Source organism: Chenopodium album, chromosome 16 (assembly GCF_948465745.1).
Source record: "Chenopodium album chromosome 16, dcCheAlbu1.1, whole genome shotgun sequence".
Classification (NCBI taxonomy): domain Eukaryota; kingdom Viridiplantae; phylum Streptophyta; class Magnoliopsida; order Caryophyllales; family Amaranthaceae; genus Chenopodium; species Chenopodium album.
Window position 1 is genome coordinate 43,593,131 of NC_137849.1, and position 71,359 is coordinate 43,664,489.

Consider the following 71,359-nt stretch of genomic DNA (forward strand, 5'->3'; position numbering starts at 1 on the left):
ATTTATCTAGTATGGAGTATGAATATAGTAAGACCAATATATTATAACGTCAATGAGCATTGTAATCCTCACATCAATTTTAAAAACCAATTAGATACTAACAGATTGCAAATTACTAATAATGGAAATCAATAAATCTAATTTTAGAACGATTAACGTCATTGAAGATGTCATGTTAAACATAAAAGTACAACAAGAATCAAGAAGTAGTACATAACTAGAAGAAAATAATATCGTAAGATTGACATATTATATGATATAATTACATGAAAAGTATAGTTGACCTTTCTTGAATAGAATTAGTAAAGGGTCAAGTAGTACACTAGTACTAGCTCGATTTGAGTAATTGAGTATGGACCACCACGAAGAGTCCCTAAATTTTTGTTTGAAATTTTCGAACCAAAAAAAATGGTTTTATTTGAGTAATTTAAATTTAATTTGTATAATATATAAATGGAAAAATCAAATGGAGTATCTAGTAAGTGATCTATGACTTTGCTTCGAGTATTATGATGTACCCTAGTAACCCTACTTAATTAACAGTAATTCATTGGTATTAGCATCTCAAATCTTGCGGCTATTTGACCTATGAATTTAGGATGATATTAATTATCAAGCCCTTGCCACGTATGGATTTCCACAGTTTTTAAAATTACCATTTATACATTGTCCAACGTGATGACATACATGATAAATGGATACATTAATAAGATTATTTATCCCATATCAAATGTCAACATTGTATTTTTTTTTTTTTTTGGCGGTGAACGCTTTATTGTTATAAACATGTCGTTCTATTTAGAAGCTAAGGTGCACTAGCTTTTTCCCATATCAAATGTCAACATTGTATTTTTTTTTTTTTTTGGCGGTGAACGCTTTATTGTTATAAACATGTCGTTCTATTTAGAAGCTAAGGTGCACTAGCTTTTGACCCCGGGTTGTTGGAAAATACAATTGTAAACATATCTGTGAAATTTAATTTATTAATGAATCCTTGTTTTTATGATAATTTTTCTTCTTGCGTTGCTGGAAAAAAAACATATAATTAGATTATACGGAGTATTACTTAACACAATTATTCAAGCTTGAAATGCTACTGCCCTTCTAAGCTAAGCTTCTAGTTATAATATAAATGTCGTGACTCGAAATAAATATCATAATTCATAAAATTTAAATGTTGTGCATAATAGAAATATAATCAATGTGGATTTTGCATAATAATAAGCTATATATTCTTTAAGAGGGAGCCCAAGTTAATCTCTGAGATTAACATTTTAAGTTAACCTTCTCTCACAACTTTATATATTTATTTTTGTGCTTTATTATTTCACTTTTATTATTTATAAATTATAAGAAAAACAATATATTATGAGAGGATTAACTTGGAATGTTAATATCAGAAATAAAGTTGAATTTTTCCTATTCTTTAGTTTTGACTTTTCTATTGCATATACTCCGTACTTGAATAAAAGAGAGAACAAAACAACTTGACAACTCGTTATATCTCTATCTAGAATAGTTATACTTCAAGATCTATATATCTCAATCAAAGAATTTAATTATTTAGATGTGACGTTGAATTTATTTATTCCTTAGTAAATAGAAATAAATATCATGTACATATAATAGGGCATTGCCATGCTTTTCCTTATCTCTTGTCTGTTTCCCTCCACACCTACTTGTCCTCCCTAAGACCCTAACACATTCAATTGACAATACTAATTACCCAAAAAAATATCTCTGTACTTAGGGGTAATTAATTTCTTTTTTTTAACAGTAAAATTCTTTTTTTTTTAAATTAAAGAATTTTACAATAATTTATTTACTCGATTAAATATGTAATACCCCTCATGATTGCTTTAAAAAGAGTTTGATATACTACTTATATCAACAAGATGCATCTTCCTTTTAGGGAGCTGATATACTAAGAATACCCCATAGTTAAGCGTGTTTGGCTGGGAGTAGTCTTGGGATGGTTAAAGAAAAATTATAATAGAAAATCAGTAAAATTAATTTTAGTTCAGCAAAAATAATTTCAGTTCAGTAAAATTAATTTAAGTTCAGTAAAAATAATTTAAGTTCAGCAAATATAATTTTGTTTCAGTAAAAATAATTTCAGTTCAGCAAAAATAAGGTGAAGTGAAGGGGGCCTTAGGGCCTGTTCACATTTACTGAACTGAAATGATTGGAACTGAACTGAACTCAACTAAATATATTGGAGCTGAAGTGAACTGAATATTTTATAAGAAAAGGAAATTAGGAACTGAACTAAATTAAACTGATTGAAGCTGAACTGAACTGATTGAGTTGAACTGAACTGAAATTAAGCTGAAGTGAACAGACCCTAACATTATCCCCTCTATCAGTAAATATGGTTGTCTTTGATAAGTTTTTACTATAATCTTTATTTTACTACTTCCGTATAATGTAAGGACCTATACGTTTTGAAGTAACTTCTATGTGCTTTTTCATATTAATGTTAAGGGCAATCTTAATTATACTATAAAAGTGTATCTAATATTCTAATGTTATAAGACGAAGGCAATAATATAATCCAAATTTATAATAATGAAACTAATATACAGTACAATTCAAATTGATCTTTATAATTCTATTGGGAATCTTTTATAAGGTATGGTCTACCATGTCAATTAAGCCATTCCAAGATAACTATGCAAGTTAGATGAAATATTTTATATTATGATTTACTAATATTTTAATTTTAAAGAGCAAACATACAAAACTAAAATTAAATAAAATTTGAGCAGTATTAAACAAGGCAGCTAATAAAAAGAGTAGCAACAGGAAAATAATAAAGTATATAGCTTAAAATTCAGGCAATAAAACTAATTAAAATAGTATTATACTAATCAAGTTAAGGCAACTAATAAAAAGAGGAGACAGCATCTTTTTAGCATATCATGGAGATGAAAATGATGGAACATTATCACAAATGACCTATTCCTCACCCCCACCATATCCAATAAAAAATGTGCTAAATATCAAATGCCAGGTCATCCCATTTCATAAAAATTAAGCATTATTATTAATTTTATTATTTTAATTATTTATTTATCATAATAATAATAATTCACCAAAAGTCTTTAGTCTTATTGGCCTGTCCTAATCTAGAAAGACATGTCCTACATCATTTTTGGACAAAAAGAGGGTCTTGCCTCATTTGACAAAATTTGCACCCATGTAACAATCTGTCAGTCTTATGATCCATCAAGTACAAGTATATATCATACTATCAACCACATTCATCTTCAACTATCTTTCACTTCCTAATAACATTAAAATTTAAATTACTCATATTTTAATTTTAAATGACATGATTTATGTGTGGAAGATGATAAACATGCTTTATTTAAAGGCGAAATCTTGTATGAGGTATACTTTGTCGTAGGAATGGATTACGTTTTCTTTTCGAAAGCATTGTCTTGCCTTTTTATGTCGTAAGACTAGTTTTGCAAAACCTTGTGCGGTCCTATTTGATTTCCTCGATCCATACAATCATGTAGGAATCCACAATCGTTAAGTAATTAACTTCGGTATCTAGAAAACGGGCTATTGTGGGTTTATATGCACATGTTAAGTTATTGAACAAATAAGTGAAAAGATTTCCATTTGATTTATCAAAATAATTGTAATAATAAACTCCAAAGTGTTATTGCATGCCCATTGACACATGTTAGAAAATCCTTTGTTCTTATTATCGTTTCAATTTTGTTTATATAAAGTATTTTTTATGCATAAATAATATCAAATAGTATCTTCACCAAAGTGGTAATCAACTCAGCTTGTAAGATAAAATATAACAAACTTCTAAGCCGAAAAAGTCTATTGAATAAAGAAAGACGATAAATCACTGCAAATATTTTTCCAAGATCTATCTTTATTGCTTTTCATGCTTTATTTTATAAACAAATACGCTCAATTCAAAACATCTTAGTTCGTTTTAAATTTTTAAGATATTAAATTGAGGTTGATTCGCTAGGAGTACAGCTTATCTATCAATCTCCATGGTCAAGGGATTGTACTCTCATTAATTAGGGAAGATGAAGGTAGTACAAGAGCGTTAAAAACGATTAAATAAAAGAACATGTCCAAAGTGGGAGATATTTTTTTCCACAACTTGATAATTACTAGTACACAACAAAAAATATGACCAAATAAAAACCCATCTAATTAAAATTCAGCACATATTAAACACACTTTATAAAATACAAGATACACAAAATTAATAAAAACAAGATCTAATTAAGATCATAATTCTACCAAGAAGGTCTTGTTCTCTTAGACCCTAAAGATGAATTATTATTAGTAATAATTTGAGGAACAGTAAAAGCATCATCCTTCAAATATTTTCTGTTCAATTTCATAGTTGCTGTGACACTTGTCTGTTGCTGTTTCTTTGTCCCATAAATTGATGCATTTGTAATTTGATGAAGTTCTGAAGTAGTCTGACCAAACATGTTACTAGTAATTGCTGCTTGTGGTACCCAGAAATTCTCAGAATTTGTTGATGAACTTGTTAATTCCTTTTCATTCTCCACATCAAAAAATGACAACACATCTTCATTCACCTCAATACCAAGGTGGTTGTTGCAAGTATTCTGCACTCACAAATGTAAAAATTACACCTATATTCTGAACATTTAATCATAATTACTGATGCACAATTTGTCAAATTAGTGTCCCAAGTCATGTATTAATCTAAATCAATCATGCAATTTTTTTTGTGTTAAACAGTGTATATATACAACAGGCTTAAGCACTCTAAATCACATAAACATCTGCGGTGTAAATGGACTTTTATGTGACTTGAGGTGATTAGTTAAACATTACTTGTAGTATTCAATGCAACTTTCATTTTCTTATAGGTAATCCAACTAAACAGAATTGATTCAACTTGCATAAATTGTGCCAATTTTGGTTAAGAAAAATATAAAAAAATCACAAAATTAAATAAGATATTTGAGATTTTTTTAGCAAACCTTGGAAAAACCAAAGGGAGCTGCAGAATCAACAAGCAAATCTTCAAAATGCCACCCTGGTAGCATATCTATCAGATACTCTGATATATTACTAGTCGATCCACCACAGTTCAACTGATTATTGTTTGAACTATCTGGGCTGCTGTTGCTGTTGCTGTTGCTGTTGTTGCTGTTCGTTACGAGTGATGCAGTCGAATTCAGAGTTTTTTCAGAAGAAACTGATGTGGGTTTTTTAGCAGACTTAAAATCAGGAACTATATAACCTCCAATTCCATTGCTAGCAATTACAGTATCAGTGCTTTTGGTGTTGTCAGAAATTACTGCAGACAGCTTAATCCCAGTTAACAGAAACCTGTTATGCTTTTCTGTATGCTCATTTGCTGTGTGTAGTGGCAGTTCACATTCCCTACATAAAATTGCACGATCTTGTTGACAAAATATAAGTGCCCTTTTCTCCTGCATCCCAAATATATTTCAGTAATGTTATACTTTATATAGTTATAAAAAAAGATTTTCCGAGGTGGTACTGGTACTCAAGACTTGAGATCAAATTACCTGACATATGTCGCAGAGTGGGAAACTAGAGGAAGAGGGGTGTAGAAGAGAGAAACGGTGGTGTTTCGAGGCGAGTTTATTGGCATGATGGACTCTATGATCACATACATCACAAAGAGCAGCTTCATCAGCTGAACAAAATACAGAAGCTTCTTTTTTGCTACAAACATCACATTGGATCTTCATATTTGTAAACCTTTATTATTTTTTAGGCTGATTTTTTTTTTTCTTTTATTTTTGGATTTTGATTTGATTTGGGTATACTTCGATGATTCCAGATTTAATGGAATAAATTTCTAGAGATAGAAAGTTGTGTAATTGAAGTGAGAAGAAAGGGAGGAAGTGGTGGGCTAACTTCAAAGGCTTTAAATATTGTAAGGAAAACTCTTAAAGAGTACTTTGAGTTGGCATATGCTAACTGATTGATTTTCAATTTAATATATTATGGTAGTATACAGTAGTACTATAGTTGATATGAAATAAAACTATACTCAAAATGTGACCAATTATAGAAAGAGTTAGATGATGATGGAGGAAAGAATGGGCTAGGTGAGGGGATCTGCCGACTGTCTATATTGCATAGAGAATTGTGTGGAAAAGGGTAGATTTGTAATTTCACCAGATGGTTGGGATGAATCACATTGATTGTGGGTCCAAAACAATTGTGTAATGGAAATTATATTTTACCCTCACCGTGAATGGTTTAGTTCGAAACTTGACCTGATTTAAACTTGTCGGTTGCTTTTGGAGTGGTTAGTCGATTGCTTGTTGTTTGATCAACACTACTACCGGTCTACTTGTGTTTGTTATATGTGTTTTCTCAAATTAGAGATTAGGGAGTTTGATCATTACGTATAACTACTAACTTATAAAAACGTCACGTTTTCAAAGTGTTCAATACTAATCAAACTTGACCCGACCCATTGTTTGATCAGTTATGGCACCATCCTTTCAATTCATATATGTCTCGAATTGTAGAGGTTAGGGAGTTTAATGACAATGCTATACATCTTGTATAAATTCAAACAATTCTTAAATGTCTAGGATTCAGGTTAGTGATTAAGAACAATTATTATTATTATTACTATTATTATTATTATTATTATTTATTTATTTATTTTTTTTTTTTATCAGATAACATCTTGCTTCTCAGAGTTCTCAAAGATATCTCAATCTCTAATGACATTATAACATTTTCCCCAAGTAACAAAGTCTCGAGTTCACCTAAATTTTCTAAAACGAAGAGTGTTATTTACATAGCATTGATTAAATCGATTTTTACAGATAAAAAATGATGTCATTGATTAAAACTGATTAAAACAGGAGCAAAAAAAAAAAAAAAAAAAAAACCAAAAGATTAAATGTATGTCCAACATTGATTTATAGTTTAGTTCATGTTCCACAGATACAGTGCAGAATTCCCTTAACAGGTAGGGAATTAATTCTACTTAACCAATTTACAGCAAAATGGATTGGCAATTTTAACTCGACAAACAACTGAGGATCTAGGAAGATCCAATAACCCCTGATAAAAACTAGTAACATCAGAATCAGTAGCACAACGATGAAAATTGATTTTCATCTCCTTCAAAGCTGATGCAGCCTTCAAAAAGTATTCTGCTGTGTCGAGTTCTTTTACTAGACCAATGAAGCCACAGATTTCTACTGTTTCAAGGCATGGTAGATGCTTGGGCGCGGATTCGGGATCAAAGCGGTCACCACAGTCAAACTGATGAATGAAACCCACAGTTTTACATGTAATAAAGTACAAGTCTTGGCACAACAAATAAATAAAAAGAAAATTTAACAAGAATAATTCAAGCTTTGCCCCTTTCTCCCAAAATAATCCAACCTTTCGATTAATCCTAAATAATCCCAAGTCTGCAACCCATTTTCTCCCGACAACCCTAGCAAGTCACCCTACCCATTATAACCGGTTACCATCCACACATCACATCCTTATTGGTTAATTTTTTTTAATCTTTTAATTCTAATAATTAAAATAAATAAATAAATAAATTCCTTTCTTCTTCTCCACCATCCCCTTTCTGATCCTATCTCTCTGCTCCCCTTTCATGGCCACCATTAACCCCATCCACCACCACCACTTCTATGGCCATCATTAACACCATCCACCACGCCCAACATAACCCACCCCCACCCCCACCGGCAACCACAACCCACCCTACCACCAACCCACAACCCACCCCCAATTCTCATCTGGGTTTGTTGTTAATAGTTCCATTGAGGTGGTTGGATGTGGTGGTAAGTGGAGAGTGATGAGGGAGAAAAAGGGGAGCAAGTCAGTGTGTGTGGGTCACAACGTTGTGGTAGCGGGCTGATTAGGAGGTGGGGCATGGAGCGGGCTGATTGTCAAGGAGGGGAGAGGGTATTGGGGGCAGGCTGGTTGGTGGGGAAATGGGGTAGGTTGACAGGAAGGTGAGGTGCTGGCGAGAAAGTTCAGGGAGGTGAGGGTGTAAGACTCCACGAGCCATTGTCAATGGTTAAAAAGTAGTTGAAGAGAGGAGAAGGAAGGAGGGGGAGAGAGAAGGGAAGCCATTATTAATGGTTGGAGCTAACACCAATGTCGACTGTCAAGAAAGGAGGAAATTATTTGAAGTTTAAGTAACCAGTTAAATAAGCTTGCTATGAGAAAATAAGTAGTAAACTTGGGATTATTCAAGGGTTAATCGAAAGGTTGGATTATTCTGGGAAAACGGAGCAACGGTTAGATTTTTCTGGTTAAATTTTCCTAAATAAATAAAGTAATAAGCTGCAAAAATTACATAAAAATGTGCTTACATATTTAAGAAACAACGATTTTAACTTAGGAGCGCAATATAACATCTTAGACAACTCCTCGTTAGCTCCATACTCTAACCAGGTCAAATTTGGAAAGACTGGTAGCTCCATTACTAATAGGAAGACCTGTAAAATCTATAAACAATCCTTGTTAGCCTTAGAAATTTACCAACACCAAACAAAAGCAAATTGAATGAAAATACAGAGTGATAAATAATAAAGATGAGGATCGAGGTTAAGCTTACTTCAAATCTTAATTGCAAAGTTTCTACCCCGGAAACTTTTGTTAAAACCTTTTCTACTTGATCACTATTAATTTGGTCTAAACAGAGATCTGCTTTAATGAGTGAACTCATATTTCCAATGTCAATTGATGATACCCAAAACTCATGAAGACACAGGTATGCAAGGTTTGATGTTTCTATAACGATACAAGCCTGCTCCAACCCATGAATGGTACGAGTATTCTTAATTAACAATAAGTTTAGGGTCAAGGACTCCACACGGAGCATTGCTTTGACAACACAGTTGACAATGTGCAGCTCTCTAAGAACGGGACAATTGGATGACAGCTTTTTCATAAATTCATCATCAGGAAACTTAAGGTTCCTGAGATGGATGGTTTCCAGGTTTGGTAAATGGAAAGACACCGAGGCACCAATATTTAAAGACCCATGTAGATTTAAAACCACGAGTGTCTCACTGAAAAGAAACCTTGGCGGTAGGCATATATCCATATATTGACTAAGGATGATATTTAACTCATGTATTTTACGCCTTGCTGCGGCGATCAGCCATGAATTGACATAAAAGGCATCAGCATTAGAAAGATTCAAGCAAAATCGTTGGATATATGATGCTTCATTATGAAGTAGAACATTATCCATGAAACTCTTGAAACAAATCTTTTGCTTCAAAGAGTGTTGTTGATCCCCCGAAGTCTTCTTTTCTTCAGTGAAGTCAAGTACGGGAACTTTGGTCCATACATACTTCCATCTATATGACAATATGCTGGTCTTAACCGCAGACTTCGTAGTGAGAAAAGATAATATATGGCATAGAATCGTGTCTGGTAGGTTACTGATGTGGTCTACGTCTTTAAGATGCCTTCGGTTCCATGGGATTGACATTGAAACCTTACAGAACAATAATAACCAAGTATAAATAAACAAGAATTTAAAATACAACCTCCAAAGAAACAGCATTATAGTTGAAAGTGCATTAAAGCAATAAAATCCACAATGACACTAACTGATAAACAAATACACTAAGATTTACCCAAAGACTTGAATGTTGCATTAAAAAAAGTACATGCTCCTTCCAACTTGATTTTGCATCATTCAGAGATTTTAAAGTCATTTAAATTAACAGTTTCAGCACAGTTCAATTCAGTAAAATATAGCTGAGTAAGAAGAAATTCAGGATTTTTTAACAATAAAATGCAAAAGACAGATTGAACTTTCTAATACGCTCGCAATTCAAACGCCAATCTAAAGCAAACCCTCAGCTTCTATAAATGTCATTATTGACAGACTCAATTTTCCAACAAATTCCCACTTCTCAACATATTCAACATATGATGTTGAGCAATACATATATGCTGCAAACTGCATCAAAGCTTGATGTTGTTTGAACATTAAGGGAAAAAATGAAAAAAAAAAAAAAACATCAACGATTCAACGTGTAATTATAAATAAATGTAACTTAAAAGCTCTTCAAGCTGCCAATCAACTAGTTCAATGTTCTTTGAAAGATCACTTTTAAGAGCCTAATTGGTTCGAACTAAAAAAGGATACACAATGAACCCTGTAAAAGTAGAGCATTGAGGTCAAATTCAACCCATTCCATGATTCCTTTTTTCATAAAACCTAGTCGGTTACAATTGCTATTATGGTTTTAAAAATCCTTTTAACTTCAGCCTCCTTAGTTCCTTCCGCCTCCCCATCATACACCGCTATTTTAAGCCTGAGAGTCTTGCTCAACCAAGTTTGCCTAGAATTGCATATTACCCTTAAGACTTATTCTCTCCCATCCTCTCTATTCATGGGTAATGAGTGAACCAATTTGTTCACACCAGAACAAGTCTAGCCATATAAATTTCCATCCAACATAACAAAATCTAAGTTAACCAAACACTTAACTAGTAACTAGGGAGCGGGTTTTGCCTTCGTGTTTGCATCCAAACAAATCCGCAAACCAAATGCTTCCTAAGAGTTTATTAATCAACCTTTCATTCACCTCACACCATTTCCTATCTCCACAAATTAGTTAGTAGGACTTTTTCCTTAACCAATAAAATCAACTGTATAAGATTTCAACAGCAACAACAAAAGATTAAACATAAAAAGTGTTTATTTTGTCAATTGCCCAATACCTTTAAATCAATCTTGCAATTGGTAATAATTCGCTTTATGAAAACTTATTCATACTATGCGAAATCACTATCAAATTCAAATCAAAATGTAACAACTTTATCATTTGAAAGCATCCAAAGTAATGAGAAAATAGACAATTAACATAAAAAATTAAAAATTAAAATCAACACACTATAATTTAGCTAAATTTGATATTTCCAAAAAAATTCAACATGAATCGTAAAATAAAGGTAATTATGCGTACATATAACAATCCAAAAACTAGGGTTTAGCAAACATACCGGAAACAGAGGGTTTTGATTGGGGTTTTCGTTATCCTCAGCTTGTCACTCCAATGAATTTTGAAGTACAAGAATTTTGATACAGATAAACTAGGGCTAAATAGAATTCGTTTTGAGATTTAATTTGCAGAATTTCAGAAATTTCTTCAGAATGAAAACCTAATTAAACAATCGGGTTAATGTCAGGGACATTATGCGGCCTAAACTTACAATTTTATTTTTTTTTTAACTTTTTCAACGCCTAAATTATGATTAAACGCACTCACCCAATTATGTAATACGGAGTAGTATATGACATTTATTTTTAAAAGATGAATGCACGAGTACTAATATTCCACATGAAAAAAAAAAAAAAAAAAATCCTCTCATCATACAAGTATATGCATACCACATATTCGAATCACCACACCTTGATGACCTTGAAACATTCCTATAATTTTTTCTAAATATAAACTCTTCATCATATTAATATACCAAATTTAGACACCCTACCCTAAAGCTTGAACCCTATAAAATGTGAAGAAATCATTCATCAAAACCATCAAGCTTCATTTGGTCATCAAATAGATAATACATTTATATACAGGCAACACAAATTAGAAATTTGGAGGAGTATCAATTATTAGCATACTACTACGTACAATGGCGTTAAACAAGATTATCGCATTTCTCTTGATCACCGTGGTTGTCATGACAACGACGACGACGACATTGGCTGCTGATCAAGGACGACCAGGATGCGTGAAGCCATGCTACAAAGAATGTTTGGTTTTGAAGAAATCTCAACCAAAAGATTGCAAAGTAGCATGCACTAGTATATGCAGAATACATACCAAATTCAATAATGGTGTAAAGGCTAATTCTGTACAATCCAATTCAATACAAACCAGTTCGATTTTTGGCAATGTAGATGAGCTTCTTAGCGTCTACTTTAGCGCCTACAATGGCATGTAACATTATTTTTTGTGACCTATATACACAATTTGTATACCAAATTAAACTGATGACCAAATGAAATTTGATTATTGATCCTTCGAATGCATGATACATTCATTTAAATGGTGTCTTACCTTTTTGAATAATTTATATGTCAATTTTATTTTTTGCACATGTTGGATTTTGTCACATCTGTCATCGATCTAAATATATTGTGGTCTATAAACGTATGATCAATATGATATATATGGTACGCATGAGTGCAGTCGTGCAAATCGATTAATGCAATGATGAAGTACTCCATATATATTATTCTTAAAAATGTTAAAATTGAGGGAAATACTAACACATCTAGCTATCTTTTATGATTATATTCAAGGTCATTTAATTACGTATTATTTAATTTACTCTTGTAATAACTTTGACCATTTAAATAGCTTATCAATATTATTTCATAATGGTAATTCTTATAGTTGCACAATTGACAATACTAATTGAGGCACATGTGGTGGTGGTGTTTTTTTTTTTTTTTTTTTTTTCCTGTTCTTATTATATTAATATTATTATATATCTTGTTTTGATATTGGCACTATATATCTTGTTTTGGTATTGGCACATAGGAAGTTTAAATTAGCTCATACTCTTGAATTAGAACGTTATCCACCCCTAAGCTTAAGAAAGCCGAAAAGGAGACAATTGAAGCAAATTGTATTTTTACGTAAAAATAAAGTTGTAGTAAAATGTAATTAAATAATATAGTCTTGCTTCATCAAGTTTATTAAACTATGATTTAAAGGTTCTTTACGATCAACCATTATTGCTTTTGTTTATTCTTGGTTGTTTGTGATTTATGATACCTTTTGTTACCGTTTTATATGTAACTTGATTCATGGAAAGCTTTAATTTAAACACTCCCACAATTCGTTAGTTTACATACATGTTAATATAAGGAGAATTAATATGATGATTGATGAGTAGTCACGTTTTGATATACAAGTAATACAACGTATTAGGAAATTACGATGCACCCATGCGTACAGTTTACGTGCAAAAGAATGTAACAAACATGAAACATGGAGAAATGGAGAATGGTCATTGTTAGTTATTTGTACGTGTTGTATGTATAAATTCCTGCTTATTTTATGTTGGGGATTTTGTGTTTACAAGGGTCACAAAGAAATTACAAATGAAATTAACAGAAAAATCTTCGACGCATGAACGGGATCACTTTCCCAAAAGTATAATTCCGACCCTATACTACAACCGAGTATCACGGAAATTTACTCAGGAGATACAACGAAGAACAATTGCAATCACAAATAGGATGATTACAATACAATGTAGATAAGCTTTTGTGATTTGTGATGATGAACAATGACTTGCAAAAGGTTTCAAGAGAATGAGAATAAAACTGATTTTTGAAGTTCTATCATCAATATGAACTCTCATATTTATATCAAGAGCAATAAACCAACCATAACTGAAGAATAACCGTCAATATAGCCTCTCATGCCCTGTCGGGCGAGAGAAATCAAGCAACCCAGAAAAACTTGGGTGCTCTCGCGCCCTACCGAGCGGAGACTCGCCCGACCGAGCGGTGGCTCTCACCCTACCGGGCGACGATGGCCCTACTGGGCGGTGACAACGCTTAATTTTCTTTTACTCTCGCGCCCTACCGGACAGAGACCTGCCCTGCCGCACGCGCCAGGGCGGAGGAACACTTCTCTAAACCAAGATACAAATTGCTCTTTTACTTGTTCAATTGAATTTCAACACCTTAACCTAAGAAATTCAATCAAAACACATGAATATTTGTCACCAATACTCTAAATAATTCAACATTTTATTCACCAAGCAAGCACTCTCATGTTATCCCCTCAACAAAAAAGATAAAAAAATAAAACACAAAGTCTTATGTGTGGCTAGCCACATGGTGCGGTCACTTCACATAATCACATATAAGGCAATTTATTAAGTAATATGGGGTTACAGTTTTGAGCAAAGGGGTTACCTTAATGTATGTAGGTTACTTAAATAAGAAAAAAGGGGTTACTTTCTTAAATAAGTGGAATTAGTTTTTCATGTTTTAAAACAAAATAATAGGGGTTACTCGAATGAACAAATTATTTCTAAATTAGTTGATTTCACTCGTATGATGAATTTGGGTTACTTTTAAGGACTACATGGGGTTACTCTTATGAAAAAATGAGGTTACTCATACATATAAATGAAGATTTCTCTTATAAACCAATGTGGCCACACCGTGTGGCTAACCATACAAGACTTACCCAAAATAAAAAATCGTGTTATCTATGGAGTATCATTGATTTTTATCTTTCAACAAAATCTAACGTAAACTAGCTAATCTAACTACTGTAATTGTTTATTGACACTCTTCATAAATACTATTGTACGTACGTAAAATAAATTGGATATTCATTGAAAAATGGCTTATTTAGTTTTTGGATATTCATTGAAGTATAATTAATTTAAATTAAGATGAAACATAAGTCAAGAGAAAAATATTATAATTTTTAAATTATTTTATGACAAACTTGAAGTACGACTAGTTCCCTTCAAAAAAAAAAAAAAAAAAAAAAAAATTGAAGTACGACTAGTTTTTCCATACAAGTATAAATAATAATTTTAATAACTAACTCATCACCACCCAAATCTAAAAATTTTAGTGGTTAGTTATACGGTACGAGTGCCTTTTCAAGACAAACTAAGGCAATTTGTGATTAACTTTTTAGTTTTTTTCAACATGTACTTCTCTCACTCTCCTTCGATTATTTTCTTTTTCTCATCCCCCCCCCCCCCCCCCCTCCTTCCTTCCCTACTGCTTATTACCACACAAGTTTCCCTCAGTTTTCTTCGTACTCGAATTTCTAGCTACTTTAAAATCACCTTTGATGATAGCCTCAAAACTTGCCTTTAATTCCTCCAGGTAAAATTCATCATATACCAAAATTAGGCACCTTTAGGTCTGAAAACCTACAATAAATGGAGATGAAAAAACATAACTTTTAAAAAAAAAATTAAAGAAACATATAATTTCGTCTTCACTTTTCACTATAAAAATAAAGTACATACTCCATAAATAAAACCTAGCTATTATATACATCGATCTACAATGGCATCAAACAAGATAGTTGCATTTCTCTTGATCATCATGATTGTTATGACAACAACAACTACATATGCTACATTTGATGAGTTAATAAAAGAATGCAAGACAAACTGTCACAAAGAGTGTATGGATCATTTGGGGCAATTCGAGTCATCAAAGTCATGTGGCCAAAGTTGCTCTTTAATGTGCGGTGGTATGTTTGGAGGAGATCATCACTAAATTATTATCTTCTTTAACACTTCGTAAGCTGTTACTACTCAAAATATTAGAAATGTTTAGTCCAAAAAATATTTTAAATAGTGCCTCTTTATTATAGAGGAAAACAATAATCTATATATGTTTCATGAATAGTGTGTTGCTGCTCATAAATTTGTTGAGTTTAGATCCACATATATTGAATCAACAATCTTGAGATTTTGTATTTTGTTGATTAGGGAAGATGATAAAACTGTTTTATCAATAAGATCAATAGATTTGGTGGCATCAAAAAAAGGAATGAATGATGTAACTTTTTATATACTAAGTACAATAATATTTGAATGCAATACAGTAAAAAGTAGCTTTGGCCTACAAATATTCATGACTTTTTTTTTTTCGTTGTCCGTGAGTTCGGCGATGAAAAAAAAATAGATATAGTGCCTAAGGTCTATCATTCAATTGGGTGTAGGGATGACAACGGATCAAACTCAAGGTGGATTATACTAAATCCATTTCCGACCCTACAGGACGTCGGAGGTTAAATATGACTCTGAATCCGACTTTGATCCAACTTCAATATCCGACCTCTGATTTCGACCCGATTTCAAGTTTTTTTTTCGGTTATTCAATTTATTTTGAGAAATTGGGTTTGGATACATATATACAATGATCATAAAAACAAAACATTAATTGACTCCACAATTGGAGTATAAAATTACACATAACCCCCCCCCCCCCCCAATATTTTTTTTATATATACATATATAAGTCGGAGTTGGAGTCAAATCACGGGTCAAATTGTCTCGGAATCGAAAATCAATAACATAATAAACAAGTAGATTATTGCACATTTAAATGAAATCAGTCATTATTTGAATTCATTTTTCAAATGCGCATTTTACACACATAAAGAGAAGGGGGGTTAAAGTTTTTAAAAATTTGAGATCGATAACCTTATTGTGGTTGAATCCTCCAATATGAGACACTATGGTACTTTGCGGATTTTAGGGTTATTTAAAATGAAATTGATTAATTCAAACCTTTCATGATGGCAACATAAACCTCATATTCCAATTTGCTTATCTTACGGATTACAATTAGAATTTTTGTGAGTTTGAAGCTCACTACTGGGTTGTTGTAATACCCCGAATTTTAGAAAATATTTTGGAAAGTTCTTAAATTATTTAATTTGGAGCCAAAATAAATTTTAAATTTTGGTGCCAAATATAAGTATTTGAATAATTAATTATTTTCGGATTTATAAATCAATAATATAGGTTTAATTATCTTTTAAAGGTCGGTCCATATTTTATTCAATATGTATGTTAATACTAGCAATTTCAAGAGTTTTAAAGATAATATCTATTATACATTATGATTTACAACTAATTTTAGTATTGTTATTATCTTTTGTATAATAACTTAGTTTAATTATCAAATTCAATTATTATATTTATTTAATAATGATTTTTGTTTTTTTTCCAAAAAAAAATTAAAAAAAAATAAAATAAATAAAAATTTGGCCGTGAGTTAGTTGAAGATGGCATATCTATTTCATGGTTTTTCTTTAACCTTAAGTATTAATCTCCTAGTTTATCTTACTTCCATAACCAAAATTAACACCTATCTTATTCTCACTTCTAATCATTTTCATTAGATTTTTCCACATGAATTAATCTAGATCAAATGTTACTCATGTTCTTATTCTAATCTCATTCCTCCTTGAACTCTATCTTTCCACTCTCAAAACACTATAAATAATAGACCCTCAATTCTTCACAAATTCCTCACATTAAAAGCTGAACTTTCCACTCCTCTTAAGCCTTCATGCCTTCCTCTTGCTGCCTTTCCTACACTCGTGCAACAACAACACCGAAACCGCAAGTTAAACTAGCTACTACCACCCTCTGCCGCCTAACTGCCACCACACCACCTAACTGCCGCCACACCAGCCCACTGTGAGCTGCTGCCAGAAGGTGCAGAAGCATCTTCTTTCTTTCACCTTCATCTTTGCCGCAAGTTTCTAAGAAAAATGATACTACTAACCCACTATATATGAGTATTATTACTTATAATATTATACTAATGTTATTAAGAAAGCTAAAGCTAACGTCACAGTACAATTACAATACCAATAGCACTATTTTGATATTAACATAACTCAAGATTTAATACTTAAGTGGTTCATACACAAAGAGAGTATTATCTATAGTTTTGTGTTTGTTTAGTTAACCTTATATTAATTAAGGTTATGTTATTTGTGTAGGAGGAGTCCCTCGATCGTGGTCAAATTTAGTGGTCGTACCTTTATTTTCGCATGATCAAGGTACATATAAGTGGCTAGGTCCTTGATACAATTTTTGAATGCATGTTTTGGTAAATGTTTGTTTTAATGTTGTTTGAATAAATGTTGCATATGAATATTTAATGATTTTCATGATGAGTTAAAATATATAATTTTACAATTTAAAGGTTTGATCTTGAAAAATGTTGATTGATTTAATAAAAGTTGTTTTTATATATTTATAAATCACTTGATTGAGTTAATTTAAAATTTGTAGCTCATTATGAGCCTGAGTATTTGATATTTAATTGTCCCTCTATCCGGGACTGGTTAAGTAAGACCATGAGCTTTGTATGATCTGGTCTTTTCTCGAGTATAGTTTAACTTGCTTGAGGGGGTGTGCACACTTAGGTGAGGAAAAATTGATTTTGGGAATTATATCTTAAAATTGGAAAGTTTATAAATTGGAATCTATTGGTTTATGGATATTACTACCCTTGAAGATCTAATTTTTGGAAAGTCTAATTTTGGAAAGTGACTTGTAGCAAGTTTAAATTTAAATGGTTATTCGAAAGCATGTTTGCCTAATAAACGTATTCACATGCCTTGCACTTATTCGTACTTAGCGATTTTGCTAATCTGTTTTCCTTTTTGTTTTGGTTCGCCCTATTTACCATTTTCAGTAAGCAGTCTTGATTTCAGGTGTGGAGTTGTTCGTGCGTATACTAGAATCGGGATTGGGATCACATAGTTAGGATTTAATTTTATTTATGTGTGGACGAGTTTTAATTGGATTATTTTGAAACAGTTATTATGTTATTCATATTTTTATTAATAAAAGTTTGTTATTTTTCCGCTGTAATTTGAGTAATTAAATAAGCCTTATGTGTTTCACGTGGCGGTAATACGCCCAAGTCTATCTCTACGATATTTGTATACGTATAAATATAGTATTTACGTAGAGGGAGATTTGGGTACAGTTGTCATAAAAAATTTCAGTCATCATATATAGGTTTAATTTCTTTCATCTACAAGCTAGTATTATTAATAGATCACTTGACCTTTTAAGCAAATTTCTGGACTTAAAATTCTTTTTTGAAATAATTTTTTCGTATTTAATCATAAAAGTAAGCATTTGTAAATGAATTTAGTACTCCGTAAAATAGAATACCAATTAGACAAGGAGAGACAATGCATAACAGGGGTAAGACCGTAAGAACGACTCTAAATAAACTCTTAAGTAATTAAATAATATTTTTCGTTATAAAAAACGTAATTAAATAATGTTTCTTTTAAAAATAAAAATTAGATCAACAACTAAACATTTTTTTTTTGACGGGAACAACTAAACATACTACAGTACTGAACTGGCTTATTTGAGCAAAATCAGTTTATTTGACCAACATTAGCTTACTGACTACTTCTTAAATAAGCTAATTCAAGGTGTTTGGTGGGAAGCTTATTTAAAGAGCTTATTCCACTAAATAAGCTTATTTAATATCTTAAGGTGAAATGACATTTATACCCCATTTAAATTAAAATCCAACCACAACTACCTACCATCCAATTAGCTTATTAATCATTTAACATACTCAAACAACTTTAAACAATCAGCTAATAAAATAAGTTAGTCAAATCAATTATTACAATCGGCCAGTCAAAATCAACTAACACAATCAGCTTCAGGTTTCAACTTTTCACTAGACACGACGAATAGCTATAAAGTGATTAGTACAAACATATCGATTGTAAGAGTAACTAATAAACGAAACCTTTTTTTTTTTAGTTACAGAAACGAAACCTTAATATTACCATCGAAAAATTTCCAATATTATCATCGCAACCTGACGTTGAGGGATGAATTGGGGACGTTGGTGACTGCTACTACGCAAAGAGTGAAGGTCAAGTGGCAGGTGGAACAAGCTGATGTGGCTGTTGCTAGATTTGGTGTCCAGATTACTCGTCAGCTAGGCTTCACAAAGATCAAACTTGAGTGTGATGCTCTTACGGTTGTGCAGACCACAAACAATTAGACATTGGGCTATTCTCCTTTCATATTGTTCTACGAGGATATCGAGAGATTGAAAGTCGAGTTTCAGTCTGTTATTTGTTGTCATGTGCATCGGGCGGGTAATACTCTAGCACACTTAGGGCCTGTTCTGTTTAGCTTAATTTCAGTTCTGTTCAGCTTCAATCACTTCATTTCAGTTTCTAATTTCTTTCTTTCATAAACAATTCATTTTAGCTCTATTCATTTCAGAAAATCGAAACAAACCCTTGGTGATTAGACATAATGTTAGTGAGTCATGTTTTGAATGGAGTGGAAATTTCTCTCAAAATTTCACAATTATGATGGAATTTAATTATTTAAGAGTTTAATAATATTATTTGGAAAAAAAAAAAAACCTATACCTAGAAAATAAAGTACTCCGTACAACATATAACATGTCCAATTAAAGCAAAGGAGTACATCCATTTCTCCAAAAACAAAATAAAAAAATAAAATAAATATTTTTTGGGATTTCAACATTTCTTCAATTTCAAGCAGACCAAATGAGAGAATTTAATCAACTCATTTAAATTGAATAATCGTAGTTGGTTTGAAGATGTTTAGACCTTTGAATTGAATTTTTCTTCGATCTTTATCACATTTCGCTGAATTCTTTGTATTATTTTGTTAAATAGTCAAATTTGTTCACAGGTAAGATTTTTCTTCAATGAAACTATGATTCAATCACATTATATTGTATTCTTTCAATTTGAGATTCATTTTTTGGTTTTTGTAATTTGAATAAGGTTTTTCTACCGATTGTTGTTGCCCTAGATCTACGATCTTGAATTTCGGCTTCGATTTCCCAGAATATATTTGCAATCGATTCCAGGTTTGAATTTTTTATTTATTTTTTTCTATTTTCTTTCTTTAATTTTTTTGATTGGAATTGGAATGATTTGAATTTTATACTTGGGCAAGTATATTGAGACAAATTATGTTGATGATATGTATACATTTCATTTGAGCTAGATTATTAGTTTATTACTGTTATTTTTGTTGATTGAATTGTAATTGCTTGGATTTGGTTGATTTTATTGTAATGTGGTAATTTATTACAGTATTTAAGGGACGAGGTTTTGTGAATTTGATTCGTATTAATGGAGGGATGCTCTTGAATTGAGCTCGAGATAGCTGTATAAGATTTGTGATGATTTGGTATAGTAATGTTCAATCCAAGATCCATTTACTTATCTTAGCTATGTAATCGGACCACAAGACGACTTGAATTCCCGTCCTTTCCTACTTTAATGGGTATATATTGCTATATTAGCTGTTTTTGCATTCAATTTAAGGCTTCCCGATTAGTTTCAATTAAGATACAGAAAAGCTAGATTGCACTTTGTCTATAGAGGTGGATTGACTTGATTATTACCTTTATGTAGCACCTTTGCTGATTACAACGTAAGTAGCTCACTTGAAAATTGAATCTTTTCAGTCGGTATTGAGTTATAAAATTTGCTGTTCAAGTCAGGTCAGATTTGTGTTGGCTTTGGGATCAAGTCGAATTTTAAATCAATATTAAGTTGGATTAATAGTATTTGGGTTAAGGGTCAGACAACTTTGTTGGATTTGGGCACAAATAACACTTCTAATGATGCTATATGCCTATATCTTGTAACATATGCTTCCATAAGCACCTCGATGAGCCAGCCAAATTACTCTCAGCTGTTGTGTTGGATGACTTGGATCTTTAGGAGTTGAGTTCCTGTCCTTTTATTGATGCAAGGAGATCTTTCATTTCAACAATTAACACAATTTAATTTTCTTAACAAAAATTTGGATTGTTAACTGTCCCTGGTAAGTGGGATCTTTTTGTTAGATTATAGTGTTGTGCCTCATTGTTGTTTGCTCACGTGAATCATTGTGCATGTTTTAATTTGTTGATAGTTTTCTGATCTGTCATTCTATTGATGTTTATTGTACCATGCTGAAGCATATATTGGTAACATTGCACAAATGTAATATTGAGTGAATTTAGATGACAGCTTCAACTAGTATATGCTTTATAGCGTTTCTTGCCATTTTGTTGTTTTTTGCAGAAAAATGAATGTCAGCACAGAGGAAGGCATGAGACCAGATGGGAGTGAAAGCTCGTCAGCTTCACATGCTGATGTAAATGGTACTCACAGGGAGTCAAAACTGGAATTGTTTGGGTTTGATTCTCTTGTGAATATTTTAGGCCTTAGAAGGTACAAAGTGTCTCCCTTTGTTTTTTTTTGCCCCCCTCTTTTCTCTGGATCTTCATTTTATTTCATTATTTTTTCAGTTTATTAGTTGTATGAGGCTATTGTAAAGGAGCTGCAAAATGGACTTGCTTTCCCATTCCTAGTTTTAATATGTGGTTTAAATTTTAACAGCCCATTGTCCGACTATCAAAGACTACCCTTTACTTCAGGCTTCAATATGATGAAATAAAGATAGGAAATATAGGTGTTCCCATGTTGTTGTTTAAATTACAACTTTACAAGCTGTTCATTTTGGTTTGGTTTGGTTTGGTTTGGCCTAGCTTAGCAATGGGAATATGCAGTTTAGTTTAACTGTTGTGTTTTATTATAGTTTGTTGTTCTCGTTTTCTTACGATAAATAAACCATCCCAACCGCATGTTGCAAACTAAGTTCAATTACTAAAACAACTTTGTTATTGGTGACTCTGAGGTTTTTAATAGTGCCATCTGGGACAATTTCGTGGCCCAAAGCGAAAACTAAAAAATGGACCCTAAACAGTAGAGTCGTATTTCATAGGTGATTCATCGACAAAATAAATCATACATTTTATGTTGCATGAATTTTATATAATTTTGTCTTCTTTTTTTTTTTTTTTTTTTTTTTTTTTTATTTTTTTTAATATCAAAATTTAAAAAAAGAATAAAAAAGATGTGGGGCCATTCAAAGCTGTTGCTCAAGGTGCTCATGTGGTCATGCCTATAGCTGGCACTGTTACTTAACTAGATTTTCTTGATTTCCTCTGACTAAAGATAGGCCTTTTTCTCTTGGTAGCTTATTGTAATGGAACCTTGATTTGTGCCTTGGTGATTTACTTTTTCAGTATGACTGGAGAGCAGAGTCATGCCCCGTCTAGTCCTAGAGAAGGGGAGGATGTGTCTATTATGCTTGAGCGTCCAAAGGTATTTTGGTATTTTATCTAGCATTTTTTCTGTCACTTCTAGTTTGTCTGCACTTTTTATGCCTTTTCATATCTTTCAGTTTGTAGTTATTAACTTTGTCATTGAGAGGAAGGAATAAATAAGAATAAAAGAACAACATGAACAATTTGGGAGTAATAAGAGAAGATGAAGAGGGAATTGTAGGCAGCCCATGATTTTCTTTTTCTTTGTGACGTTATCTATAGAGCGAGCCTCTTGTCACGAGGGAATAATAAGACATGATGAAAAGGGAGTCGTAGGCAGCCCATTATTTTCTTTTCCTTTGTGATGCTATCTATACGTGAAGCCTCTACACCTTTTGTATTGCTAAGTATTCCTTTGTTGTTTATTTTAAAGATATCATGTGAAGTATTGCCAAGAAACAGTGGTCAACTTTGAAGACATCTATAATGATAACATAGCTTTATAATGGGATCAAAACTACTCTGATATAAGTAATTAGGATTGCTCCTCTTATAGAGTTATAGACATATATCTATAATTTTTATAGGGTGCACTGTGAAATCAGAAATAGTCAAAAACTCCTCAAATTTGCGACTTCTCAACTTCTTAATCTTCCTAATATGCTTGCTGTCACAGATAGTTTTCCTGTCTGTCCTCTATCCTTTGGTGTTCTTCCATTGTCCAGAGATAAACTAGTGGATGCATCTTTCATATTGATCCAGTTTGCTTGCCCTGTACTTGACAAGGTACAATTTAGTTTTGAATGTAGGATCAAACATTTGTTTGGGTTGCTCTCACCCTTTTCATGAGGTGGCATTTTGGAGTCCCACTATTTTTGAACTCTTAATAGCACTTTATATTCAAGCTGCCTTCATGCTTTGGCGGGCATTCTTAAGTCATTTAGAGATATGGTACGGAATGTATCTTTACAAAAGTGGACCTATATGTTCGTTGTACTTAAGAAGCTACTCTTTTGATTGTGGGCTCAGATCTTTCTTGTGGGTAGTTACTAGAAACAAGAATATTTTGTTTTTATGTATGTTAAATTTTGGTCTAAAAATAGTGGCCTTTGTTTTGATTATTATCATCCCTCTGTGTGAGTTATTGCTTATAGCAAAAATCCTGATTACATTTTGCAACATGTTGATGTGTAATTTTTATTCAGGATGCTGATGTCAAATTGGGAACCTTGATGGGAGTATTTCTGCCATGCCTGCAAAATATATTGGGAATCATATACTACATCCGGTTTACCTGGTAATTTGCTTCTTTTATTCCTTTATTTCGATGAAAACTCAAAACTACACAGGCAGGGCTTGGGTATCAAGTCTTTTCTTTTAAAAGTCTGATTAATTTAATTATTAGATTTCTTATTTTTAAGCTATTTAAATTTCTTTACTTATCTTTCTCCACCTTGGTTGCTTTTAATTATTTGAGCTATTTTTCCTTTTGCTTTATTTTGTGCATTTACAGGATTGTTGGTATGGCAGGCATAGGCCAGTCCTTATTTCTCGTGTCGTTCTGCTGTATGTGTACGTTCTTGACAGCAGTGTCATTAAGTGCAATTGCAACAAATGGTGCAATGAAGGTAAGCTTAGCAGTGACTACTCTAACTAGTTTTTTGTTGTTTGATACCAGACGATGATTGTATGCAAAGGTATCTTTTTGCATATGCAATTTTTGTTGTTGGGCTGAACTACCATTAAGCCAAATAATTACTTACCTGGCTGCATGTTGATGACTGATGAGAAGCAATGCTACATCGATCCAATTATTACCCGTAGACCTTATAAGACTGATCAATCTACGACCTGTACTTTAACCTTTTATGGGTTGAATTGAAAGACTGTACCTAATCAGTAATGTAGCATAAATCAGTTATGACCTGGTAGGAGATTGAATGGTGACCCAACTGAATCCAATTTGAATGTTTGATCTACCAGTTTCCTGGGTCTGAATTTGTTGTGAGCAATAGTTTATTTTATACATTATATTATAAATAATATGCAATCTGTATTTTTCCCTTTTGTCCGAAATCAATTTGATAATAAGATCTCTTGATGTTTATTAGCTTTCATGCAATTATGGAGGCATGTACTTGTATTAGTTGTATATGTGAGTAATTGCATGTATTTTAGGGAATCATTTTCGTATAGTGTGAAATCAATACATATATTTGTCTAGTATGAAATGAAATAAATTTGTATTTTTGCATTACAGGGTGGGGGGCCATATTATCTCATTGGTCGTGCTCTTGGTCCAGAAGTTGGTGTCAGCATTGGACTTTGTTTTTTTCTAGGAACTGCAGTTGCTGCATCTCTGTGAGTGCTTACCTTAGATCTTTTTTTTTTTTTTTTTTTTTTTTTTTTTTTTTTTTTTCCTATTTTTTTGGGGTTTGGGGGGGGGGGGGGGGGGTTGTGAACTTGTGACAGTGATACGTAATATGACTTGCAAGCATTGTTTATTGTGACTTATTTTGTATGTTTCTCTGTTTTGTCCCCAGTTACGTATTGGGAGCTGTTGAAACATTCCTTAGTGCTGTGCCAAGTGCTGGTATTTTTACAGGTACTAATTATGAGATGATATATTACCGTGGAAATATTAAGAGGTGAACGTACCTTGCATGGCTGTGCTTGATATGTTTGTCTTTATGTGGGTTATTCTGGATTTCTAGAAGACCTGATGTTGGAATCATGGGGAGGTAGACTTTGAGCCAGGATCAAAGTTTGTGTGCTCCTGGGGAATTCGTGGTGGGAGGTTTTGGGGCTTTAGATAGTCTAGACCTGACTTTCAGTAGTTTGCATCCATAATACCTTTATTAGCTGGTCATTTTAATGCTTTGTTTGTGGTCAGGGAAAATTGCCTCAAATAGCACAAAATTTTGGTTTGTCTGCAACCTTCGAGGCTTTGACACAAACTTGACTTGATAACAGTGTTACATATAATATAGTTTAACCCCTAATATCTCAATTTTATAGCAACAGGCTGGAGATTTTACTGGAGATGCATGCATGATATAAATCTTTGATAATATCTAACATGAAAGCATATAAGCATAAAATGTAAAAAAAAGAAAAAACTCACCTCACCTTCCCTCAATCTCCCCAATCTTAGATGGAGAAAATTAAGGGGTGTGCAATAGAAACGAACTGGCATCATTATAGCAATTTACATCTTTGTGCCAGCATTCATGTTCTTCAGACAAAGTATTACCTATCGTGTCTACTGTTCGAGTATCCTTGCCATTTTTGTCTCTGCAATATCTTTTTCCCTGAATTAGATATTTCTTCTGTGGTTTTTTTGTGCAGAGACCATTACAAAGGTGAATGGAACAACAGTCAGCCCCATACATCAACCAAGTGTTCATGATCTACAAATTTATGGGATTGTTGTGACCATCATCCTCTGTTTTATAGTATTTGGTGGTGTGAAGATGATCAACCGAGTTGCACCTGCTTTCCTCATTCCTGTTTTGCTCTCAATTTTCTGCATATTTGTTGGAATATTTGCATCTGGAAAAGACAAGCCTGTTGGTGCGTGTACTTTTACATTTTTCTCGTGTTTGCAAATTAAATATTCTCGCTCTGTTAGGCTGAACCAAGATAATTAAACTATATAAGTAGTGTGACACCAATTCTGCAATTAGATCTAGCAATACTCTTTTATTAGATTTCCAAGATGTGAATTTTTTTTTGATGGTTGTATTGAGTCGATTTACGTACCTGCTTGTGTACTGATTCGTAACCTTGCAAACTGCAATGCAATGCAATGCATTAAAGCTTGCTTCAGTGATTGTGGAAACTTTTGCATTGGAAATAATATATTTACATATGCATGTTTGTTGTCTAAAAGATGCAGTCTGTGTGAATTGTCTATATGTTTGCACTTATATGCAGTATGGGTGCATGGACATGTGGATGTCTTTGCAACATTGAAGAATTACTTAGCTTACGGAGCTTCCTTTTGTTTTTCTTTGCTTGGCGAATTGGGCCCTTAAATTGCTTTACACAGAAGGAATAACTGGCATGAGTTTAACAACATTCAAAGAAAACTGGAGTTCTGCTTACCAAATGACTAATGAAGCTGGCATACCTGATCCTCTTGGATCAGCCTACTGGAATTTCAAGTATGTTTTATGATTCTTGTTTCTTTTGCATTCTTGTTTGTATTCACATGGTAGATACTTCAACCTAACATTGTATGATGTATATAAATTTTGGTTGATATGGTTCACATGTGATTCCAAGGGAGACTTTGGACTGTGTTTTAACTTAAGGTGATTATTGTTGCTTACTTACGCCCCATGTGGAACTTTCCATGTAATGAGCATGTTTTGTGTATGGTCATTATAGGAAAACTTGTGGTTCAAACTCTTAAAAATTAAAGCAAATCATGCAGAATCGCAATTGTTTTAGTTTCCCATACTGGAACTCTAGATAGATTATTTATAGTTTAGTAAGTGTATTTTCAACAGTCATTCAACTTGATATGAGTGGTTAAAGGTAATAAGCTTTAAGCAGAATCTATAGTGCTTGTTGCTGTAGTTAAGTGTGTGAGTTTTACACAGAGCTAGCTTATTACTTCTTAGCTCATCAGGTATTTGTTGTTCCATTGCCTAAAATTTAATTCAATGGAAAATTGTGTATGCATAACTGTAAAAGAAGAGAAGCCGTTCAATTCCTATGATGGTTAGCTACTGCTTTTTGATGGATGGATGTACAAAAAGCTGTGTAGTACTATTGGTTGAAGGTGATTTGTTTGTATTTGTTTTTATTAAGGCTTTATTGTAAATCAAATAAAATTCATTAAATAAAAAAATCAAAAGTTAAAGTTATCATTGGTATAGTAGGAAATTACTGGTAATGAGAATTTCTATGTTGGAAGTAGTCAGCCAACTTTGACCAATCTTACCATCATATATGCCCCCCACCCCCCCCCCCCCCCCCCCTTAACTATTTTAAATGATATGGAATCTTAAAATTTTAGTCACAATAGTTTTATTGATAAGTTGATACTAATCTTACAATTAGTATAATTATATACTTGTAGAGTTTCTGGATATGTTATTCTACTATTTATGGAAGTATTTGTTTACATAATTCCCGTAAAGGCAACAAATATTTACAAGTAGTACTCCCTCCGTTCTTAAAAGTTGTTTCCATCTTTTATTTTGGGTGTTTCAAAAAGATGTTTCCGTTTGGATTCTTTGCCATGTTTGACAGATTTTTCTCCCCAATTTACCCTCATGAAATTGGTTTAATCCCCAATGTATCCTCATTATTGGACCCACCATCTTCCTTTACTAGCCACCCTAAGAAATTGACCCATCTACCCTCAATGTTCTTCTCTTTTCATCACATGCCATTCTAGGAGAGAGGGTGTAAGATTCCCGTCATATACAAAAGTTAGTATCAGGGTCAAGAAGTTAGGGGATTATTGGAAGGTCTATTTTAGGTTAGATTTATTAATGGTTCAATCCCATATACAAAAGAAGGGCTAAGGTTAACAAATCCCTTGCCTTCAGGTTATCATGATAAAATTTATTTTAAATACCAAGAAGAGTCAACTAATGATCTGAAGAAATACTTGATTCCAGCTATACAAATGCCTTGATAATTTGAAATTGAAACTTTTAGAAGGGGAATTTTCTCAGAGTGCACCACCAAATTGTTAACGGAACTGTCTTTCACACTTTGGCTTCTAGAGTTTTTCTGTCCCTTCTGGCCACAAGAGAATCTTTCATATAACTATGATGAACCTAGTTCATCCCATACATACCTTATGTTTAGCACTCTTGCTCTTTAAGGCACAAAAAATGTTTAGCAAACTCTGCCTCTTTAAAAATTGGTACTTTTCTGCTTTGCATGTTATGTCATCATTAACTGCTACCCTGTTCTCCTTTACCCATTCTAGTTTAGAGAATATTGTTAATTTGTTAACTGCTGTATAATTTGTTTTTCAATATACACTCTGACTATGCAGTGCATTGGTTGGCCTTTTCTTTCCTGCTGTAACTGGTATCATGGCTGGTTCAAATCGCTCTGCCTCACTGAAAGATACTCAGCATTCAATCCCTGTTGGAACATTGGCTTCACAACTCACAACCACTGGTCTCTATCTAATCTCAGTTTTGGTATTTGGTACTTTTGCAACTAGGGAAAAGCTTCTGACAGACAGGTGTGTGATTTTGAACTTTGGCTTTTGCTCTTTTTCATTATCTGAACCAGCCATAGTCACAGGGTTGAATTAGGCAATTTTGGAAGTTCTTATGCGTTAAATAAAACTCTGCTTCTTTTTGTGAACATGTGCTGTACACTCACCTACTTTCTTTATCTTATTGATTTCATGTATTGTTATTTCACCTAGGAAGTAGGAAGCCACAGAGGAGCCTTGCTGTGAAATGATAATGGATTTATCCTTATAGAATTTATTGCTTGATTGTGACATTAGGTATATAATTGATTGATGAAAAGCACCTTCGAGCAGTAGTATTAGGATTTAGGACAGAAAATCAAATTTAAGGAATGATAAAATATATATCCTGTATGCAGACAACTATAATTTAGATATTGCGATGAAATTGATGTCAACTTTACATGACTTCTTGTGGAGGGATTAAGATGCATACGAATTCTAGTTGCCTTTTTTCTAAGAGCTAGAAACATTCACAAAAGAATCATATTTTATTTTATTTCATATATTTCCACTGGTACATAATACATATGGATGTTTATAATCCCAGTGTTCAAGGATTCTTGAACCTTACTCTGTAATAGGGTTTTATCATCTTTATTTCTTTGTTGCATATCTGTTTACTCAGTTGTAGGGTGTTGACATCTTTCTCTGCTTTGTTGCATCTGCTTTTATGCAGGTTACTTACAGCAACAGTTGCTTGGCCTTTTCCAGTAATAATTTATGTGGGAATTATTTTGTCAACTTTGGGGGCTGCTCTTCAGAGTTTGACTGGTGCTCCACGCTTGTTGGCCGCAATTGCAAATGATGATATTTTACCTGTTCTTAATTACTTCAAAGTAGTTGATGGGGGTGAGCCTTATATTGCTACCCTCTTTACTGCCTTCATTTGTCTTGGGTGTGTCGTGATTGGGAATCTGGATCTTATTTCTCCCACAATCACTATGTTTTACCTGCTGTGCTATGCGGGTGTGAACTTATCCTGCTTCCTTCTGGACCTTCTTGATGCTCCCAGCTGGCGTCCGCGGTGGAAATTTCATCATTGGAGCCTCTCACTTTTTGGAGCAACTATTTGCATAGGTATGGTTATTTTAATAATTATTATTAAATTTACTCGTGATCTGCATCTTTTGGTAATTGTTACTCTGAAAAGGTTGATGATTGGGAACTTGTACATCTCTAATTTAGAAGGCATCTAGGCTAGACCTGGCAAACGGGTCGGGTACGGGTTGGGTCAGTTCGGGTCGGGTCAATTCGGGTCGGGTTGAGTTCGGTTTAGGTCGGGTTAGTTTTCGGGTCCAATTATCGGGTCAAGTTCGGGTCGGGTCTATTTGGGCCAGGTCAATTTTCGTCTATGTCGATGTAGAAATTTGATCAATAATATATTAAAATTATTAATAAGTATAAAGTTTAATAATTGAATATTAATAATATATTCATTAGACAATTCCAACAATACTATATACACAAGACTGTATTGTTTCATATGTATGATCACACTATCATTGATTAATTGGTCAAAAATTCAAATTTGATAAAGTGAATAGTGGAAAAAAATTCAATGTAACACTAAAAAGAAGAAGCTAAGAGTAATAGTAATAATTACAATAACAAAAACTAATGTTCGTAATCAAGCGGAACTCTTTATGAATTACGAGTAATAAATTACACGCACATTTCAATAGTATTATACACACAATACTATAATGTTTAATTTAGGTTATTTTCGATCGTTTATTCGGGTAAAGTAATTAAGCCTTAAATCAGTTAAGTCATTTTGAGTATTTGTTAATTTTGGGTCGGGACATTTCGGGTATAGTTCGGGTCGCTTCGGGTTCGTTCAGGTCAATCAATTCGGATCAAAATCGGGTCGGGTCACTTCGGGTCGGGTTGCTTTGGGTATCGGGTCAATTTCGAGTCGGGTTAATTCGGGTCGAGCTAATTCGGGTATTGGGTCAAGTTCGGGTCAACTCCACTTCGGGTCGGGTATGGGTCTAGTCAATTTTGTGTTCGGGTCACGGGTCGGGTCAGGACTGCCAGCTCTAATCTAGGCTGCATGAAAACATGCTTTGGGGTGCTGTAGTTGCCACCATAGAATTTCCTACATTTTATGGATGTGAGAGAAATATATATTTGGTAAAAGATGAGGGACAAAAGCGAACAAATAAAGTTCCATCTCATTAGAGCTTTCGAAGAGGTTTGGAGCATTATAAGAGGAAGGAAAGGGACTAGAAGTGGAAGTGAGAGGAGCTAACTAAACTGAATGGTGTTACCCTGAATATTTTATGCTGAGAGCTTGGGCAATTGGGCACTTGTGCCGGTATCTATGCAATCCTGTACTGGCTACTCTTAACTAATGGTGCGCATTTGCGCCAAACAAGACTCTTCTTGTTAGATTGCATAGACACCGACATGGTTTTTGCAATGTTGTCTGTTCAGTTAACTGATTCATTTAAGGCTTCTTGCTGTTCCAAACTAATGAATTTGTGTGGTAATCTGGGTTGATTTCATTTTGGAAAAATTTGATTCACTTCAGGGTTTGTATTGCAGTGATCATGTTCTTGATCTCGTGGTCATTCACGATTGTATCTCTTGCCCTTGCATGCCTTATATACAAATATGTGTGCATCAAAGGAAAAGCAGGAGATTGGGGTGATGGTTTCAAGAGTGCTTATTTTCAACTTGCCCTTCGAAGTCTTCGTTCTCTTGGAGGTATTGATTTAAGATTCTACTTTTTGTTGCTAATGCTATCATTTTCTTGTCAAAGATCTATGTTTGTGGATCGGTAAAATTTGTACAAAATTTTGACATTGATCATATGCTAAGCATATATAGTGCTGTAGAATGTTTTTAGTACCAGTTAGCTGTTTGAAACTTAATTTACAATCACCCAATACTTGTTTTTAGATCATATCATCATAGGCAGCATTGATGATTTTGGTTTTTTTCAAACCTGCTGACAGTCAAAATTGTCCACTAGCTATGGTGCTTGACTTTGTAGGATGATGGTTACAGTTGAGGGTCATAATCTCAATATGATTGTTTACAAATCTGTGAATTACTTCTTTATATCTAGACCAATTTAGATTAATGTAAGATCGTGCAATTGGTTTTGTTAAGAAGTGGACTTTATTTATACCTTTTTAATTTCATTTAATTTATTTATTTGTACAATTGTACTGTTGCCAAAAAAAAAAAAAAAATGTCTATTTGCACCATGTGCCTAACTTTATTGCTATTTCAGCAAATCAGGTGCATGCAAAGAACTGGTATCCTATTCCATTGATCTTCTGTCGGCCTTGGGGCAAGCTACCAGAGAATGTACCATGTCACCCCAAACTTGCAGATTTTGCAAATTGTGTGAAAAAGAAAGGTCGTGGAATGTCAATCTTTGTCTCTATCCTTGATGGGGACTATCTTGAATGTGCTGAAGATGCTAAAATTGCATGCCAGCAGTTGAGTACGTACATTGAATACAAGCAGTGTGAGGGTGTTGCAGAAGTAGTGGTCGCTCCTGACATGTCTGCTGGCTTCCGTGGCATAGTTCAAACCATGGGCCTTGGAAATCTCAAACCTAACATTGTGGTAATGCGGTACCCTGAAATTTGGCGTCGTGAAAACCTAATTGAAATTCCATCCACCTTTGTTGGAATAATCAACGACTGCATTGTAGCAAACAAGGCAGTTGTCATTGTCAAGGGTCTTGAGGAATGGCCCAATGTGTTTCAACGGCAGTTTGGCACAATCGATCTGTATTGGATTGTACGGGATGGAGGTCTTATGCTTCTTCTCTCCCAGCTTCTCTTGACAAAGGAGAGCTTTGAGAATTGCAAGATTCAAGTCTTTTGCATAGCAGAGGAGGAAACTGATGCCGAAGGCCTCAAAGGAGATGTAAAGAAGTTTCTTTATGATCTCCGTATGCAGGCAGAAGTAATTGTTATTACAATAAAAACATGGGATGTACAAGTAGATGGTGGATCCGCACAGGATGAGTCAATCGAAGCATTTACAGCTGCACAACGTCGCGTTGCTGATTACATGTCAAAGATGAAAGAAACAGCTGAGAGGGACGGCACTCCTTTGATGGCTGATGGTAAACCTGTAGTTGTGAATGAGCAACAGGTGGAGAAGTTTCTTTACACTACCTTGAAGTTGAATTCAACGATGCTAAGATACTCAAGAATGGCCGCTGTGGTACTTGTTAGCTTACCGCCACCTCCTCTCCATCACCCATCTATATTTTATATGGAATACTTGGATCTTTTGGTGGAAAACATTCCGAGGCTTTTAATTGTAAGAGGATACAGGAAAGATGTAGTCACATTGTTTACATAACTTCTAAGGCCCCCAATTTTTGCTAGGGGGTTAAACATGGTGTACTTAAGGACCAGAAAGCTCGAAACTACCTATTTTTGTTCATATCTTCTGTTTTGACAATTCTTTGTAGATTACAGTTTTGTCAATCATTCTTTTTGTAGATATATGTTTAGGCAGCCCATTCTTTTCTTTTCACCCAACTCAGGTATTTACTGTTTTCGTGGTGTTGGTCATTTGATGGCTCTTCACTTCTTAAAATTCAGATACATTAAAACAAAGTTGTGTTAGGTAGGGAAAAGGAGCTGTAACAATACCACAGGAAAACTCTGATGACTGCCATTGGAGCCCTTGGATGGAATGAGCTGTGTTCGGGCGAGCATGGGAAGGTGGTGATTGCTGGTAGTGGATTCACCGAAGAACCATCACCATGTCGAAAATGCAGTAGAAATTACGGCAGTTAGAATACCCTTTTAAAGTATCCTGCTTTCAAACTGTGTTGACAGGAGCAAAAACGGAACGACACTTATAGGAGTATTACACCTGCTAATTTTTAAAATATTTAAATGAATATTACCATTATTAAGTTTTATGAATTTGTGGTGAAACTATTTTGATAAGGTTAAGAGTTTTAAATGGTAAAACCCCTGAAACTATTGTACCAAAAAAACTATTGTACGAAGTACAAAACAAAGATTTTATGGTCAAAACCCAAAAACGAACCCAACAAAATTGTAAATACTTGTATCATGAGCAGAATTACAAATTTTAAAAACTCCACATTTTTATTGGAAGCAAATGTATCAACCTAGCTCGCATAACATAATATGCATTTTTTGCTTCTAAGTTTTTTTGTGTATCCATTTTTATAATCCTCTAAAAACCCTTCCCAATTTTCTTTCTAAAAGGATTATTTAGATCATGCATATATTATGCACATCTCAACTATGCCAAATGATTTACCAAACTAAACTCCTAAGGAATCACATGCCTTAAACTTTTGCACTGAATCAGTGTTTTCTGCTCACCACCTTGACAAAAGAACAAAGTAACAGGGCAAGTATACAAGCAATTATCAACCAAACTCACTGTCGCCGAACCAGGCTCCACCCGCTTTAACGGGTCTGGTATCGGCCCGAATAAGTAGTTCCCGCTGAGCAAAAGACGTTGAAACGACGCCGTTGCAACCCTGAGGGCATACACTGGGGGTATCATGCCTGTAAACATGTTATGCTCCAATGACAATGCTGATAAATTTGGTAACTCAGCCAAAAATTTTGGCAACAACCCACTTATCTTATTGTAGCTGAGATCAACAGCCAACACATTCCCTCTTTTTTTCCCTTTACCATTCGGCGAATTGACGGCTGAGAACTGATTATGAGACAGATTGAGTTGCTGAAGTGATGGGAGATCAAAAACTTCCCCTGTAATTGCACCACTTAGCTCATTGTAACTAAGATCTAAGACTTCGAGTTCTTGCATGTGGAAGAAATTTCTAGGCATTTCTCCTCTTAAACTGTTGTTTCTCATTGAAAAGGAAATGAGGGAAATAGGAAGAGAAAGTGGATTAGTAGTACCAAAAGAAGAAATATTGTTATCACTTGCATCAAAGTTGTACAAATTTTTCAAAGAACCTAAAAAAGGGAATTCACCAGAAAGCTGATTTTGCTGTACTGCTAAGTCTGTAAGGTGACTTAGTTTGTTTAAACTCGGCGGAATTGATCCGCTGAGTTTATTGTCATCTAGATAGAGCTCTTCTAGGTAAGGTAATGAGCCAAGTGAGGTTGGAATGGAGTTAGAAAACGCGTTCTTAGACAGACTAAGTCGTCGAAGGTGAATCAGGTTGGAAAGGGATTCAGGCAGTGAGCCTGACAGGGAGTTGCCTGAGAGGTCTAGTGTGTTGAGATATGGAAGTAACCATGTAATGTTAGTGATTGAACCCGAGTAATCCGCCCCATCAAGGGCAACCTCGGTGACTCGACTTAGTCCAGCAAGACTGAAGTCACACCTGATACCACAGGTGAAATAAGCACTGAATACATGATCACAAGGATCAACAGAAAAATCCCAGGAACTAAGACATGATCCTGGTGTTATCGATTTCGAGTCGATTAATCTCTTCAGATCTTTCAACACCTCTATATCTCCTGGATGTGTTCTTGCATCAGTCACTACCAAAAACAGCAGACAGAAACATGCACTAATCAGAAAATGATGCAGTAGCTTCATTTTTCTGTTAACTTCAGAAGGTTTTTTTTATTTTTTTGGTATCTCACTGTTGAAGTGATAAAAAACAGCAATACTAATTGTACTACTTGAAAGAGTGAGCAAAGTAAAGGAAGATCAAGTAGTTGAGCCGTACAAATCAATCTGACAAATGATTAATTAAGTAAAGAAATAAGATCTTGTTATGCAACAAAGGAATATTTTACGCCTCACAAATAATACCATTTTGTTGCAAATAATAAGAACGGGGATAGAAGTAAAAGTTAAACCTGTAGTGGTCGGTAGTGTAAGGCAGTAGGAAATACAGAATAATTAAAGTTGAATAATTATGAAATAATAAAGTCAAGTTGTGAAATTAAAAATAGTAATGGAACTGACTATTGTGTGCAGGTAAAACATAGGGATTGAGAACTTTGAAAGTTGCTTATAGATCTGATGCATTGACATTTACAAGGTTTTACTAACCCAAAAACTGTGATTAAATTCCTTTACTACATTTGTCAGTAATTGTTGGGTTAAGACTTTAGACGCAGGTTATGATTCTTATTTTGAGGTTTTATTAGAGATAATCTATTTGTTTAATTGTTAGTTAACCGTTAACGTACTGTTAAATGGTAAAATATTTTAATGAATGCTATTCATGAAAACTTTTCATTATAGTACCCGTATTATATACTTCAATATTTAACTTATGAATGATACATATAGCCTTATGACTACAAATAAGCGATTAATATATGAAAAATGTTATACATAAGCCTTAGGGCTACTTATAAGGAGTTAAAAATGAAAAATAACATTAATTACACTAATTTGTGATTTTATCATGCATTCCTAAATTAATATCAAATTAGAAATTACATTAAATGCTTATTTTTAGACCACACTCACCTAAGGGCAACATTTAGCAATTAGCATGCATTACCCTTAATATATTTCCTAAATTGATATGGAACATTAATTTAGAAATGCATGACAAAATCACACGCAAATCAATATAATTAATGTTATACTACATATTTTCATTTTATTTTATTTTAATTTTTTTCATTTTTAGCTCCTTATAGCTTTAAGAGCTATGAATATCATTTTCCTTTAACTTATTAAAAAAAGTGTTGGATTTTGCTAAAAGAAAAAAAATACTCCGTAATAGGTTTCATTTTTCCATGAGATCAAGTTTGGGCTTAAATTCAGAAGTCAAGGATTTCTGCTAAAAAAATGACTAGCTTACACTTGTTCTTCAACCCATCGACCCATATGTTAGATTGGTCATCTCAGTGTCCTCGGACCAATATTTTCAGGTTAAGGTTTAACATTTACCCTGATAGTTCACAATGTTAGATCACCTCAACGGCTTTACTTGTCACGTTTGGTACGCAAAAGTTCATTAAGGTAAAACGTGTTTTCAATCTTCTCCCCACAATATCTCTACTATCTCTGACTATCAGAGTGAGTATCATGCCATGCTAGAGAGAGCTTCATAGTTTTAACTACAGGTAGCATCACAGTGAACCAAGACTATATCCATACTTCCATAGAGTTCAAATACAACGAGACAACAACATCGCGCTCTTTAGCCTTCTGGTTTATAGATACAAAGAAGGATAATCCATTGTGATTCAATAAATCTAATTTCACTTCGAAAGTGGGCAGCAGTAGCAAAAAATGAAGGATTTGAATGAAGACCAATAACTTTTGATAGTTATCCTACTATTTCAAGTTAAGCATACAATTTACAGGCCTACTTCTAAACATCACCTAATCCTCTACGCAGTCAGCAGGGTAGATACAAAGACCTAAGAGGCTAAAGTAAAAAATATAAACCAAGAAAGTGCAGTAAAACAAGCACCTCCAGTGGTCATCAAACTCTTTAGATATTCACCTTCTTGTCCTCAAGTTTCCGGGCAGCATTATCCAAATATTGCTTTACGCGAGTCTGGCTTGTCTCAAATATGAATGGCATTCCCCTAATCTGCAGATAAATCCAAAATGTATGTTAAGCTTGCATTTTGTAACCATCTTGTACAACACTACCAGCTACAGTAAGTCTTGACTGCATTGTTAAAATGAACAAATAATGAAACAAAAACAATTAAACAGAGGAGGCCAACTATCTCAAAACAATACCAGTCAGAGGGCATATTTAATTATGGTGACACAATTAAAAGTTACACAACATCACCCACAAACAAATCAGTCAGTGGGCAAATTACTCAATGTTAATAACAGAACCAGAACAGAAATTTACTAAAAGAAACTATAACCTCTTGCTGCTAGTGCAACATACATAGGACGGTCTATTTTACGTCTCAGAAGATAGAAGTGACTTTTCATAGTACCTAGGGCCTGTCTGATTACCACCCAGAAAATGAAACAAATTATAATCAAATATAAACAGGAAGATGGAGTAATTTAAAACTATTCCATATCTTTGTTGCCCATGTTTGATGATGATGATATGCTATTTTTCACTTTACTTCATCTCTTGTCATCCTCCTTGCATCAGTACATGCTCCAGTCACTCTCCTCCCACACTTGCTATATCATTGCTTATTTGTGCTCCATGTAGGACAGAAACTGCCAAATTATGCTTACTACACCCTGTGTGAAAGTTGGTGACTTGGTTCTTATCCAAAAACAGTTGTCAAACTACCCAAAGCTCAGCTTTTCCCCACCCTCTCTCATAGACTTTTTTTTTTGCAATAACAGTGGAAGCAGAAGGGAATCAGGATAGGCCGATAGGGTGCATGGAATTGCGAGGGGAGTGAGAGAGAGAGAGTACTTCACATAATGGGATTGCAGAAACAACAACTCTTTCCTGGTAGAATGACTTGCCCTATAAAGACTGAGACAATCAGAAACCCCCATGTACTGGATGTACCATAACTATTAGAAACATGCCACGAGCTAGTTTAGCTGCCAAAAACATGCTATATAACCAATTCTCTTCAGGGAGAGATAGATCTTTGATGGAAATTTATAGCTAGACCTGCCTTTACAGGTCAATAGGTCATATGGCTGGTTTCCAGTCAATCAGAAATGGGTTCGTACTGCCCAAGGTTCAGATCAATTCTAGTTCAGGTTTGTATATTTTGGGTCAGGTCAGGCACGACCATAAGGGTTGGATCGGTGTCAGATTGGGTTTATATCAAGTTAGGTCCATCACGTCTATGTTGACTTGGGTAACTATTCCATCTCATCAACATTAAGTTTTTTTCTGAATCAAGTCTGTGCTATTAAGGGTAGATCGGAATTAAGATGATTAAATATTATCAGGATTCAAGGGAAGCCGTATCAGCAAATATCAAGTCCATATCTAAGACATTTTGAATTATAATATACTTTATAAGACATCAGATTTTTGCAGATGTATTTTAAGTTGGATTAACCATTAAAAGAAACCTGAATTGTTACATAATCCAATGCTTTTGCAGATTTTTCGTATTACATTTGTGTGCTTCTATGCTATAAAATTTAGGTTACTAGTTATTCATAATGAACCTAATTTTACAGATTGCAATTTTTACATTTATAAAGTAGCTGACTAAATAGAACATTATTATTGACGATGACTAAATGCATACTTTCCCTCTAGTTCAAAGCTTTATATTTACACCCAATATCAACATCATTCAAAAATGCGTATCTGGCATAAACGACTATGTAGTTGCTGAGTCATTCAACCAAAGTACCAAACCATCATAAATTCTAAGATGTGTACTTCATTCAATTCCATCAAGAGATATATTACTTCCCTACATCAAGGTTCCTAAGATTTACAATGCAATAAAAGTATATAAAGCAACAAAAATTAAAAGTAGCAAAGTAAGATGAAATGTTCGGTCAAGTCGAAATTGAGGTCGGATTTGCTTTAAATTTGGGTCACCTAAATTCAGGTCATGATCGGTTTTGGTCAGTCGAATCAAGGAAATTCGAGTGAAATTGGGTCGATCTAAGTTGGGTTGATCCTAGTCCCAAATCAGCTACCATTTTGGGAATTACAAGATTTGGAAAAGATTGGGTTAGTTAAGTACATCTGCCATCTGCAGACATTAGTCACATTACAGATACAAGGAATAGAATCAAGCGCACATTTAAAATAATGTATAGTTAAATACCTCAATCAAGCAATTTGAGTGCAGACCAAGACTTTGCCCTGGGAAGACTTCCTTGCTATTTACAAAGATTGAACATTTTCCAGTATTCTTTATATTAAAAGCTCCATCTTTGTCCATCTTTATAATTGCCTGGGTCATAAACAAATCAACAACCACAATGCCACATCATAAGTCCTCAAGGTGCAGAGATGAATACGTGAAAGAGCATAAGAAAGAAAAACGATGCTTGATCAGACAAGCAACATTTTCCAATGTGAAAAAAAATACTGAAAACAAGGATTGGCAAAAGTTTCAGAATCAGCAATAACAGTTCAGCAGATGGTAGATTTACAGGCTTTGATCATGAAATTTAGCCTATTCCATTTTGTTTGCACTCCTCATATACCTTCCTCGGCATAAATCTATTCAGTTATCATAAATTAAAGGAATTAAGAGGGAATTGTGCATTGTGGACAAGGCCAACAAGCTACAAATCTATACTCTATAGCAGCACACGAACTTCCTCCCACCCCCGCCACTCCAACCCAAAGAAGAAAACAGAGGACTGCAAAGCCCTAGGTACAGCAACCATTCAGAAAAGAAAATCCATGGAAGAGACCAAAGCTTGAATAAATAGACTACTAAACCTCTTCAACGCTAACAGATTAAGTTAAAAGCAACTAAATTTAACATTGGTAGTATACCATTTTTGCTCTATAGACAAAAGCATTATCGATAACAACAAATGAAAATATGTAATCAGCTCAAAAGAAAAAGCGGAAAATAAAATTTTTTTAAAAAAAAGCCATGGTTGATATACAACATATTGCCATAAGGATAAGTATCTTCAACAACATGAGTTTACAGGATATCTCACCTGTCGCCTTGATATCTTATTTGCACGCCCTTCTCTGCCCAAGTCAATGTCAACCATAACATCCCCTGTTGCTCTTCCAAGCAAGACCTACAATTCAAGCAAGGTATGAGGGTCACAAGTCAAGTAGATGCAGCAAAAAAGATGGCAATTGTCAACTAGGATGCAGCAAAAAGGATGAGAACCAGAAGCCAAACAAAGTACCTCAGGTTTCTTAATGTAATGCTTTGAGTGCCGACCATATAATATTGCAATTGCGCCATGTGATGAAATGGCTCTCTGCATATATGAATGTGCATTTTGCTCCAACCTTATGATCGCCCTCTTCACATCCTCATGCTGATATTTTGCAACTGAAAACAAACAGAATCAATAAAACAAATAAATACAAAAACTATTGTTTGACAGAAAATTAAATTAATAATTATATAAAATTGAATATAATTTAAAGAGCATAGATGGCAATGGCATGGTAAGGGGAAAAGGTATTTCCTCACAGATTTCAAGCAGTAACAGTGATATTAAATTTTCAGGTGCAAAGGGAGGTACATTGCAAATGTGACATCAGTAATCACTTGTCAAAAAATCATGTGCATGATACTGATTGCCCAGAAAGCTGAAATGCCTCAAAACAAAATATGCATCTTTTGGTTTAGTTAAATGCTCTATAATTGCAACCCAAAGACAGACAAGGCCAAGGGAGGACCACAAAAGGCCGGATTTAGGTCAATAGTACTCAAATATAGGTGATGTTAAAGGATGAAAAGACTGCCCTAAAAAGGAAATGTTTAACAACAATCTCAGTCGTGCCAAAAAAAAAGTAGAGCATGCTGACCTATAGAACAGATAATTAAGTGCCCACCATTATAGATGAGTTTTCAACTAAAGACTAGTGTTGGCAATAAAAATTAAATATTTAGGGGAGGAATGTAAACAAAACATTGGCAGAAACAGAAGGTCCAAGCTAATTCATTGTACCTTCTTTACTGCAGAAAAAATCCTGATCTTCTGGACCCAAGTCCATATCAAGTATCTGGCACAAAAAAGCAATTGATTTGAGGAAATGATGGGGAAAAATAAAACTTTACAGCAATACCATACATTGCTAACAGAATTTGAATAGTACCATTGCTTCAACATCAGAAAAATAAGGAATGTCAGTATCACTCTCGGAGAATAGCTCTTCAGGGTCAGATAATAATGGATCTACACCAGGTTCTGCAGCCATACCATCCGCAGATCCCAGTGTGTGTGATTCCTGATTTTTAAGGGCCAGTGATGTCTGACCATCCTGACTAGTTCCCCCGACAGCAGTGTGTATATGGCCCACATCTGAGAGATGACTTGATTTCTCAGCAACACTGCAGCCAGGCTGTCTAGACAATGGAAGTTCTAAAGGTTCGTTCTTTACTCCCTGACTACTTTGACATGGAGCTCCAGGGCCACTACTAGAACTCCTGGGGCCATTAAACGTTTCAGGCCTAGATGTCTCAAATTTAACCCCAGGCTCATTAACAGCACGATTAAGTCCCACATCAAGACCTCGTGTCTGAGAAGCTTGACGTGATTCACCAAACCGTTTCTGTTCTCTCTTCATTGTGCTTAGACCTTTTCCACTAGATTGAGTGCCTGTGCTATCCTTACCATGTAATGATAGGTTATAAGCCTCACTCTGAGTTCTTCTACTGGCAGATGCTGACCGCAGCTTACTAGGAAAAACAATATGATCGTTACATGGAATTTCAGGATCCTCAGTGTTTAATACGCAGCAAATAACACCATTACAATATTCCGGGAACTCAGAGTTGACATATGCAGTTGGTGTAGGCATTTGAGTTTCTGAACTATTTTGAAAATTACTGTCACCCATGTGAGAATCAACATCATTTTTTTCAAAAGAACCTGTATTACTCGGGATATCAATATATACGTCTGTAGCAGATGGCTCTTTCGTTTCAAACACATTGGGCAATCTGTCATCTTCATTAACATCATTAGGGGAGTCTAACAAGAGTAGATTTAACACATCAAGATTCCCTCCATCAAAGATATGCATCTCCTCTTCACTTGTGAATTCAAAGTCTGCAAAAATGCCCTCAGTGCAACCTCCAGGATTTTCCAAGTCATCGCCTGGTATTTGATTTGTCAAATCGGGATCTGTGTGCATAACACCATACTCAGATGTTCCTCCGGCATCATCATTAACAAAAGGATCTCCTATGTGTATACTTTTTCCCCTAATGCTTATATCATCAGGCATATCTGGCACTGACATGCCATCAATTGGTTTCCAATCAGGCATTGCAGGGGGTGGAGATGTGTACTGCAAATGATATTGAGCTTCACTCTCAGGTATAGATTGATTAAAGGTTGTGTTTCCTTCAAAACCAGAACACATGATGTCTTTACGATTACAATCAGGATTTACTTGAATATTGTTTCCTTCAAACATACTATGACCAGGAAGTTCTTTGGAAGACGCATTATGCAGTAGCAAAGTGTTATGCTCCATATGATCTTCAAATGTATTATGTTGCTGAGTGGGAAATTCACTAGCCCCACAAGATGGAGCACCACCTCTCGTGACTTGAGGAAATTCATCACGCAACTCATCAAAATCAACATGTTCATATTCCCCCAGCCCAAAATGACCAGCCATTGGATCTCCAAGTATGTCGTCTGGGACTGGAGCTTCAGCCCCATTCATAAAACAACTATCACTAGTTCCAACGAGAAAAGCCAAATCACCCTGGTTATGAGGCTCATTGCATATTCTTTTCCTCATAGCATAATAACATCTACGTACACTTTCAGCCCTCCTCTTCCCATGGGCATTTTTAGCTCCTTTCGTATTATCAGCTCTGTTAGATTTCGAAGCAAGATTCGATGAAGAGCGTTCTAACTCCACCATTTGTTCAGCAGCTCTCGTCGATATAATAGGATCGTAAAGAAGACCAAGCCACCTATCTTGCAATTCCTTAATAGTAAATCTCCGCGAAAATTGCACTGCACCCTTCGCTAGTGATTCCAAGGAAGCACCAGCCTAAAAAAAATGCAAAACACCCAACATTCACATAATCGGTAAAAACAAAATCATAACATGCCGTAATTACGCAAACAAACAGCAACAATTCATTCTTAATTACTAATTACACATATACCTTAAACCCTAAACCCTAATTACAACTCCGAATACCCTAATTTCCCACCCAAAATCAAATCTTTGTGATCACCACCAAAAATTAGAATCATAAACTCGAATCAATTGGAAACGACAATCAATTCGAAACTCAAATTACCCAAATAAAGAACACAAAATCAAGAATCATAATCCCAATCACACACCCAAAAACCAAAATCATACAAAGTAATAAAAAATGCATCAAACCCTCAATTACAAAAAAAATTAAAAGACCCAAATACAGAAAATTCATCAAATTCCCAAATAAACAATCAAATCCAACAAACAAAAAGTAGAACATCAATTTCAATAATAAAAGAAAAAGGGAAATTGGAAAAAAGTGGTACCTCGATTGCATTCTTAAGCCTAAGGTCATCTTCAGGAATCCAAGGCGAAGGAAGAGCAAGAGCTCCCATTTCTCTCACTCTTCTCCTCCTCCTTCAATGGAGGTTTTAATTTGGCGGGGTTTAATGGAGGTTTGAGGAGAGAGAAAATGCAAAAAACCCCAATTTTTTTTAGAGAGAGAAAAAGATTGAGACAGCAGGCGGGAGGTTTCGGTAAGAGGAGAGAGAAAAAAAAAAAAAAAAAAAAAGTTTGTGTTTATCACGGAATTTAGTTACTGAGTTTAACGGAATTGAGAAAATTGAGGAAGATGAAGTAAACACCAATAATAATACTCTACTCTGAAGTTTGGTTCATGTACTGTTAGTGTAATGGTTTGATTAGAGAATAAATATGGAGATGATGAGGTGGTGATGATTTTGTGTGATCAATTTGGTTGATTTTTTGGTTTGGAACATCTCTTAAAAGATCTTCGATATCAATGATGATTTTTTGGTTGATATCGGAATTGATTATGTGGAGACGGAGTGTTACTGTCTTAGCTGTTATATGTCAGGTGAGATTACGATTTTTACTGTTTTATGACAGGTGAGGGCGGAGTGTTATAGTTTTCAAGTGTTTATATATCAGATGGGACGAAAAGGTTGTGAAGTAATTTTGATTTTATTATCTGAAAAGATTTTTGTTATGAAACTTTGAAGGCACGTAATAGAGGTTTAACGGTATGTTTCACTCTTTATCAAAAAGGAACTTTTGTTAGTTAAAGCAGTTCGCCTCAAATGCAAAATTGAAATAAATAATCTAACTTCTAAAATCTTTGTAAACAGTTAATGCACCGTCACGTAATTCAATTTATGTCAATTGTACAAATATTGTCTTTTATTACTTGTATATAAATTAAATGATTATATCAAAAGAAAAAAAATCAATATATCAATAAATCAATCTATATACCAATATATATTATAATTATAATACTAAAACAGATACCAGAAATGATACGTGTAACTTCTTAGGGCCTGTTCACTTCAGCTTAATTTCAGTTTAGTTCAGTTCAGCACAATCAGTTCAGTTCAGTTCAACTCCAATCAGTTCAGTTTAGTTTAGTTAAGCTCCAATCAATCCGAAGTGCTGTTTTTTCCCTCCAAAATCATTTCCATAAAATATATTCTCACTTATTTTTCTTTCTATTTTCCTTTTATTGACTTTATAGATTATAATAGTAATATAAGATTTTTAGTATCTTCTAATATTAATATATCTTATGGGTAATAAACTAATTTTTTTTATTTTTGTATATACAACCTCATAGTCACTAAATGTCTTTCAAATTTTTTTAGAAAGTCTAACTTATTAATAAGCTTAACATCTTTGGTAGAGATACAATTTTAATTTCAAGCTAAGTTATTTTATGTTAGTTAAAAAAAAAAAAAAGAAGTATTTTTCTTTTTGTAAATTATTATTAAATTAAAAATTCGTTATAATTTATTAGTAAAACCGTGCGTGGCACGAGACTTCCTAGTAAGTACTCTAAAACCGCTCCACCCACAAATCTCATTCACTTATTCAAGTGCATATCGAGTGATTTGAAAATTTTGTATTACATCTATATAGGATTTCAAAGTGAAGAATATTCCCATAATGTTAGAGCATCATTGAATTATGAGAAATATTAAACTTTTTTTTTTAATAGAGAAATACTAAACTTCTTCATTCGAATTATTACCACAACATTGAATTGTGAAAAATTTGAATTTATTCTTTTTTAAATTCTTATATGTAACAATGCGCATATTATGTTTATTGAAACAAGAATCAATGTTTCTCAAAAAAAAAAAAAATCAATGAGTTGTGTGAGGGTATCTTGGGGATAACCCTAACTCTTTGCTTTGAGTAGAGCAACTAAGAATTTTCCTCCCAAGTAAGTCTGAAAGTATGCTGCTATGAGCTAAGAAGGGCCCCTCAGATTTTGCACATGAAATTTCATTTTGGAAAGAAAAACAATGAGTTGTTTGAGGGGAATTTTGGGGATAACCTTAACTCTTTGTTATGAGTTATGACTAAAGCGGCCAAGACCCTAGAGTTCCTCCCAAGTGAGTTTGAAAGCCTGCAAATTTGAACTAAAGTATGCTTCCCCAAGCTGAAAACCACCCCTTCATCAATCAAGTTATTGTTATATATACTTTTTATAAAGTAAAAAGTTACAAGGAATTTTAAAATTATGCTTTTCTCCATGTATTTATATTTTATAGCAAATATATTGATGACAAATTTATATAAAATTCATAATAGGAATATGAACTATGAAGGACTTGTTTAGAAGAAATGAACTTGATACCATAGAAGGATACTATTATCCTTTCTGCTAGTTTTTTAATAGTTGGGCCGTACCTGGGTCAGGCCCAAAACATGTCCTATATTTGCTACCATCATATTTGTCTTTTTTTTTTTTTTTTTTTTTTTTTTTTTTTTTTTTACAGTTTGTCATCTTGGTTGATGACCGATGAATGATTAACATTTTTTTTTATATATAGATACAACTATACAAGTACATAGCAAAGTTGATTAACTTTTGATTGGAGCAATTTTGTGAGTTAGAGACTTTTATCAATGGCAACTGTAATTTCGATTATAAAAAAGGCTAAAAAAATTCTTAAATATTTCAAGTCATTTTGTCATCGTCATCACGCCATGCCATGAGTCGTGGAATGTCATTTCCAAATGATGTGATAACATGGCTTTGTGCTAGGACACAATCCAATGTCATCTTTATTGAATACATTTATATATAGAGGCATACCGAGAGAAGCGAGATGCATAACATGTCAGTCCTTAAGCTCTTGACATTCTCTCTCAACTCAACATATCACTCCTCAACAATATAAACAACTTTAACAAGTCATCCACAAACATTCACTGTATCTAGATAACATTTCAATAAAGTACCATCAGTTTCTTACAATGATTCAAGCAACGAAACAACTCAAGTTCTGCCATTAGTTTTAGCTTCACAACAACACACAAGTTACGCTGCAAATATTAGACTTGCTGATTCATTAAATACTACAGAGTACAAACACAAACTAGCTAATAATCTGAAGTTGTCATGAACTCATACATGAGACTGGTGATACTTAAAGCTTCAAAGCAATGTGTAAGTTGTAACACATGATCCTGACCCTGCACCAGCATGAAGATTAGGCTGACACGGCTGCAATCGCAAAGCAAGTATACGATTGTCATCGTTATATCCAAGCACATGATTGTACTCCCCATTATCAACCAATCCATACTGTGATTCCTCCTTCGGAATATCCTGTCAAAACAAAAATTCATGAGTAACCAAGTAGAACTTCTGGACGTTTAGGTAGTTTTCTTATAGCCATCCAAAAGCAGGAAAATGCAGTTGATCACAATTTGTTTCAACAGAGAATGACTTAAACTTCTGCAGTCAAATCCTAATACACTTAAAGCAAAAAATCATTAAGGGTGTATAAGGTAGATTATAGTGTGATATGCTTACAAATTCTTGGAGGAGGCTCCTGTGTATTTCTTGAGAATTTCGCACCTAGTACGTAATGCAAAAAAAGAAGAAATAATCCGAAGTTAAATACATAGGCAGACAAGGATAAGAACATTAACCAAATTTTAAGAATGAAATGAAATCATAAAAATCGGACTGACCTTTTTCTTCGAAGTGTCAATATTATTGTCAATCTTCTTAGTCTGTCAATTAACAAAATCGCAAATTCATTTAATGAATAACTCACATTATGAATCTACAATGTACTTAAATCAGAAGAAGAGGTGAACAAACTATTCTAAAATATAAACTACCCTGATTTTCTCAGTTCAACTACTATACATATTTGTCCTACTAAACTGATGCAGAAGCCCATTTAAAACCATATTCTGATCACAGTTTTCAAACTGATCACTGATGCTCATTTCAACTCGTAAAATCAGAAATTCAAATGATCTCTACAAGACAACATTTTGTATAACATGGTAGAATAGACAGAAAAGCGTATATTGTTTAGCTGAATATATGGAGTATGAGAGTTTAGACCTTGCGTTCACGAATGACCTTCACAGCATTCACCATCTCATCTTCAAGACAGCGCAATTCATCAATAGCCAAATCCTCCAAACAATCTCCCATTCTTCGCCTGCCAACATTATTAACCCACAGTTGAAACAAAATCAATGAAACCAGAATAATACAATTCATAAATTCTATAAGATTAGGATATAGTTAAACTTCAACGTGCAACCAAAATAATCGTCACCTGATATCCTTTTGAAGCCCCCTATTTATCTCATTCAGCTCCTGCAGCTGTTTTTGCATTTTCTGCACATACATATAACCTGATCAAGCTCATAATTCTAAAGAGATAACTGCAAATTAAAGTATCAAGTTGGTCTTATAGTGCTTTTTATCTTTGAAATTGCGTTTAAGTAGAACTGTTGATCCTTCAACTTAGAGTTCATCACTTAAGTACAAAAATCGAAAGCAATTTAGATTGAGGGACTAATAAATAAGAGCAAATCAAAGAAGCTTCCTTTACTGATCATGATCTTACTTCGATATATAAACGATTTTTTAGTAGAAAATTTACTAAAGACATACTCCATTAATCCCTCAAAAAATAATTGGCACACTGTTCCAACCCCTTACGATCAGTAGTATAACATGTTCATTTATTTAATACAAAAGAACTTAATAAAAAATTGGATCATCGTCATTAAGTAGAGGCGAATTGGAAAATTTATCATATTAATTCTATTGTAATAGGAAATGTAACAACTTGAGACATTTTAAAAGACGGAAAGAGTATAGGAAACTATACAATCTTGGTTTATTGATGGCTTGCATCCCCACTTGTCTATCTTAAACAAAGTCAAAGAGAAGATCTCTAAAGGGATTATCAGTTCGACTTTCAAATCATAATTGATTAAATCGGATATTCTGCTACTTGTACATTGTTTCTATACAAAGACAGGCTAATCACTGTCAGATCACAGGTTTATAAAAACAGACTAAACAGAGATTTTTCCTTAAGAAATACTAGTAGTCAATATAAGGCCAACAAAATTAAAGCTCTATACGACTAAACATATCTAGTGTAAAGGTGTCTATTAGAGCCTTATATAAGTGTATTACCTCCTTGTGACTAGTAACTATACCCGGTAGCTCAAACCTACAATATGGCCCTCAGCAATGGGTTGTTGCTTGTAAAAGATATGGGCATATCCAACTTATCCATGGAAGGCGACAACCAAGTCATTATCAATATCATTCAGTTTCCCATTTGGATCATTCTTTACCTATTTTGTTCTATAGTTTAGGTTTCTCTATTAAGAGAAGGGTCTCATACACACTCCTTGAAACTCTTAATACAAAAAACCTACCCAAGTTTGATGATAAATTATATGAAGGAAAAACAAGGAGCCTTGTTAAAAACTTAACAAATTATCAAGAATTATCCTAAGTATGTCAAAATCTTCACTTTACAATTGTTTGCACCTAACAAAGGACAACCAAAGTTTTTATTTTATTTTTATTTTTTATTTTTATTTTTATTTTTTACTAATTTGGTCATTTGGAGCTTTTAAATGAGCTAAAAAAAAGTCCGTTTGGATTGTAGCTGCAAGATACAACTTAAGATTATCGATATGGCCTGTACACCTTATAGATTAAATTCCAAACAGTTCTTTTATGCACATATATTTTTGAAAAACTAGTAAAATTTCATCAAGATTTAAGATACAAGATTACAAGACCAAATAAAATTCTTCTTTTAAAAATGATGATTTTTAAAGTCAAAAGTCATTTCACAAAATATTGAGCAAAACCCTAATTCCAAACTCAATATTAGTACTCAAATTTTTATTGTTACACAAAAATCCAATCAAACACAAGCCATTTTGCACAAAAATGAAAGCAAAAAACCTAAAAATTTAATCTTGAAAATCGCATATAATTAGAAAAAAATAATTGAACAGACCTGATATTGTTTGGCCCAAAGATCAACCTCCCTATCCCTCTGATACTTATCATAAACCTGCTTGGGCCTGCAAACATCAAAAAAAAAAAAAAAAAATCAAATCAACACCCTAAAATAAATTAATACATATACATCCACCTCCACACTAATTTAATCGTCTCAAAGAGACTTAAAAAATTACACTATTAACGTGACTATTAACCCCGGACAATCACGAAAAAAAAAAATCGAAACAAGAAACATACGTGATTCCGGGGCTATGCTGTTCATGAAGCTTATTAGAGCTAGAAATCATAATAATAGAAACAGAAGCATCACAAAGAACAGCAAGTTCAGTAGCCTTCTTAAAAAGCCCATTTCTTCTCTTAGAATAAGTAACTTGTCTATTAGTTTGATTCTCTATTTTCTTAATCTGAATCTTTCCTCTCGCCATTTTTGATGATTTCTTAAGCTTAAACTTTTTTTTTCTCTCTCTAAATTTTATGTTCTTGTTGTTCTTTCTGAATTATTTTCTATGGTTCAAGTTCACCCAATTCTGAAAAGAAATTGATAGTAATAATTGAAGTAAAGGAGGTGAGAAAGAAATGAGAGAGAATTTCCAAAAATGGAAAAACTTGCTGAATTGGTGAAAGTTTTTGTGGGACTCTAAGAAAAAGATTCTGAACATTATGATTTATTTATGCAGTTTATAATTTGGTGAATTGAATTGTCACAAGTTTTTTACTTGGTTACAACTTCTTACGTCTTGTTTTAATCAATTATCACTATGATTTGTAACCTATGTTACCAAAGGATTGTTTTGTTGTTGTTGGCTAGACCTCATCATGAGTCTCCTATAGCCCTATAGCGTGCCTAAATTAGTAAATTATAGGCGCCGAGGGTACACGATGTGTGCTTTATATGTGTCGATAATTGTTCGTCTTGTATTCACAACTTAATTATAAGTTCTCTTACTTCGTAGTTTTAATGGGTGAATTAGTACTTATTTGATAAAATTGACAATCTGTTTAAGTAGTGATAAACTAATAATTGTTTGAATATGTGTTTCATGTGAAAATAACTTTTGGCCGGTTTAATGTTTGAGAAAATTGTAACTATACCATAAATTTTTACTTCAAACGAACATTGAAAACGGCTCAAAACCGCTAGCTTGTTTTTATTCTACCTTAATTTGGTTGATCCTGTCTTACACTTATTCTAATATACACGATATAATCCTTTATTATAATAAAAAATTCTTTCTAATCTAGTTAGTAAAGTTGAACTCGAATATAGCTAATAATATTTTCATTAATTAGAAAAATGCTCATCAAAATGATGCAATAATTTCAAAAGGGTTAGATATGGCACAAGTTGGACAAAAAGCTTTTGTCATGCTAAGATTGCTAACATTAGAATTTACACGAAGCTTTTTTAGCTTAGTTTGTACCAAACACCAACCATCCAATTATTTCATAGAACTTCTGATCTCATTTGGGAACTTTGAAACGTCTTCTCAAGTCTTTATAACTCTACTAATACATCAATTAATTTTGTATCATAAAATAAAAACAAACACATCAATTTATTAAACGGTCATTTTTGTAAGACCCACAAACGAAGAAATTAAAAAGGGAAAATGAAAATTACAAATTAAAGATCGAATGAGGTAAGCTATGCGGAGTTGTACGTACCCATCACTTGCTTACCTTTCAAGCTAAGTTCATTTCAATGCTTGATTGATGAAATTGGACCCATTATTATTTATTAACTCTCATTTATTTTCTGCTATTTATAAAATTAGTTATTTTCCAATTCTAAACCTTTAATTGCTATTTGTTTTGGTATTTGATTACAACAAATCTAACAACTACAAGAACCACTTCTTTTTAGCACCAAATGAAAAGGTTTTCCAAATTAAACAAAGTGGGAAATATTGAAACAAATTTTATGTCGAAACTTCTACTTAATTATTACAGTTGATAGAGTAACTATTGGCTATTGGAGTGAGATATAATTATTTCAAAATATCTTCTTAAATTATTATGCCATGTTAAAAGTCATACAAATATGTAAATGCAAATTGAAATTCTGAAATAAGGCACATCACGCACATTTGATGCACACAATATGATTAACATGATTATGAAACCGTTTCATTATTTCCCTATCCTTCCTTATCCTTACCTTATAAAAAGTATAAGATAATTCTTAAAAATAGTGTGCTACCAAGTATATCTTTAAAAATGTGTATTAAAAATGTATATTTATATTTTTATCCTTATTGATATATTTAATGTTTTAATTAATTCAAAGTTAAAAAATCCAACATGGAATTATAAAACAATTATATGTAGTAATATTCTTGATCAATTCGCCGCGGCGCTTATTTTGACTTTTCTTCCGATTAAATATTGTTGAGTAGTTAGTTTTATCAATTAAACAAATTGCTTCTCTAATTAAAAAATGTAAAAATAATTTAAAATAAATAAGTTGATTCAAGGTAGGTTATTTGTTGTTGTCTTTTTCGATTCTCATGATTTGTCTAATCAATTTTATTTCAGAAATAACATTAATTCGTGCATGCATGAAAGATTGAAAGCTACTCACTTACTCACTTCACTGGAAGTACCTTAATCTATATTAAGTCAAGCAACTAGATCATAATCATATGTAAGATAATTAAAATAATATGTTTGGGATATTTCACTCATTTTTTAATGAAAACATTTTGTGTGTGACCAGACTCACCGTGAATTCAATATGTCTGACATTAATAATCTAATGTCAGATATTAAATTATTAATGCCATATATTAAATTATTAATGTTAAATATATTATACTTACCGTGGGTCCGACGACTCACCCAATTTCTTTTTCGTTTTTTAATTCATTATTTAATATTTACACAATAATCTCATCATTCTCAAATTTAATGTATGCAAATGCATAGGTTTATTTGGAACTTCTTAGTTAGACAAATAAAATAGATCGATCGAGATGTTGTATGTAAAATTTAACTTTGTCCTAGTTCAACCAAACAACGACTTGAGTCAATTGATCGAGTACAATTTCATATAATACCAAACCACATACTTAATATATAGTTAAGACTATGTATTTGAGTCTTACATAAATCTAAGACACAATCTTTTGTTAGCTCAACATGTTAATGGTTTGGTTTACTAACCTATGCAGCATGCATTCAAAGATCTGAGTATAGACAAAACACGTACGTGGGATAATATGATTATGACAGTTTACAGTTTTTTTTTTTTTTTTTTTTATCATTTTATTTGCTAATTGCTGACGAATAAGATACCAAATTTAGGGCAGACAAAGCCAAATCAGATTAATTAATTCTCCAATTTTATTGGATATTTGTTTAATTTTATAATATTAATTACTCCCTCCAATTCTTTTTAGTTGATACGTTTCTTTAGTCGCGTTTGTCAATACACAAATTCAATCGTTAACATCTTTAACTATGGATAAGCAAAAATTATAAAAAATTAATATTCTAAAAATATATACCGTGACGAATCTAACAAGACTTCACATGACCATATTTTTCATTACGTATAAATCACAAAACACAATCAAAGAAAAGTGTATGAATAGTGTTAAAGTCAAAACATGTCAATTAAAAAAAAACGAAGGTAGTATATATTAAGCTTGACGATCCTCGTTGCCTTAATTGTCAATTTCTTGCAAAAAAAAAAAAAAAAAAAAAAAAAAAAGTAAATTCTCTACTTAAATCTGCCAAATTGGCATGCAGCACAGCTGGGAAATCATGACTTAATTGTCCTATGTTTTGTTTGCATTTGGTGTAATAAACTAGCTCGTATAAAATAATAGTCACAAGATTTTTTAAATGACACAAACATTTAAAGTTGGATAAACATTGAGGTTTGTTTATATTAATCAAATTGCTAATGACAAAATATCAATATTACAGTTCAATTCATTGTATCTTCGAAGAGATCGAAATAGAAGATTAAACGCATTAGGAGACCTATGAATTTCAAGATTCAAATATAACCTAAACAGTATTCCATACCATATTACCTTGTTACACAACACCTGACCTTGAAAGTTTTCGATGATTTATCTACCTGTATAGTGACGAATTCAGGAATTCCAACTAAGGGCACGATAATAGTAAACAATAATATGCTTTCATAAATACCTTTGAAAATAATGCATGCACTCAAATAACATTCCTAACTCTTTGAAAGTTGAGTACAACATAATATGAAAAACCAAATTTAGCATCTGCTTATCTATAGACTATAGTAATTTAATATACTAATGTGCTAATATGTACTTCCTCTGTTTTTTTTTTAAATACTTGCAATATACCTTTTATCACGCTTATCGATGAGGTGATTAAACTAGGTAAACGAGTTAATTAAGCTATGAAATTTAAACCGTAGCAACTTAGCCCTTTCTTCTTATAGGTGTTAAAATTTCGTAAATTAATTTATCCGTTTATCTAGTCTAATATCTTCCTTAAAATGCGTGCCAAAGGGGTGTGTTGCAACTAAATAAAAACGGAGGAAGTAGTTTCTATGGGAGCACAATAACTACCATTATATTGGATTATGTAGTCAACTAGTCATACTTATTCATCACACCATAAGTAAAGCTAATTTTCATTTATAACTAAATAAGTTTATTCTCTAATTAGGGCAGATAACATGCGCAATGCAAGCTACAGCTAGCTATATTCGGATAGCTATATCGGTTTGATCTTATGTCACAAATTTAATTGTTGACATCATTGATGAGAGCAAATATGTAAACAAATGTTTATAGGGGTATAAATATTCGTACACTATTCTTAAGTTTTTTAAAAAAGAGGTAATTAACATTAATGAGAGTAAATAAGAAAATAAACATATTACAGGATAAATTAAAAGGCAGCGAAGGAGGATAGCGCCTATATCGCTAAGTCATTATGTGTATTTGCCAGTGCATATGTTTAAAATCTTAGAATCACTCGTAGAAACATAATACTCGTACATTTTATTAGTCCATGATGGTGCCTAGAGGAGTATGGTGTTGAGGACATAGGTAGGTTGTCTGTAGTTAGTATGCATATCCAATACTTTGTAGTCTTGGTTTGTAGGGTGGTCCTTGTGTGTCTTTATGCCTATACCCAAATAAAATATACTTTTTCTATATGTGGACGCAATTACAATAATTAGAAATGACAACGGGTCAGTTTCGAAACAAATGTAGAATAGTCCTACTACTCAAATTAGACTATTATTCCGTAGCCAACAATAGTGTTGAAGTTGGTGGTTCTTCCTTAACAAAACTGGATTTAAATTGTTTAGGGAAATTCTCTTTGGTAACACTATAATTTTTATTTTTCTCAATGGTAAATTGTAAAAATTCTTAATATTCTTGGTAAACTTTAATTAGTTATAATTTTTCAATGGTGAACTTAATGAAACAATTTATTTAATTTTTAACCATGATTAGCATATATTTTAAATAAAAAAACTTGAAATTCCTAAAATATTCCCACTTATTACACTTAAATAATTAAATTCCTAAAATACCCTCAATCATCAAGATCATCATCTTCATCCTCCCCTCTTTCTTCCTCCTCACATTTCTCAATCACCACCTTCACTCGTCAGCAGCCAGCCACCTCTCTCTCGCCCCCACCCATGCTGGCGACTCCGCCCAGCCCCTCCCTCACCGTGAGCCGGCCTCCCCTACCCCTGTCGCACCTCTCCTTCACCTTAAACCACCACTGTACCCCGCCTCCCCAAACAACCCCTCAAATCCTTAATCAATCTCTCCTCCGACCTCAAACGAAATCCACTGAATTTGGCTTGAAATCTCCCCAATTTGACCCTCCAAAAGCCTTTCATGTCGAAAAACCCTAATTTGAATTCGATTGAAGCTTAAGGGCGACTAACCAAAAGCTTAACAACCTCGAATTTCTGTAACAATGGTGAACGACTAACCAGACTTCGAGAATTTGTAGGTTTTCGATTAATGGTGGGGAATCGCCGATGGGGGTGAGAAATTGGGCGCAAATTAAACTTCATTTCCTCGGTTTAGGGTCGTGGTGGAGGAAGGGAAGGAGGGCGTCGTGGGGGGGGGGGAAGGGAGTGGGGAAATCGAGGGTGGGTCTTGGTGTTGGGCTAGGGTTGGCTGACCAAGGGAGTCAAATCATCGGCAGGGTAAGGTGGGCCGACAACGCCGATAGTGAAGGGGAGGAGAAAAGGGTGGCTGGGCTGGTGGTGGAGGATTTTTTTAAAAAAATATTATTTAATTACTATAAACTAACTATGGTTAGCTATTTTAATTAAAATAGCTATTCTTTTTGGTAACCAAAAATTCAAGTTTACCAAAAATAATAATTTTTTCCCCAATTTAGCATAGAGAAATATAAGAAATTGAGTGTTATCAAAGAGAATTTCCCAATTATTTATTATGCGAAACTATAGCCTAAACATACAGCTTATTAGTTATGGTTGATCATATTATGTCATTCTTTAGAGGAATTAGAGGCACGTGGAGAAGAGTGACTTCTTCTCAAATGATTATACGGTGATCATCACTACGTAGGTCTCAACTCTAATGTATTTGGTTGGATGACTTCATGATTTTTTTAATTCTTTGTTTTATAATAAGATTGATTAATAGATAATAAGTCATGCGACGAATATCTACATACAAAGAGATTTTAATATATACTTGTATAACATACATATACTGACATACATATATAACAATTGAATCAAATAGCTTCTTTTCAACAAAGTGCAAATTGAATATACCCTCTTTCACATAGATCTATTTGCTTTAAAAATTAAAACTTTCTTCAATGATGGGGTCTATATCAAATTATCAATCTATTATAATCGTGAAGCGGTGAAAATGACAATTAGCTAGTCTATTTTAACTAATTGTTTTACATATGGTTGATGTTTTAGAACTCAATTATTACAATATTATTAATTTTGTCTTAAAATCATGGAAGAATGACAAATGAGTGTGACTTATAATGCATCTATCTCTCAATCTATTAAAAATGGTTACGAGGTGATTCAAATTAAAGGCAAACAACTATCTCATTGTCTTCCGGTGAATCTTAGGGAGTCGCCTAATGTTTCCCGTTTTCAATTTATGTTTTTTCATTCCTATATATATTATTTCCTATTTTCAAGGTCGGCTCATGATCGCTACAACGAATTGAACATTATTCTTTGTAAGATATATAATTAGGGTTTCCTTATAATACATACAAAAAAAAAAACAATTTAGCTTGCCATAATTAGAATTGTGCGAATTGGATTGCCATGTAAACTCAATTAATTATTCAAGCTAAAAGGTAACTCCAATGATTTTGAGAGAGATATTGAGTTTGTATGAGGAGGCGGAGTGGCATGTCTCCTCTATTTCACTCTATTTTTTTACTATGTAAATCTTTTATGTCGATTGACCCTTGTATATTTGTCGTTCATCATTTTTCACTTTTTTTTTTCTCATATATATATGTCCCATTTCTAAACATTAATGTTTCCTACAAACCAAACCCATAACTCAAATCAATCAATTAATCCGCCTTAGTATAATTTCACAACACGTATGATATTAAAAAAAAAAAAGTAACGACCCGTAACATCATTTGTGGACGCCACTTCATTTACTTCCTTGTAATAGCTTCATTAGGCATATTCATGGATCATGGGATACAAAAATTAATTAATTTGATGATGACGAAGGAACAACCAAATTGCATCCAATTGAATAGCTAGCTTGTGGTACAAACCCTACGAATGAATTAAATTTGGTCCCAACAAAAATCGTACCCACATAATAAGAAAATTTGAGGCACCTAACTAAGACACAAAGCCACTTCGAAATTCAACAATTTTTATGCTATACCCTAGCTAATTAAAACCCTTTAATCTTATTAGTCCAAATGGTGAGTTATTGTATGTTCCATGTTATGCATAAATCAATTTGATAATGTAGGCCAACAAATTTAGATTTTTAACGTATAATTTAATTCTCTAATACCATTGTTAATTAACATTAGTACATTACTCATTAATCAATGATTTAATATATATGTACTTAAAAGGTTGGTAAGATAGTATACAACTATATATACAAGTCTAATTGAGATTGTCTTCTGTTAAAATAGTTTAGTATTTTAATCAAGTTTTCGGAGTTTGCTTTGTACTGCCTTGTACGATCTGTTGAAGATGTGTAATTTTTTTTTTTTTTTTTTTCAGTAGTGGTAGTTATGTTTTTGATATTTTTTTTTTTATTTTTTTTTAGTGGTTAGAGAGCCACAGAGGCGGGGGTGAGAATTGATCCCAGGAGCTCCTAGAATGGGGAGGGAAGCTCCAACCACTTGATCTATCACTCACTCTCTGTTTGATTTTAGTAAGACAAAGAAGTGATTAAGGTGTTAATGTCTTGGCAACAGATATTAGTTCAAGGATGCATCATCATTAACCAATAAAATAAATAAAGTAACTAAAACATAGGTAAAAGGGTCACTAAATTAGACAAGTTGGTCTGTTAGATAAGATAATAATCTGAGGGTAAAGAATGATGCATGTAATACAGCTATTGAGCTATACAAAACAAAAGCATCCAAAAAAAAATACGAAGTACCTAACCTCTTCTCGTTCTTCATTTTTTTTTTTTTTTTGGTAGCTAAAATTTGAAGGAAAAAAAATGCGTTTGCCGGGAGTCGAACCCGGGTCTATTGCTTGGAAGGCAATTATCCTAACCGTTGGACTACAAACGCTGCTGATATTCTTCTTCTCGTTCTTGGCGAGTTACCAAAAATGTTCCTTTACTAACACAATGTAATAAGGGCCTATTCACACTACAACAAAATGAAGCTTAGGTAACAGTGAAAAACAATTGCCTAATATAAAAAAAGTGTTGCCTTGAAGATAAGGCAACAAAAATGAGGTGTAGTTTATGCCCCCGTTGTCTATTCTTAAGGCAACACATTTTTATCCAAAGGCAACAATTATATAAGCCAAAGTAAAATGATATCTAAGGCAACACTTTTACAAAGGCAACAACTGAAAAGTGTTGCAACCTTGGGTATAGTAACAAGCTAAAACCATCATCTTATGTCATAATATGCAATAGCCTTTCAATTGTTGTTTTTTCTAGTAATAATACAAAACTGTTGCCAAATAATTTAAAGCCAACACCTTATAAATTGTTAGCTATAAATAAAATGAACTAAAATAAATTGAATTTATTTGTCCTATTGTAATTAATTAAAATCTTTATAATAAATTGAAAGAGTTGAAAGATATCATTGCATTTTTGTGTAGTTATAATAGAGAAATATTGAATACAAAACATATAATAATATAATCAGCAATTAACTAGATAATCTCCAACAATACCAACATGTTTTCAACATCAAATTGTTGTTTAAGAGTACATTGCAGGCTATTAATATTAGTCTTACTAATAAATAGAAAGGATAAAAATTATATAGGTCCCAACGAGGATTAGCAATGGAGATGCTATATCAAATTCAATTGCTCTATGTCGCACACTCTTCTTCTTCTAAAATTACATCGTTGCCTTCATCGGCTCTTTCCCCTCCATATTATCTCACTTCCTGTAAATAAAAAGATAAGCTTAGAAAGTTAAAATATGTATATTTCAAATGTACTAATGTAAATGCAAAATTAATGACATGAAAATAGATTACATTTTATTTCATAATCTGCCTTTTGTTCTCATTGATCTTCCCATTATATACAAGCAAGCAATCAAATATATACTACATCCACCCCTTTTTTTTTAACCTCATTTGTCATTTCATATCTTAAAACGTATATATCTATATTTCTATAATAATAATTATTATAAATGTTTTTATTAATAAAATATACAATAAGACAAATTCAATAAAATCTCACAGGAATATATTATCTTGTATACTTTCTCAGTTTTTTAAACATGTTACAATTTGTTCTGACACACATGCCGAAACACAACTTTAACTATTACTTTCATTAATTATGTGTTAATAAAATAATAAAGAATTTGATAACATGATATTATACATTGTGATAGACTCAATATTATATCATACAATAACATTTGTAATTCATATATGAAGTATTATTTAAATAGCCAAGCCAAAATCATTATAATATTATATGCCGCATAGTAAAAAAAAAAAAGCCAATGTGTATCTCATAGTACAATTTAATTTGACCCATACAGAATTAGTACATTAATGGTAGTTTAAGGTCATAGTTAGTAAAATTTGACCCATACATTGAGTCATTGACAATTGGGCAAAAATATAGGGATGGAGGGAGTCGATACAAGTAAACAATGATAATTAATCTATCTTTGACAGTCAACTCTTATTCACTATAATAATCTCACAAATATTTATGTAGTGTCAAGAGATTAACTATACAAATTTCATATTACATCTATGATACAGTATTATCTTAATAATCTGCCTATGCAATTTTATGCATAACACAAAAGCCATGCTGCAACAAAAATACAATTCATCGTTAGCCAATATATAACTAAATACATGAAACAATAAGCACTCATAATTTCCAAATTTTTTTTTTTTATTTTTTTATTATGCATTCATCCAACAAATAAACCAAAAGAACGAAAGATACAAATTAGCACAAAGCCACCAATGTCAAATTTATCCAACAAGCCTACCTTGATTTCACGTGCTTATCAAATCCAAAACAAATTAATATATATTAGTCATCAAAATCAATCTAACATCAAAACTAACCAGTTATAAAGAAGTAGAAAGGGTCAGTGGTGACTTACAAAGTTACAAGTGGAATTCGGAGAACGACTTCGCCGACATCAAACCTAATTGGCCAATCTTAAAGCAAATTAAGCTGTGTTAGTAGAGAGCACAGCAACTAACTAATTGAAAAAACAATAACGTTCAATTAACCCCTCACCCAAGCATAATTGAAGAAGGTGTATAACTGATTGAGAAAACATACTTATTGCCCAGTAGAAAGGTGAAATAAAATGAGAAACTGAACCTTAGTGGGAAAGTGTTGGACAGTTGGAGGCAAAAATATTAAAAAATTTCATGATTCGCGCCTTTTGGAATTGAATCCCAAAATACAAATCCCGTGGCCTTTGTTTATTTAAATTACTTTTTGGAAATAAAGGTTTATTTTAAGAATGAAAATAAAGGCTTATTCCTTGTTTAGAGATTATTCGATCAAAAGTTATTTATTCAAAGATTACTTATATTATTAGGAGTTATTACTCGGTCGGACATGAGTCACTCTATAATAGAAAATGCGCTAACCAACCAAGTAACCCCAAAATAAGTAACCCATGACCGATGAAGGTCTTGTTTAATTCACCTTATTTTTACTTATTTCAGAAAAAAATCATAAAATTATTTGCTTCATATATATTTTTTACATATAAGATCAAAGTTGAGTCAAATTAGATAATAAGACCTGATCAAAAGAAGAAAAAAAATATGATTGATCAAATCAAATAATTAATTTCATTCAGATTAGATTAGCAAAAATAAGGTGAACTAAGGGCCTGTTCACATTTACTTTATTTCAGTTCAGCTTCAATCGCTTCACTTCAGTTCAGCTCCTAATTTTCTTCTCTCATAAAATATTCATTTCAGCTTCAGTTCAGTTCCGCTCCAATCATTTCAGTTCAGCTAGCTCAGTTTAGTAAATGTAAACATGCCCTAAGTTAGTTGAGCTAAACTGAACTGAACTGGGCTAAACTGAATATTTTATGAGAAAGGTAAATTAGGAGCTGAACTGAACTGATTGGAGCTGAACTGAACTGAACTGAACTGAACTAAACTGAAGTTAAGTAAATGTGAACAGGAACTTATTTGTTATTCAAGATCAATTCAAAAAAAAACACAAGTTCAGAATGTAGTAAATTAGTTATTATTATTTATGTTTACATTATTGTTTTATCTACGATTTTGTCATTTGAAAAATTTGATTTAGTGATGATAAAAATAATGAAAACTACATATTAATAACGTACGTATCTTTACAAGTTTAACAAGATTTTACTTGATATGTTTTTTTTTTCTTTTTCCTTATAGATTAATCTATACTATATACTAAAGTAATCACCAGGAATATTCTATAATTACACGTGTCACGTTTACATTAAAAAATTTCCCTCCAAAAACTTTTAATTTTTTTTAAAATTATTTTTCTTAGAAATAAAAACACAATTGATGAAAAAATAAAATAAACTATCTTTTTCCAAAAAAGAATAAAAAATATATATAGCCTAAATAATAGAACAATAACAATAAATTAAAATAAATAAAATATTTAAAATATACACAATCTCTAAACAAATACAAACTTATAATAATATATAAATGCGATTTTTTTCCCGTGAATATCCGAGCGTTGCTCGGGCAAAGAACTAGTTAACGTATAAGGTCAAATTTTAGTTTGATTAGACAATTAGATTTGAAAAATAAGGTCAAAATATATTTGAAAATATAAGTTCAAATTAAATTAATAAAGTAAGGTGAAATAAAACGTAGCCTAAGGATCTGTTCACATTTACAAAACTAAGCTGAACTGAACTGAACTGATTGGAGCTGAGCTGAACTGAACTGATTGGAACTGAACTGAAATGAATATTTTATGAGAGAAGAAAATTAGGAGCTGAACTAACCTGAACTGAACTGATTGGAGCTGAACTGAACTGAACTGATTGGAACTGAACTGAAATGAATATTTTATGAGAGAAGAAAATTAGGAGATGAACTAACCTGAACTGAACTGATTGGAGCTGAACTGAACTGATTGGAGCTAAACTGAACTGAATTGAACTGATTAGAGCTGAACTGAACTAAAATTAAGTAAATATGAACAGGCCCTAATTTAATTATGAAGATTATTAATTCAATGAATCAATGGTCATGTGTCAATTGGTAGGTGATGATAATAGATTGATAGCACACATCAGAAGTTCAAAGTTAAATTGATAATAATAATGGAGCTGCCAAGTGCTATTTTAAAACAATATAGAATGGTAGAGGACTAGAGGAACAAACCTTATCATAGCTGCAACAAATTAGCGACAAAGGGGGACGGTTTTAATATTCTTATTAGTATTTTTTTACCTTTTCTTTTTCTCATTTATCTTTAATTTCTTTTTTTTTTTTCTGAAACATTATCTTTAATTTCTAAAAGTGTATAAATATATGCATAAACAAAAAATTAAATAAAATATGCTAAAGAACCATACTAAACCAACACCTCTCACAGGTTAAGTCAGTCTAGCTTCACAAGTCATGCTTGAGAATAAAAGGGGGAGGTAAGGGAATAATCCCCCTGCTCCAAAGCAAATGTCATTGGTGGGGTTCGAACTCGTGACCTCAAAGTCACAATATTTTTTCCCCCACCAATTACACTTAGGGCCTGTTCACATTTACTAAACTGAGCTGAACTAAATTGAACTGAACTGATTGGAGCTGAATTGAAATGAACTGAACTGATTGGAGCTGAACTGAACTGAACTGAATTTAGCTGAAATGAATATTTTATGTGAGATGGAAATTAAGAGCTGAACTGAACTGAACTGATTGGAGTTGAACTGAACTGAACTGAACTGATTGGAGCTGAACTGAATTGAGCTGAACTGAAATTAAGTAAATGTGAACAGGCCCTTAATTAAGTAACTAATCTTGTGAACAAAACAATGCATGTAAGCATAAAAGGGTGGAAAATAAATTTCTATCAAAGATATCTTGCTTTAATTCATATAAGCAACTAGATTGGTAGCAATAAAATCAAAACCCATGACTTTACATTTATTTATATAAGTCAAAAGTAAGGTACTTCTCTAATGACATACTTTTTTATAACAGTAAAATTGTTTTGAAAAAGAGTTATTTGCGTTTATTAATTCTTATATTTTACTTGTCAATTTATATAGGTACAATTACAAAATAAATATAACTTGTTCACTTGTTGACAAATAAAAAAGAATAATAACCATGAAAACATGAAAGACAAAGTGCTAGGAAAAAAAATAATAATAAATCAAATATTACCAAACGATCGAACCAAAAATACCCTGCAACTAGTGATAGGTACTAATTCATTAAGCAAATTACCATGTACATAATCTGTAGTTGCATATATTTCGTATTACCATTTATTACTAATTTGGGGCCCTACTAGTTTTTGGGCCTATGTAGTGGCGTAGGTTGCATCGTTGCACCGAGGTTCAATCCTCAAATAATTATGCATATTGTTTTTTTAATTTTATAAAATTTCAAGTATTTTTGTCTTAGTATTGTTGTTTTTTTAGCAACATTTGAATAAATGTTGCTTTATGTAGGTAAATAGGCAACATATTGTGATGTTGTTGTCTTATGTACTCTAGTCCAACGCTTTTCAAATTGTTGCATTGCAGTATAGTATGGTTGTTTAACATCAAGCTAACAAATAAATTCTGTTGCCTTTTAATACAAAAGGTAACATCTGTTATAGTGTTGCAATTTTATGTGTTGCCTATTCTCATTTTTTTTGTAGTGTCAGTTCATCTTGATTTCTTCGAGTTCGGATAAATAAGTAAGTTTAGATAAGATAAGTGAAAATCAAGTGAATAAAACACAGAAGTATCATAAATCACTTGCCTTAAAACATGCATCGTATGTGTTTTTTTCTTTATAGAATTTCATTGTATGATGAGTATCACATATATGCATGTTTGATCTACATCGAGATGATAATGATTGGAAATAATAATTTCACAAGTTTTTTTTGTCTGTTTTTTAATGGTTGTTGAGATGAGACGACATATTATATCATGAGTCTTTAAAGGCTTAAATTAACGAGAAGAAAAAAAAAAACAATATACACATTTTATACTGCTGTACAACTTATAATTTTGTTATAATTTCAAATGTAGTACCAATTGGAGAAAAATACATATAGTTAATGCTTTTCCATATGCTAACATTAATTTCCTCAAAAAAAAAAAAAAAAATATGCTAACATTAATTGATAACAAAATCATACTTTGTACTAAGAATATACAATATACTCAATAAAATAATTAATAAAAACAACCAATTAATAGCAATTGGACTAAAAAGAGAATCCTAATTTGACCCGGATCATTTATCATCTAATAAGAACCCAAAATTAATTAAATTCCAAAAAATGTTTCCAATTTTAATAATTCCGCCCAATATCCAAAGGAGTTGTACGAGTAACTATAGTAGGTAAATGATCAGGCACAGGAGTGACAGCACTAGAACTAACAAAAGGATCATTATCAGGCAAAAGCATTTTGGAGTTGAATAGTGTGAGTATGACCAAGCTGAAAGTGACCAACATTGACATTGATGCTAGAATTAGCATTAATACATCTGCTAATTTTCCCTTTACTTCCTCTGCGTATTCTGTGGCAGCTATTGCTAACACCGTGATTGGGAACGAATATGCCCACCATGTCACATTGAACTTCCTCATCGCTTTCTTGAATAGTAATGGCCTGCATACCTATTTCAAATTTTGTGTGTTAGTTTTACAGTCGATAATTGATTGTATATACTCCATAAGAAAACAAGAATCATATAGCCATTGGTCCCGTCCCCCCCCCCTCCCCTCCAATATTGTTTTCGTCTATTTAATTTATATTTTAAGTCATGTGACAGTGAAAGAGATACCATTATTTTAAAGAATTTAAAACCAATGTCTGTGGTTTATGATAGGATTAAAATTTTGAAACATGACTATTTGTATGTATGATATGAATAAAGTTTGTCATATTGATAACGAAGATAATCTAAATGGATTTTGGATTTTATTCATTAGATATTTAAATGGTATCATGCGTACTATGATACATATTTTGCCTAATGATATTATTAGTAATTGAGTTTATGCTTACTAGGATTGTAACTCCAAACCTTTACAAATTACAACTGCTAGTTCATGTTTCTTTTCATAGCAAAATAAACATTTGAATTTAAGAAAACCTTATAAATTATATGAGGCTTGGAAAAAAAAGGGGAAACCAATTAGTATGAACCACAAAAAACATGCACAATCAGCTGGACAATTTGGACTGTAATACAGTTTGTACTTTGGCAAAAACTGTGGAAAATTTTGCATTAATTTCCACCGATACGTCAAGCTGTTCAACGACTTTCTATAAGTACTTAAATGTGATAAGTCGACTTTAGTCTCAATTGGACTAACTTATAAGGTACTATTTCTTCATAATATTGTGATAAGTCTCTAATTTTGTGTTCGGTTTGAGGCTATGGTTTGTTAATCTCTCAGATTTATGGTTTGTAAAACGCTTTAATTAATACTATTTCGTTTTTTATGTGTTAAAAAAAAATATTTCTTCATAAAGTCACGAGATGTTAAGATGCATTTATATACTTTTATAGTTGCATGTATTATTCAAATATTCGGTCTACTTAATAGGTTAGTTAAATTGATAAATCTAAGTCTTTATTCATACTTTGTTGAATCGATCTCGAATTAGAACAGTTTACCTAAGATGGGACATATCAAGGGTTTTGATTCCATACGTGAGGTTCAATTCGACCTTCCCCTAACTTTTTCTAGAGGACACATCTACCTCCCGTGTGGAATAAATATTCTTTAGGCATGCTTATATTCCACTGAAAAAAAACATAATACGTAGTAATAACCTTCTAGAAAATACTACAACACAAATAAAAAAATTTCTAAAGCTAAATTTACCTAAACAAAACTTTCGGGTTCATCCTTCACTTAGTTGTAACATTATACTACCACCGTTACAAGTAATGTGCAACGATTGGACATTTTCCTTCTCTGCTTTATGTTAAATCGTTGCATATAACCTGTAACGGAGGTGATATTATAACACGTAGTCTCAAATTCACATACTTTTATATCATTATACTGTATATGAGAACATGTGGGATTTTTATGTAAAAAGATAAAATTTTGCACTTGCAAGGTGCCACTAGTTGTGGGATAAAGATTACATATATCCGGAACAGAAATTTACAAATAGTTGCTGTTGTTGTTGTTGATGATACGATATACAGAGTACTACTTATATTCCATCAATTTAGAGCTAGGTAAAATGGTTTTAGAGCAAAGATATTGGAGTAATTAAATCAATACTCTACTCTTAATTTAAACGTTTTAAAAACATACTTGTAGTTTAACAGTAGGGAATAAAAAATTAAGACTAGTACAGTTGTACTTAACGAATAACGACAACCTTGTCAGGTAGTCATAGCAGGACCGTACCATCTTCCCAATTTTGCTGCAGTGATCTCATAAATCTATGCTATATGCTGCAAATTAATTACTCTCTCCGATTTTTAATACTTACTCCACTTTTCTTTTTCAACCGTTTTTAAATACTTGCTCCATTTTCTTATTTGAAAAGTTTTTACAATATTTAATTAATTTCTTTCACCAAGTGGACCTAATAATATTAATTCTATATTCTCTCTCCTTCTTTTCTCTCCACTACTTTTGGGTTTATTTTTCCACCGACTCCACTATCTCCATAGTTTATTACTTTTTCCAATTTCTCCTAAAACTCCGTACATGAAGAAATGGAGCAAGTATTTAAAAATGGAGGGAGTAAATATTTAAATACGGAGTATGTACTAATCTGATTAACGACATACGTAGGGTCTATTCCGATTTATTGAAAACAACTTAAATGAACTGAATAGAGATGAAATGAATTGTTTATGAGATAAGGAAATTAGGAATTGAAAACTGAATTGATAGGAGCTAACTTGAATTGAAGTGATTGGAGCTAAAATGAAATGATTTTGAATTTTGATAGGAAAAATTAATTAGAGATTGTGTACTCATATAAGCTAAAAGAACTTTAAATACTTTCATACTTTGAATACTACGGATTACAACTTTTAAACCATTTCAATTCCCACGTACTGAGTCTTACTACAAAGAGTTTATGTCAAAACTTAAGACGAAGGAGAGTGGCGTAGTCGTGTATCAAATACTCCGTAATTCTTATTTCTTGTATCAGTGTATGACACTTGCATATAATATTATTCACGAATCTGAAGTATTAAATCTCAACACCACCATAAGTCAATAATAACATTGTTAATTTAAAATGCGACACAAACACACAATATTCAATTAATGAACTGAATATTACAGCTTGTATTTTTCTTTGGAAAATGATGGAGTACTGATTTATTTATAGAAACTATTTATTTTTAATTTTTTTTTTTTTTGGCAACGAGTACAATGGACCATTTTTATTTATTTACTTATTGTTACGGAGTAATATCTGTATAGCTCTAATTAGCTACAGAATACGAACTAATTAAATTAATTTTTAAAAAATAAAAAAAATCTTACCACAAAAAAATAATACACCGTAATAAAAAAATCTAGCTAGAGATTCTAAACCATGCAGAAAATGACAGGAACCTACGCAATCAAAACGCCAAACCAGGGTGTGTTTTTTTTTTCTTCTTTGAAAAATAAACAAAGTTATAAAGAAAATGGTCAATTTATTGACCCCTACTTTGAAAACAATATAATAGGCCGCAAATTCTTACCAAAGACATGAAGAGGAAGACAGATAGAAAGAATAACATCTTCGCAGTTGTATCGAACTTTCCAGATATAGATCCCCACGCCAAGCTTGCCACCCCCGGCGCCGCGAAGAATAGGAAGAACACCGGTCTAAGCATTGCCGGGAGCTTATTGCTCCCGGACAATCTTTGATAGAGAGTCACAAAGAGCACTAAGTAATGTACCATTCCTAGGGAGAATAGTATCATTGCTGTCTCACTCCACCCCATTCGTGCCGCCGCTGTGGACCCCACTAGGTTTCCTATCACACTCATTTGACTAGTTGGGTTTGCCACCGCAGTCAGATTGTACCTGTATTAATACATGAAATCATTTACAAAGTAAGTTGCAGATTTAACTTTTAAAACGTAGTTTTAATTAAAAAAAAAAAAAAAAAAAAAAAACTTTTAGGTGAACTTATACATAGTCAATTCCACTTTTTGTATTATGATAATAAATATCACTTATTTTTGTTTAAATTTATAAAAGGCGATAATAAGTTAAGTATTTCCTTTGTTTTAAAATAATTGACATAAAAGTGAAACAGAAATCGAACCAATAAAAATGAGTGCGAAACAATGATACAAGTTTGATACACAAAAGTGAGACACTACATCTCCAAAAATTTTAATTTAATAATTTGTTGATATGTTGTATATGTTAGTAGTTCATACTTTGTTCCTTTGGTGGTGAACCATTGGCCATAAATCTTGAGATCAAGAGCAACCACCGGAACAACAAGAGTCCACCAAAGGCTTAAGTAAACGCCGGTCTTTTGATCAACCCACGGCGAACACTGAAGGAGTAAGAGCCAAGAAATCCAAGGGGCAAAGAGGTAATTTACACCAACATGGTGAAGGAACTCGGCCTTGACCATGTTAAAGTGAAAGATACAACGAAAGAGATAAATCAAAGAGAGAAGAACAAGAACAACAAGAGAAAATGCCCAAAAAGACACAAATGTAATAGGGTGAAACCTATGAAAAAGATGATGTATTAATGGATTAATAGTATTATGACTAGTAGGTTCAATTAGGTTTTTCCATAATAACGCTTGGCTTCCTAGGGACAATGTTATCCTAAAGTAGCCTGCATGAAACCTAGTTAAGATGGATGATATTGATCGGATCACGACGGGGTAACATCGATGATGATCGTGGTTAGGAGGCGAGGAGGGTCCGGGGCCGATGGCGATTAGGGTGGGGTGTGGAGGGAGAGGGGGGTTATTATTGTGGAATTCCATGGGTGTATGTTTAGTGTGGAAGGTGAGAATGGAATGTAATGTAAGAAGAGTATGTAGTAAGTATTTATAAGAAAAAGTTATGTGAATGAGACAAACAAAAAAAAAATAAAAATAAAATAAAATTATATTTCAAAGAAAAATAAAAAGAAAGGGTATAGCATGGAATTAAATAAAATGGTAGAAGAAGATGTGAAGCATGCAATGCAAGTTGGAAAATAAAGAGGATGGAGGAATTTGGGGTGGACTTGAATTGATTTATGGGGGAGGAGTTTGGTGGAGTACGGTACTAATCGTAGGTGGGAACCAGTTAAGGTGATTTTATTGCTGACGATTAAAGCAACTTTTTTTTTTTGTTTTCAAAGAAAAGGCGTGAATGTGAAAGCAAACTACGGAGTATTGGCGGATGATAATAAAACTGTATGTGATTGTCTCGGGTAAATGTTGCTTCCGTCTTGATTTACTTTGTCTTAGATGTATTTACGTAAGGTTTAGTCGTATGTCACTGAAAAATAGAGAGAAAGAGACGGGTAGATAAATATGGAATTTAATTTAGGATAAAAATAGTGAAAAATGTTTTTTTTAAAGGAAATTAGACGATTAAATTGAAACATCCCAAAAGAAAGTGAAATTAGACAATTAGACAAGGGAGAAAATGTACATTGTTCAAGTGAAAATGCAAACATGAAAATGACATACACTTATCGCATGGAGTCCAATGTGTATTAGGACTTTAAAATTATGGTTTTTGCCCTTTTTGGGGTTAGCAAAACTATATTGCTAGTTGCTAACATACAACAAGTAATAACATGTCAACAATGATTGTCAATTAATAGTAATTAAAATCATAGTGTAAAGATAATAAAGCAATTAATGGTAATCAACCCACGATAATCATTCACGACTTGAATATATAAAGATAATCAAGTTGAACAATTGCTTAAATAGTTAAATTTATAAAGAAAGTTACCTCCCTTATCAAATTACAACTGGAAAAGAATTTCGCTGGATTACATCAAGATATTAGGTCACCAAATTATCGTTATAGAAGTAAAAAGTAAAGTTCCATATGAAATTGTCTTACAATTACATATTGTGAGATTAACATTTATAACTTTCTAATATTTTAATATAACATAATTTCACCAAAAAAACTTTATTGGTAAAGAAACAAGAAATAGTGATTTTTTTTTTTTTCCTACTCTTTTCATCATGACCCCTAATTTTTCCAACTAAAAAGTTAATGGTAAAATGTAAATTGTTGAAATGACTCTAAAAACTTTTTCCACTTTTGAAGTCAAGTGCATGCCTTCTTGTCCTTGAAAATCCTAAATGAAATCTCAGAAAAATTCAAATGTTGACTATTTGACTATGAAAAATAAAGCTACCATTGAAAAATTATAATGTACAGTACTACACTACTAGTCTACTACGAAGTACGTATTACGGGGTAGAAAATTTGTAAATTTTCTACTAAGTGCTTGGACCAACTTCACCACCGAACTGAGCAATATGGGACATTACTCGCTTAATGGGCTTTTTTGTAAGGCAT

At 32.8% G+C, this 71,359-nt stretch overlaps 7 protein-coding genes and 1 non-coding gene across 10 annotated transcripts; 1 reads left to right on the forward strand and 7 right to left on the reverse strand.

Annotated features, from left to right (window-relative positions):
* Positions 1–4,168: 4,168 nt before the first annotated feature.
* LOC145585465 (B-box zinc finger protein 20-like) lies at positions 4,169–5,946 on the reverse strand. The gene is made up of 3 exons (XM_081642166.1): positions 5,556–5,946; positions 5,001–5,456; positions 4,169–4,619 (listed from the first exon to the last, which is right to left on the reverse strand). Exons 1-3 carry the CDS (start codon positions 5,739–5,741, stop codon positions 4,278–4,280), a joined length of 984 nt encoding a protein of 327 aa, XP_081498292.1. The 5' UTR covers positions 5,742–5,946; the 3' UTR covers positions 4,169–4,277.
* Positions 5,947–6,999: 1,053 nt separating this feature from the next.
* On the reverse strand, positions 7,000–9,487 carry LOC145584367 (FBD-associated F-box protein At5g22730-like). The gene is made up of 3 exons (XM_081641225.1): positions 8,603–9,487; positions 8,358–8,483; positions 7,000–7,284 (listed from the first exon to the last, which is right to left on the reverse strand). Exons 1-3 carry the CDS (start codon positions 9,485–9,487, stop codon positions 7,000–7,002), a joined length of 1,296 nt encoding a protein of 431 aa, XP_081497351.1.
* A 10,541-nt stretch (positions 9,488–20,028) lies between these two features.
* Positions 20,029–33,350, forward strand: LOC145586602 (cation-chloride cotransporter 1-like). Of its 3 annotated transcripts, none has more exons than XM_081643482.1 (14): positions 20,029–20,262; positions 20,358–20,443; positions 21,654–21,803; positions 22,661–22,739; positions 23,887–23,978; positions 24,195–24,309; positions 24,942–25,042; positions 25,225–25,286; positions 26,030–26,254; positions 26,733–26,847; positions 28,704–28,898; positions 29,593–29,993; positions 31,464–31,625; positions 32,158–33,350. In XM_081643482.1, the coding sequence occupies exons 3-14, from the start codon at positions 21,658–21,660 to the stop codon at positions 33,246–33,248; spliced, it is 2,784 nt and encodes a 927-aa protein (XP_081499608.1). In that variant the 5' UTR covers positions 20,029–20,262; positions 20,358–20,443; positions 21,654–21,657; the 3' UTR covers positions 33,249–33,350. The 3 variants fall into 3 exon arrangements, with proteins under 3 accessions (XP_081499608.1, XP_081499609.1, XP_081499610.1); XM_081643483.1 differs by having other exon boundaries at positions 20,386–20,443; XM_081643484.1 differs by lacking the exons at positions 20,029–20,262; positions 20,358–20,443 and adding an exon at positions 23,358–23,467 and having other exon boundaries at positions 21,779–21,803.
* Positions 33,351–34,163: 813 nt separating this feature from the next.
* LOC145584368 (uncharacterized) lies at positions 34,164–35,459 on the reverse strand. The gene has a single exon (XM_081641226.1). It carries the CDS (start codon positions 35,457–35,459, stop codon positions 34,203–34,205), a length of 1,257 nt encoding a protein of 418 aa, XP_081497352.1. The 3' UTR covers positions 34,164–34,202.
* Positions 35,460–37,129: 1,670 nt separating this feature from the next.
* Positions 37,130–44,222, reverse strand: LOC145585466 (uncharacterized). The gene is made up of 7 exons (XM_081642167.1): positions 43,956–44,222; positions 41,554–43,470; positions 41,406–41,460; positions 40,632–40,780; positions 40,431–40,517; positions 39,575–39,703; positions 37,130–37,428 (listed from the first exon to the last, which is right to left on the reverse strand). The coding sequence occupies exons 1-7, from the start codon at positions 44,022–44,024 to the stop codon at positions 37,327–37,329; spliced, it is 2,508 nt and encodes an 835-aa protein (XP_081498293.1). The 5' UTR covers positions 44,025–44,222; the 3' UTR covers positions 37,130–37,326.
* Positions 44,223–47,046: 2,824 nt separating this feature from the next.
* On the reverse strand, positions 47,047–50,612 carry LOC145585467 (floral homeotic protein DEFICIENS-like). The gene is made up of 7 exons (XM_081642168.1): positions 50,204–50,612; positions 49,959–50,025; positions 48,240–48,301; positions 48,020–48,119; positions 47,635–47,676; positions 47,474–47,518; positions 47,047–47,266 (listed from the first exon to the last, which is right to left on the reverse strand). Exons 1-7 carry the CDS (start codon positions 50,389–50,391, stop codon positions 47,093–47,095), a joined length of 678 nt encoding a protein of 225 aa, XP_081498294.1. The 5' UTR covers positions 50,392–50,612; the 3' UTR covers positions 47,047–47,092.
* An 8,045-nt stretch (positions 50,613–58,657) lies between these two features.
* On the reverse strand, positions 58,658–58,729 carry TRNAG-UCC (transfer RNA glycine (anticodon UCC)). Its single transcript has one exon. It is a non-coding gene; the product is annotated as a tRNA-Gly (tRNA).
* A 6,223-nt stretch (positions 58,730–64,952) lies between these two features.
* LOC145585468 (S-type anion channel SLAH4-like) lies at positions 64,953–70,080 on the reverse strand. Its single transcript, XM_081642169.1, has 3 exons — positions 69,242–70,080; positions 68,552–68,879; positions 64,953–65,489 (listed from the first exon to the last, which is right to left on the reverse strand). The coding sequence occupies exons 1-3, from the start codon at positions 69,808–69,810 to the stop codon at positions 65,160–65,162; spliced, it is 1,227 nt and encodes a 408-aa protein (XP_081498295.1). The 5' UTR covers positions 69,811–70,080; the 3' UTR covers positions 64,953–65,159.
* Positions 70,081–71,359: the final 1,279 nt, after the last annotated feature.

Bases quoted from the DNA above. Each gene is read 5' to 3' on its own strand.
- LOC145585468 (XM_081642169.1), bottom strand. From the start codon at position 69,810: ATGGAATTCCACAATAATAACCCCCCTCTCCCTCCACACCCCACCCTA. The intron at 68,880-69,241 runs GTATGAACTACT...GTATTAATACAG, and splicing joins TTCACCACCAAAGGAACAAA to GTACAATCTGACTGCGGTGG. The intron at 65,490-68,551 runs GTAAGAATTTGC...AATTTGAAATAG, and splicing joins TCTTCCTCTTCATGTCTTTG to GTATGCAGGCCATTACTATT.
- LOC145584368 (XM_081641226.1), bottom strand. From the start codon at position 35,459: ATGAAGCTACTGCATCATTTTCTGATTAGTGCATGTTTCTGTCTGCTG.
- LOC145585467 (XM_081642168.1), bottom strand. From the start codon at position 50,391: ATGGCGAGAGGAAAGATTCAGATTAAGAAAATAGAGAATCAAACTAAT. The intron at 47,677-48,019 runs GTCTAAACTCTC...GTTAATTGACAG, and splicing joins AGGTCATTCGTGAACGCAAG to ACTAAGAAGATTGACAATAA. The intron at 47,267-47,473 runs GTAAGCATATCA...TTGTTTTGACAG, and splicing joins GGAGCCTCCTCCAAGAATTT to GATATTCCGAAGGAGGAATC.
- LOC145585466 (XM_081642167.1), bottom strand. From the start codon at position 44,024: ATGGGAGCTCTTGCTCTTCCTTCGCCTTGGATTCCTGAAGATGACCTT. The intron at 40,781-41,405 runs GTACAATGAATT...GTTTGTTTTCAG, and splicing joins TTTTTTCTGCAGTAAAGAAG to TTGCAAAATATCAGCATGAG. The intron at 37,429-39,574 runs GTATTTAACTAT...ATTTATCTGCAG, and splicing joins ACTCAAATTGCTTGATTGAG to ATTAGGGGAATGCCATTCAT.
- LOC145586602 (XM_081643482.1), top strand. From the start codon at position 21,658: ATGAATGTCAGCACAGAGGAAGGCATGAGACCAGATGGGAGTGAAAGC. The intron at 21,804-22,660 runs GTACAAAGTGTC...TTACTTTTTCAG, and splicing joins AATATTTTAGGCCTTAGAAG to TATGACTGGAGAGCAGAGTC. The intron at 25,287-26,029 runs GTACTAATTATG...TTTTTTGTGCAG, and splicing joins AAGTGCTGGTATTTTTACAG to AGACCATTACAAAGGTGAAT.
- LOC145585465 (XM_081642166.1), bottom strand. From the start codon at position 5,741: ATGAAGATCCAATGTGATGTTTGTAGCAAAAAAGAAGCTTCTGTATTT. The intron at 5,457-5,555 runs GTAATTTGATCT...TTTGGGATGCAG, and splicing joins CACTCTGCGACATATGTCAG to GAGAAAAGGGCACTTATATT. The intron at 4,620-5,000 runs GTTTGCTAAAAA...TTGTGAGTGCAG, and splicing joins CTCCCTTTGGTTTTTCCAAG to AATACTTGCAACAACCACCT.
- LOC145584367 (XM_081641225.1), bottom strand. From the start codon at position 9,487: ATGTCAATCCCATGGAACCGAAGGCATCTTAAAGACGTAGACCACATC. The intron at 8,484-8,602 runs GTAAGCTTAACC...TAGATTTTACAG, and splicing joins CTTTGCAATTAAGATTTGAA to GTCTTCCTATTAGTAATGGA. The intron at 7,285-8,357 runs GTAAGCACATTT...TTCATTCATCAG, and splicing joins AATCGTTGTTTCTTAAATAT to TTTGACTGTGGTGACCGCTT.